General features: G+C 35.9%; 1 protein-coding gene and 1 pseudogene across 1 annotated transcript; both read right to left on the bottom strand.

Moving 5' to 3' along the window:
* Window positions 1-21,014: 21,014 nt before the first annotated feature.
* Window positions 21,015-64,103, bottom strand: LOC145270980 (large ribosomal subunit protein mL51-like). The gene is made up of 4 exons (XM_080126515.1): window positions 63,958-64,103; window positions 51,909-52,157; window positions 42,207-42,317; window positions 21,015-21,299 (listed from the first exon to the last, which is right to left on the bottom strand). The coding sequence occupies exons 2-4, from the start codon at window positions 52,135-52,137 to the stop codon at window positions 21,079-21,081; spliced, it is 561 nt and encodes a 186-aa protein (XP_079982641.1). The 5' UTR covers window positions 52,138-52,157; window positions 63,958-64,103; the 3' UTR covers window positions 21,015-21,078.
* Window positions 64,104-67,141: 3,038 nt separating this feature from the next.
* LOC145272042 (5S ribosomal RNA) lies at window positions 67,142-67,260 on the bottom strand (annotated as a pseudogene).
* Between the last annotated feature and the right edge of the window lie 4,829 nt (window positions 67,261-72,089).

The raw sequence follows: 72,089 nt of genomic DNA, 5'->3' as shown, positions 1-72,089 counted from the left end.
TTTTCAATTTTGACCCATTGTTAACCCCTTAAAAATTATTTTAACTTGTCTCCAGTGATTTGTATAAAAAAAACCTTGTTATTTGACGTTTGCGTAAATGGATTAAATGTACGCCATAATCACTGGTTCTCGTCAGATCACCAAAGTTAAGCAACCTTGAGCCTGGCTAGTGCCAGATGGGTGAGCATTTGGGAATTCTAGGCGCTGTATGTGCTCTCCGCTTATATTGGCATTTGTTTCCAAATACGTTTAAATATGATATTTTCATTTTTCCAGAATTCGGATATATTATTATAGAGTCCTGATTTCAAAAGTAAAAAAAAGTATTTAGGTACCATCAGCTAGAATCAAAACCGAAAGCAAAACTGTAGCATTCAAAGCTGATGACGTTACCACTGTACCAACGTTACATGCATACAAACTGATTAAAAATAAAAAATAAAAAAACTAAAACCCATAAAATAACCGTCCATAAAAAATTCAATTATTTAAGGCCCCTAGCGCCGCTTTGCAACTTTTAGTTTTAGAAGAGATAGAGTTTGAAAATATGGAGAAAAGCAGACAGACAAACAGACAGACATATAGCCTTTTATATATAAATAATAAATACAAAAGCTGCATGAATTGAAAAATAATATTCATGCATATTTTATGACCAGACAATGCCAGGCAGCCTGCTAGTGTCGCGTGTTGAAACTGTGTATACACACACACACACACACACACACACACACACACACACACACACACAGGTTGTCAGCAGGGTAAAGTAAGTGCAGATCTGTCAAAATTGACGTCACCAGAGATTTATAGGTCAAATAGTTGACCTCACAGCTGCCGAGGTTAAACACCTGCAAGAGAACAGGTCAATATAAACAAGTGCGGTCATTTACTAAAGATTCAGCCATTGCCTTAGATTTGTGTACATCCGTTCTTCCCTTATACATGTTACAGAGCATTATATCATCAGCAAATATACCCCATCTCGGATACAATATTATCGGGAAGGTCATTGAAGAATATCAGGAAGAGTGGTCCAAGGATTGACCTCTGAGACTCTCCAACGTTGATGTTATGCTGCTAGGAGGAACATTGATCAATGACAATCTAGATGGTCCCATTGTCTAAAAAAGATTCTAATTGTATTTAGCATTCCTCCAGTTATACTGTATGATTTTCATTAGCAACCCTTCATGCCAGACTTTCATATATCGAGAGTAGCAAATCTGATAGGCCCACAACTGGCATCTAAGCTTCAGCCTCTGTCCCATCGTCGAAACGTTGCATCCCTCTGCCTGTTCTACAAGTATTATAATGGTGAATGCTCTGATGAACTGCAAGCACTTGTGCCCCCACGACGTGAACACCCTCGACAGACCCGACAAGCTGCAAAATCCCACCCCCACACTATAGAGATCCCTAGATGTAAAAGATCTTTCTACTCCAGTAGTTTCTTCCCCAGAACTGCTAGACTTTGGAATTCCATTCCAGGTCACTGCTTCCCCAACTGTACTGACATGCATAAGTTCAAGTGCAACGTGAACCAACATCTCGCTGCCCTAATCCCTACATAGTGCCCCAGTAGATGTTTCCCCTGATAGTAGCCCCCTACACCAAAGTGGCAATGTGCCTTGTTTGGGGTGAAAATGTAATAAAAAAATAAAATAAAAAAATATCGAGGGTGATTAAAACAAAGTTTCTGGCTACTGCCATCCATCAAGTATTTATCAAGCTCCCGCCAGCACTTGTGGAAAAGGCATGCTCTCAGTTCCGGGCCCGTATCGAGGCGGTGACTGAGGCCCATTGAATAGATGTAACTCTACTACATAATCAAGTTACCTGAATTGATTTTTTCGATAAGTTTTTAAAAAAAGTTGTTTTTTTAGGGGGACAATTTTATCGTTTCACCCCGTAATCTTCAAAAAAGGTAAAATTGTATTTTTTTTTCATTCCTAGAATACAATCCAAAGAAACCTTATTACCAGAAGCTGACAAGCGTCATGGCACGTTGCGCTATGGATTGGGTCAGCAGGAATGATTTTATGGACATCATGATGAAAATATTTAAAACCGTAAGTTGAGATCAAGCAAATTTTTTTTTTTTTTTTTGCATTTTTTAGTTTTTTTTGCTTGATTGCTTTTTGCATTTTTTTTTTGTTTGTCTTTTTTTGCATTTTTTAGTTTTTTATACTTATTTTATTTTTTGCATTTTTTAGGTTTTTTATATCTATTTTATTTTTTGTATTTTTTAGTTTTTTTTATATCTATTTTATTTTTTGCATTTTTTAGTTTTTTTATATCTATTTTATTTTTTGCATTTTTTAGTTTTTTATATCTATTTTATTTTTTGCATTTTTTAGATTTTTTATATCTATTTTATTTTTTGTATTTTTTAGTTTTTTATACTTATTTTATTTTTTGCATTTTTTAGTTTTTTTATATCTATTTTATTTTTTGCATTTTTTAGTTTTTTATACTTATTTTATTTTTTGCATTTTTTAGTTTTTTATACTTATTTTATTTTTTGCATTTTTTAGTTTTTTTATACTAGTTTATTTTTTGCATTTTTTAGTTTTTTATATCTATTTTATTTTTTGCATTTTTTAGTTTTTTTATACTATTTTATTTTTTGCATTGTTTAGTTTTTATATCTATTTTATTTTTTGCATTTTTTAGTTTTTTTATATCTATTTTATTTTTTGCATTTTTAGGCTTTTATATCTATTTTATTTTTTGTATTTTTTAATTTTTTTATATCTATTTTATTTTTTGCATTTTTTAGGTTTTTTTATATCTATTTTATTTTTTGTATTTTTTAGATTTTTTATATCTATTTTATTTTTTGCATTTTTTAGTTTTTTATATCTATTTTATTTTTTGCATTTTTTAGTTTTTTATATCTATTTTATTTTTTGCATTTTTTAGTTTTTTATATCTATTTTATTTTTTGCATTTTTTAGTTTTTTTATATCTATTTTATTTTTTGCATTTTTTAGTTTTTTTATATCTATTTTATTTTTTGCATTTTTTAGTTTTTTATATCTATTTTATTTTTTGCATTTTTTAGTTTTTTATATCTATTTTATTTTTTGCATTTTTTAGTTTATTTATATCTATTTTATTTTTTGCATTTTTTAGTTTTTTTATATCTATTTTATTTTTTGCATTTTTTAGTTTTTTTATATCTATTTTATTTTTTGTATTTTTTAGTTTTTTATATCTTTTTTATTTTTTGTATTTTTTAGTTTTTTATATCTATTTTATTTTTTGTATTTTTTAGTTTTTTTATATCTATTTTATTTTTTGCTTTTTTTAGTTTTTTTATATCTATTTTATTTTTTGCATTTTTTTGTTTTTTATATCTATTTTATTTTTTGCATTTTTTAGTTTTTTATATCTATTTTATTTTTTCCATTTTTTAGTTTTTTATATCTATTTTATGTTTTGCATTTTTTAGATTTTTTATATCTTTTATTTTTTGCATTTTTTAGATTTTTTATATCTTTTATTTTTTGCATTTTTTAGTTTTTTTATATCTATTTTATTTTTTGCATTTTTTAGTTTTTTTATATCTATTTTAGTTTTTGTATTTTTTAGTTTTTTATACTTATTTTATTTTTTGTATTTTTTAGTTTTTTTATATCTATTTTATTTTTTCATTTTTTAGATTTTTATATCTATTTTATTTTTTGCATTTTTTAGATTTTTTATATCTATTTTATTTTTTGCATTTTGTAGTTTTTTTATATCTATTTTATTTTTTGCATTTTTTAGTTTTTTATATCTATTTTATTTTTTGCATTTTTTAGTTTTTTATATCTATTTTATTTTTTGCATTTTTTAGTTTTTTATACTTATTTTATTTTTTGCATTTTTTAGATTTTTATGTCTATTTTATTTTTTGCATTTTTTAGTTTTTTTTATATCTATTTTATTTTTTGCATTTTTTAGTTTTTTATATTTATTTTATTTTTTCCATTTTTTAGTTTATTTATATCTATTTAATTTTTTCATTTTTTAGATTTTTATATCTATTTTATTTTTTGCATTTTGTAGTTTTTTATATCTATTTTATTTTTTCCATTTTTTAGTTTATTTATATCTATTTTATTTTTTCATTTTTTAGCTTTTTTATATCTATTTTATTTTTTCATTTTTTTAGGTTTTTAGATCTAATGTTTTTCTTTTGATTTTTTTGGTTTTTTGGCGTCTATAAAAAAATTGTTGAAACTTGAACAGAATTTATGTTTCTGCATTTTTTTTAGATGAGGGTGAATAATTTCTAGTATGTGCATCTTGAGTTTTATTTTCACAGCGTTTTGGCCGATGTAACCTCCAACCTTTATATTATATCAAAAATATTGCAACAGACAAAACTCGTGTATGGAATCTAGTGATGCGACGATTCCAATATTTTTCTCGATTCCGATACAATTACTGATTCCGATTCTTTATAAATCTTTAAATATTGAACTATATAGCTGTACTTTTTCTCCGATTACCGTAGAAACACAAATGTTAAATGTGCAGATATTTTCCTAAACGTAAAAATATACTTGTGGGGGAATATCTATCGATTTTAGCTACACCAATGGTTTAAAAATCAATAAATATTTATTATTTTATCATTATTACCAGCAATGGAAGATTTTGCTTCAAACAAAATCAAATAAATAAGACAATTAAAAGAATCGTTTTGGCATCGAAAATTTTCCCCGATTCCGATACACTCAAATATTCTGATTTTTCCAATTCCCAATTTCGATTAATTGTCCCAACACTAATGGAATCACATTCGGGGCTTGTTGGAGATTTCAAAGGTTTTATTGAGGAGAGAAAGATCATTCAAAAGGGAAGAGACCAAAATTAATTCCTTCTTACTTAGTGTTCTTATTTTCCCTTAAAAAGGCTCAACAAATCAATTTTTATTTATTTGCGGACTGTTATCCTCATCTTCATATTTGTTGTTGTTTTACTATTCACTGGCCAACTATTCCTCTGGTGTTGCGGTTAATCACCTGACAAAGGCTTGAGGAATAGTTGGTTTAAATATTGTGAAATAACAACACCTATGAAGATAACAATCCACAAATAAATAAATAATTTCTAATTTCAATAGCAAAGAAAAAAAAGTAAAAAAAAAAAAAAATGTATAAAATTCTGAGGATGGAGTATATTTCCGAAATATAATTTTAAACAAAATTTAAACGTATTTTATACATATTTTATTTTAATGATTAACGATTAACCATGATGGGATAGAAATGCTGAGTCTCTTAACTGTATCCTCAGTAATTACTGTCTTCCATAGTTGCTGTTGTCTCAATTGTTAAAATAAAATATGTATAAAATACGTTTATAAGTAAATTACAACGCAATATTATGAAAATAAACAAATACGAAAACTTGATCGCCTTTTGGGGTCCGTGGTGCAGTGGATGGAGGCGTTCAATCTCTATGGTTCCGGATAAGTATTGTCTGAACAGGGCTCGATGGATAAATTTATCTTTAGTTGACTTTTGACAACTAAATATTTTCGTTTACTAGCCAAATAGAAAAGTTACTAGCCAAACCTACATGATTTTTAGAATATGACATCTTCGTTCTGTGACGAGTATGTACATCATAAAGTTTTTCTGTGTTTTTTATGTTTTTTCAATAAGTGTAATTCTAAATATCACTACTGATGCAATTCTCTATCTGTATAAAAGCCAAGTACGTCCAAGGAGGGAGTACTGCTGCCACATCTGGGCAGGAGCTGCTAAAAACAGCCTATCCTGCCTTGACAGAGTGACTTTGTGGTTTAGTGGGGGATGCCCTTTTCTCTTCCCTGCGACCTCTCTCTCACAGAAGAGACGTTGCGAGCATGTCTTTGTTTATCGTTATTTCCATGGCAGGTGCTCGTCTGATCTCCAATCCCTCATCCCCCTCGCCAATCTTTCACGAGAAACACCCATCTGGCTGAAACTACTGTCAATAATTTTCCCCACTCTTTATCTGTGCCTAAATCCAAACGTAGATTCCATGAGCAAAGCTTCTTTCTTAGAACTGCACGCCAGTGGAACTCTCTGCCACTTGTCTGTTTCCCACCTGACTACAACTTGGACGTCTTCAAGTCCAACATAAACAAACTCCTGACAAACCGCCCCTTTAAGTAAGACACTCTATCAAAACCCCCAATACTAATGATTACTACAATACTATCTCATTGATTACTGTACACGTAATAACCCTTATCCCTGAGTGGCCTTCGGGCCTTGATAAGTGGTGACCCCCATGTAAAAAAAAATAAATAAAAATATACCAACAAATGTTGATACTTGAAGGTATAAACATTCTAATTTCTTCAAATGTTTTTTAAAAAAAAAAAGAAAAAAAAGTATATTTAACTATTAATTAAGATATTTTTCACTCAGTATATATCTATTTTTTTTTTAAGATGTGCGTGTTTCTTTAAATGGCGATTGTATTTTGGTCTCTTTTAAAGTTTTTTTTAATGGTTTAATGTTTAAACTACCAACAAAAAAAAAATCCTCAGTAATTAATTATGGCACTACGTTCAGTGTTCTTTAAAATATATATATATATATATATATATATATATATATATATATATATATATATATATATATATATACCATCACACACAAAGGATGGAACTCCAACCACCGATATCCATGACAAATAACACCCTACCTCAGAATTCTTCCTTCAAACTCCTCGGCTTAACATTCACGGGCAATATGAATTGGAACAAATACATTGGAGATATATTTTGAATACAAATACATTGTGAAAACTGCTGCAAAGAAGGTGGCAGGACACTACGGACAAACTTATCTTTAGTTGACCTTTGACAACTAAATACTTTCGTTTACTAGCCAAATAGAAAAGTTACTAGCCAAACCAACATGATTTTTAGAATATGACATCTTAGTTCTGTGACATCATAAAGATTTTTCTGTATATTTTTAAACAAGTGTAATTCTTAATATACAACAAATTTTATGTTGACACTTGAAGGTATAAACATTCTAATTTCTTCAGATTTTTTTAAACGGTCTTCATTAAAAGGTCCTAGATAAAAAAAAGTATATTGTTCTATTAAACTTTTATTGTTTAAATAATTTAGCTTATATATATATATATATATATATATATATAAAAGTTGAAAAGATATTTTTCACTCATTAGTGAGCTTTGGAAGATTGTCAGTGAAAGAAATACAATCGCCAAAAGATAAGCGTTTCATTATTTCTAGTCGTCACTTTGAAAACTCACTCACAAATGCAACTGTTTCACTCGCAATGTAGATATGAATGATAGCGGTTTCAATCCTACCCAAAGCTAGAATGGCAGAATTGTTAGAAAATGACCTCCATATGCTGGTGGATCCAAAAAAGAGTTTTCAATCTAATAGGTCCCACTTTCACAATTACAAGACGCCTCTCGAACCACCAATATCCATGAGGAATAGCACCCTACTTGAGAATTCTTCCTTCACACTCCTCGATCTAACATTCACAGGCAATATTAACTGGAACAAATACATTGTTTTTTTTTATTTTATCAAGGCCCAATGGCCACTCGGGGATAAGGGTTATTGTGTGTACAGTAATCAAAGGGATAGTGTAGCAATAGTATTGGAGAATTGGTAAGGTGTCATTACTTGGGTGGTGGGGGGGCGGTTCATCAGGAATTTGATTGTGTTGGACTTGAAGACATCCAGGTTGAAGTCGGGAGGGAAAACAGGCAAGCGGAACAGAGTTCATGGAATCTACGTTTTGATTTAGGCACAAATAAGCAGTGGGGAAAATTATTGACGGTGGATTATTTATTTATTAATTTTTATTTTATTGCACACTATTATCCTCATCCTTTTAGTTGTTGTTTCACGACGTTTCGACCAACTCTTCCTCTGGCCTTCTTCAGATGGTAACCACGACGGGATAGGCAATGCACAATCTGGTAAATTTTGTAATGTGTATAAATCCCTGGAATAACAAGAAATCCCTAAATGGAAAACACGTATTTATTTCTGGAAAGATTGGAAGCAAATATTCAATAGTAAGTCAGAAAATGTTAAAGCGGTATGGAGGAAAACATGCCCTCTGAAAATTATTTTCGATGTAAGTGGTGACGGTAGCGGTTGTGTTATTTATATTTCGCGGCAATAGATATCGACAGATTATAGTTACTTAGTTTTCCTGTATGCTTGAACTATGCAGGTCGAAAAAATAGAAACTATCGAAAGCAATGAAAACCTGTTCCTATAATACAAAGACGAATCAACCTAAGGTGTAAGCCCGTAAAATTTTATCGTTTTTCTATAAATAGCTAAACTGTATGCATATTTTTATTATTGGAATCTTTTCAGAGATGAGTATTTTGTACATTTACCTGCCCTTCGTGAGATATCCGAAAAATGCTAGAGAATTGGCTGGTGTTTTTTTAAAAAGATTGGCTGGGGGGGAACAGAGAATGGAGCTCAGACGAGCACTTGCCATGGAAATAACGATAGAACAAAGACAGGCTCGCTGCATCACTTCTGTGGGAGAGAGGTTGCAGGGTAGAAAAAAGGGCATCCCCCACCAAGCCACGAAGTCTATTCTGTACTCTGTCAAGGCAGGATAGGCTGTTTTTAGCAGCTCCTGCCCAGATGTGGCAGCAGTACTCCATCTTTTTTTTTTTTTTTTTTTTTTTTTATTACATTTTCACCCCAAACAAGGCACATTGCCACTTTAATGTAGGAGGCTACTATCAGGGGAAACATCTACTGGGGTACTATGTAGGGATTAGGGCAGCGAGATGTTGGTTCACGTTGCACTTGAACTTATGCATGTCAGTACAGTTGGGGAAGCAGTGACCTGGAATGGAATTCCAAAGTCTAGCAGTTCTGGGGAAGAAACTACTGGAGTAGAAAGATCTTTTACATCTAGGGATCTCTACAGTGTGGGGGTGGGATTTTGCAGCTTGTCAAGTCTGTCGAGGGTGTTCACGTCGTGGGGGCACAAGTGCTTGCAGTTCTTCAGAGCATTCACCATTATAATACTTGTAGAACAGGCAGAGGGATGCAACGTTTCGACGATGGGACAGAGGCTGAAGTTTTGATGCCAGTTTAGGGCCTATCAGATTTGCGACTCTCTTCTGAACCCTGTCAAGGAGCGAGAGACTAGTAGCCGATGCACCGACCCAAATATGACAGCAATACTCCATACATGGGCGAATAGTGGCCTTATAGAGGTTCAGGATACTTTCGGGTGTTAGAAGTTTTCTAGCACGGTAGAGAGAGCCCATCTTCCTCGCAGCGGCCCTGGCAATGCCCTCGATGTAATTGTTCCAACTCATGTTTCCTGTGAACGTTAGGCCAAGGAGCTTGAAAGACGTACTCTCAGCTAAAGAGTTGTTGGCCATTGCTATAGGTGGTAGAGAAGGTTTCTTGTAATTATTGAATGAAACCAGTTTTGTCTTGGTGGCATTGAACGTTACCATCCATTTTTGTCCCCATTCCACTACAGATTGGAGGTCATCCTCTAGTGTTTCTGCCATTACTTTAGATATATGTTCATTTGTTTTCCTGTCGTGCCTGCTATAGAGTGTGGTGTCATCAGCATATATACCCATCTCAGAGGCAATTTTGTCGGGGAGGTAATTTATGAATATCAGGAACAGCAGAGGACCAAGGATAGAACCCTGGGGCACTCCCGCATTTATATTATATTATTTAGACGTACGACCGTCGAGGACAACCTGGATTTTTCTCTTATCTAAGAAGGATTTAATTATGTTAAGTATTCTACCAGTGATACCGTAAGATCTAATCTTCCTGAGGAGACCCTCATGCCATACCCTGTCAAAAGCCTTAGATATATCTAGAGCTACCGCTCTGCCCTCTCCCGCTTTGTCCAGTGAATGGTATATGCGTTCAGAGATTACAGTGAGGATGTCTGCCGTGGAACGGGCTTGTTTAAATCCATATTGATGGTCGGTCAGAAGTTTAGCATCTGTAAGGTGCTGGACTAGAGCATGTTAATTAAGGTCTCAAATATTTTGGCAAAAAGTGGGAGGAGGCTAATAGGGCGATAATTTAATGGGTCAGTTCTTTCGCCAGAATTCTTGAATACTGGTACCACAGAAGCAGTTTTCCAACAGCTCGGAAAGCAAGATTCATTAAGGCATTTGTTGTAGAGTTTGGAGAGAACTGGAGCTACTTCGGCTGAGCACTTTTTTAATAGCACAGCTGGGATGAGGTCGGGTCCACATGCTTTGGAAGTGTCAAGGTTTTTTATGATAGCATGCACCTGAGCAGGGGTGATTTCCAGATCGTCTAGCGTGGCGTCTGTCCGCATAGGAAATTGAGGTAGTGGGTGGTTTAGAAGGTCCAGTGTAGAGTTGGAGGCAAACCGACTGGCAAGCATGTTAGCCTTCTCGGTTGCTGAGCAAAGAACCTCGTGATTGTTGGTTAGTGGGGGAATTGTTGATTGGCCATTATTTACTACACTGTTGTAGATTTTCCAGAAGTCACGAGTTCCTAGTTTTTGTGCTTCGATGCGTTTTTTAGTGGTTTCCGTAAATTCCCTCTTAGCTGTCGCTATTTCTTTCTTAACGTTACTTCTAGCTTCTATGTACTTTTGTCTGTTTGAACTGGACTTATGTCGGTTAAACCTGCGGAATGCATGCTGCCTTTGAGCAATGGCAGTTGCGCAAGTCGAAGTAAACCATTGGGGAGAGTGGGGCTTGCTATAGAATTTCCGCATGGGAACATGCGCTTCGATTGCAGTTTTGAACCATTCAGTGGTCTCGGTTGCACACTGTTCAGCAGGAAGAGAAAAATATTTCCCCATGGGGCGTCTCTGATAAGATCTCTGATAGCTTCCCAGTCAGCCTTTTTATAATATCTCGTTGTTTTGAGCACTGGCTCTTCAGTTTTGGCTCTAGAGTTTAGGGCGATTTCAACCATTATCACCGCATGATCAGCGTTCCCAAGTGGGCTGTCGGCTTTCGTTACACAATCATCAGGAACTGTGGTCAAAAACAGATCTAATACTGATGCGTGTTGTTCTTCCTGATCAGGGAAGCGGGTTGGAAAAGTAACAATTTGCGATAGGGAGTGAGATACAGAGAAGCTAGGAGTTGCGCTGCCTGCTGCATCTGTGTAAGTAGAGAATCCAAGCCAGTTTTTGTGATGGACATTAAAGTCACCAAATACATGTACTTGGGCGCTAGTGTCGAAGGAGAGTGCTGTGTCTATGCTGTCAGATACTTTGTTTATCATGGTGCAGTCTTGGGTCGAGGGAGAGCGGTAGAGAAAGTAAAAGTAGCTAATGTTGTGTTGCATGATTAGTCTAAAGCACATAAAGGCTTGATCATAAAGGCTTGATCTTTGGATGTACTTGGCTTGATCTTTGGACGTACTTGGCTTTTATATAGATTGAGAATTGCATCAGTAGTGAGATATCTTCTGGAGCAGTAGAAGGATCCCACCATTTTCCCAGCTACCTTGGCCACAGACTTGATGTATGTGTTCCATTTAAGATCAGGAGTAAAGGTCAAACCCAGAAGCTTATCAAAACATGGGGCCTCCCTTAGACGAGAGCCATCCATTTCAATTGATGCCAGATGGGGATCAGAGCGTTTATGATGTAGAGATAGGAGCTTGGTCTTAGATGCATTAAAGGTAACCAGCCACCTTTTCCCTCACTGTACCACGTGCTCAAGATAAGAGGAGTGAGAATCAGAGAGAACATCATCATTTACGGCCTTTGATGTGTTTCCATAGATGGTCGTGTCCTCAGCATAGATGTCAACAAATGATTTAAGTATGTGTTTAGGGAGATCATTGATGTAGATCAGGAAGAGAGTTGGGCCCAGGATGAACCCCTGAGGGACTCCAGCATTAATACTGTGGGCCTCTGATTTCTGCCATCAACAACTACTCTTATGAGCCTATCAGAGAGAAATGATTTAATGATTGAGAAAACATTTCCAGTTATACCGTAGCTGGAAATCTTGTGAAGTAGGCCTTTATGCCATACCTTATCGAAGGCCTTTGATATGTCAAGAGCAATTGCTCTAGAAACGAAGCCTTTGTCGAGAGATTCACTAATCCTATGAGATATAACCGTTAGCACATCTGTTGTAGATCTGGCAGAACAGAAACCATATTGCGTGTCACTAAGAAGGTTATTTCTGCTGAGGTGGTTGACTACTTCTCTATTTATTGTGGATTCCAGCAACTTACTCATGACACACAGGAGACTTATTGGTCTGTACTGAGAGGAGGATGACTTATCACCTGTATTCTTAAATACAGGGCATACTGATGAGGTTTTCCAAGGTGTTGGGAAGCACTTCTCCTTAAGGCAACCCTTAAACAGTTTGGTAAGTATGGGGGCAAGTTCTGGTTGTAATTTTTTTAACACTATAATTGGAATACCATCAGGACCAGTTGCTTTACTGGACTCAAGGTTCTTGATTAGCTTGGCGACCTCATGCACGGATATTTGTATGTTGCATAGCATGTTGTCTGTTATGGCCTTTGTCGCATGGGGTAGAATTTGCCGCAAAGTTTTTGGCAAATAGTTTGGCCTTGTCGGATGCTGTCGAGATGACCTCTGGTCCATTGATAATGGTTAGGATAGAATGCATGTTTTTGTTCAGGGTCCTATTTGCTATTTGCCAGAACTGGTGGGAACCAAGCCGCTGCTCAGCTACTTTGGATTTAACAAATTCAGCATATAGCTCTCTTGCATTTTTTATTACTCTTTTACAGTGGTTGTTGGCGGTTCTGAAAGCAGCTTTAGTTTCAGTGCATCTATTACGTTGGTAGCTATGGAAAAAGTGATTTCTGTGTGCGATTGCAGCACATTCAGGGAAGAACAATGGCTGGCTGTTAGGTTTTTGTTGGAATTTTTTGGATGGTATGAATTGGTCTATGCCTACAAGTAACCATTCGGTCAGATCTGATACTATAGAGGACACATCCTTTTTAAACATGGCATGGAGAACTAGATCAGATATGAATTTACGGAAGCCATCCCAGTCCTCCATAGAGTATCGGTATACAGTACGGTGGAGAGGTACGTCTGTAGATTTATTATATTTCATTTTTATCTTAACTAATACAACGCAGTGGTCAGAGGATCCCAGAGAAGATAGAACTGAACATGAGCATAGCTCAGGGGAAGTGGATAGGAAAAGGTCTAGAAGGCTTGCGTACTGACCAGTAGTATCAGGCACACGGGTGGGCTCGCGAACAATCTGTGAGGTCATAGGCAATGGTAAAATCATGACAGAACCTCCCCTCATCATCAGTCTTATTTGAGTGGGTCAGCCATTCCACATTATGGACATTGAAGTCACCGCAAATATGAATGTAAGCCGAGGGATGAGCAGACAGGATGTGATCAATTTTTTCTGATATACTCTTAAAGACAGTAACTCCACTGTTGTGGGGGCGATAGAGGGTAAATATAAATGCGGTGGTGTAAGCAAGTGCAATCTGGAAGCACATATAAGGTAGATTAGGGTCTTCTCTGGAGATATCCCTGCCACACGGGAAGCCATCTTTAATGTAGGCACATATTCCATGCCCATGGCAATCTTGGAGGTCAGATTTAGATGTTGTTAGAGCATCCTTTAATTATAAACTCATCTAGGGAGGTGGTCGGCCCTATTCCAGTTTCGCTTAGAAAGAATATGTCAGGTTTCATCTCCTGTAATTGGGTTTCAACCTCTGGAAGGTTGGAACGTAGACCCCTGATGTTGGAGAAGGAGACATGGTAGTAGGGGTCTACGTAGGAGGATGGGGTTCTAGGTTTATTCATGTTTTCTTTGAGATATTTCATGTTGAGGATTTTGGGATTTGTGGAACAGGTCAGCATACTTGGTTAAAGTAGAACAGAGAGGGAAAGTAAGAGAGGAAAGATGGGAAATTATTTTTTTGTAGCACATAAGGTAAAGCTGTAACAATTACTCACTAGTATGGCATCGAGAGGCTCCACCAGAGACTACTGCATGGTCCAGAATCCATTCACCAAATAGCAATACAGCAGCCCCAGTACTTTGCACCTGCTGATAGGACAGCCACCTTAGTGGTTATTCCAAGGTTCGGGTCCCTGACCATCAGGCGGTTAATGATTAACAGATTAAAATGTTTACCTCCAGCACCCTTACTAGTGACATGGCCGCAAGGATAGACATAGAGACAGAAAATTTCCGACATCTCAGACTACTGTTCATGAAGTACTACCGACCTGGAAAGCAGCTTTTTCTTCACCCTTTGTCAGAAACATCACTCATTAGAAATGAGGACTGAGAGACAAAAAAAGAGAAGCGAGAGTTACTGGAGCTACTGATAACACATCCACTGCATTATCTACTCTCCATATAAAAGCCAAGTACGTCCAAGGATGGAATACTGTTGCCATATCTGGGCAGGAGCTGCTAAAGACAGCCTATCCTACCTTGACAGAGTACAAAATAGACTTCGTGGCTTAGTGGGGGATGCCCTTTTCTCTACCCTGCAACCTCTCTCCCACAGAAGAGACGTTGCGAGCCTGTCCTTGTTTTATCGTTATTTCCATGACAGATGCTCGTCTGAACTCCAATCTCTGGTCCCCCCTCGCCAATCTTTCACGAAAAACACCCGTCTAGCTGAATCCACTGTGAAAAATTTCCCCCACTCTATATCTGTGCCTAAATCAAAACGCGGATTCCATGAACAAAGCTTCTTTCTTAGAACTGCATGCCTGTGGAACTGTTCCGTCTGCCTGCTTCCCTCCGGACTACAACTTGGATGTCTTCAAGTCCAATGTTAACAAATTCCTAATGAACCGCCCCCTTAAGTAAACATTTCAGCAAATCTCCTCACTAACGTAATGTACTTGCAATAACCCTTATCCCTGAGTGGCTTCCGGGCCTTGATAAGTGGTGATCACTGTGTAAAAAAAAAAAAAAAATGGTAAGAGGGACTTATTTATATCTACTTAGTATAAGTCCTTTGCCCATTCCCCGTTTAGAATAAAATAGAATTTGAAGATAGTATCCCCTCCCATGCTGCAAAGAAGATGGGTTCCCTCTATCGAGCGAGAAGATACTCACATCTGAAATGGAGTATTGTTACAACATCTGGGCTGTTGCCTCTACCACTAGCCTCTCCCTCCTGTATTGGGCCCAAAAAAGAATTTTCAATCTAATAGGTCCCACTGTCAACTAAGCTCCAACTCCTGTCCCATCACCACAATGTTGCATCTCTGTGCTTGTTTTATAAATATTTTAATGGAATGTGTTCTGATGAACTTGTTTCACTTGTACCCCCTCAACGTACATATCACCAACAAACCTGTTTAGCAAAATAATCACATCCATTTATTGTTGAGGTCCGTAAATGTCAAAAAGCTTCCTACTCCAATAATTTCTTATCTTGAGTAGCTAGACTTTGGAATTCCCTTCCTGCTACCCGCTTCTCTGACTGTACTGATATGCAGAAGTTTAAATATAATATAAAATTAACATAACATTTTATTAATCTTTCCTAAGCATCGTCCCCGATAGTAGCTGTTTACGTCTGTGATAATATGCCTTGATAGGGGTAAAAAAATAAATAAATAAAAGGATCAGTTGGTTAAAATCACAACAACTATCCAAGATAGCCGCCATAACATGCTTTAAAGAAATTATTAACAAAATATAGCTTGGTAGCATATCAAATTAAAGAAAATTTGGTGCAAGTCTATAAATGGGCCACTAGTAATCTTTTTTACTATAAAAATCTGAAAAAATTTTTTATAATGTACGTACTTGTCACTGCATGAAAATTTCATATTCCAAAAATCACGTAAATCGATCAAGTAGTTTTTTTTTTTTTTATGTAAGCAAATCAAATATTATGAGAAATTTTATCGAAGAAAAACTTCCCACCATCTTGTTTTTGAATGATACACTGCTAGCGACACCTATTGGCAATGTTGGGAATATAAGATCGGCAAGGGGGCAGACAATTGACTTTCCACACTATAGAAAAAAAACTTGGAAAGTTAAGACATTTATAAGTTTTTGAGGATGTTGAAAACGAAAATAACGTCTAAAATTCCAGCAAACAAGTAGTTTCGAAGAAATGAAGAATTTTTACGTAAATTGAGCAGCCACACGTGTAAAACTTGAATTTAAGCCGCTGAAATACACATTTGCCAAATTTTTGTTGGAAGAGCGTCAACGTGTGAGTGCTCAATTTATGTAAAATTTGGCTTGGTAGCATATCAAATTAAAGAAAATTTTGTACAGATCAGAATTAGGTTTTCAAGTACATTAAACTAATTAGCATAATTAAGTTTCATTTTAATGGCTCTAAGTAGAAGCATCATAAAACACAGTTTAAAAAATACAAGGTAAGTTTTCATCATCAAAAATGAAAAATCCAAGATGGCCACCACGACACGATTCAAAGGAATTATTAACAAAATTTGGCTTTTAGCATATCAAATGAAACAAAATTTTGGACTGATTACAATTATGTTTTCAAGAAGGTTGGAGGATGAGTTGACCAAATCTTGGTGAGAAAATAACTATGAAGATGAGGATAACAATTATGAAGATGAACAGTCCGCAAAAAAAAAAAAAAAAAAAAAAAAAATGAATGCATAAATCATGAAACTTCATCTGAAAGGATTCCCCCAAAAAAAAAATAAAATAAAATAATTTTTTAAATAAATAAATAAATAAAGTAAATAAAATGATAATTAAAAAAAATAAAATAAAATAATTTTTTAAATAAATAAATAAATAAAGTAAATAAAATGATAATTAAAAAAAAAATAATTTTTTAAATAAATAAATAAATAAAGTAAATAAAATGATAATTAAAAAAAAAATAAAATAATTTTTTAAATAAATAAATAAATAAAGTAAATAAAATGATAATTAAAAAAAAATAAAATAAAATAATTTTTTAAATAAATAAATAAATAAATAAAATAAAATGATAATTAAAAAAAAAAATAAAATAATTTTTTAAATAAATAAATAAATAAAGTAAATAAAATGATAATTAAAAAAAATAAAATAAAATAATTTTTTAAATAAATAAATAAAGTAAATAAAATGATAATTAAAAAAAAAATAAAATAATTTTTAAATAAATAAATAAATAAAGTAAATAAAATGATAATTAAAAAAAAAATAAAATAATTTTTTAAATAAATAAATAAAATAAAATGATAATTAAAAAAAATAAAATAAAATAATTTTTTAAATAAATAAATAAATAAAGTAAATAAAATGATAATTAAAAAAAAAAATAATTTTTTAAATAAAAAAATAAATAAAGTAAATAAAATGATAATTAAAAAAAAAATAAAATAATTTTTTAAATAAATAAATAAATAAAGTAAATAAAATGATAATTAAAAAAAAAATCTTTAATTTATTCTGATTTTATTTTTTTATTTTTGTTTAGGTAACGCTAACTGGAGATTTGCTGAAGAATTACATTTTGCTCGGCCGAAGAATGGTCGTGTGTTCATTGAAAAAACTGGAAACAGAAAAGCCTCTCCAAGAATAATTGAAAGTTAATCCCTGAAAATGTTTTCTTCTCCAAAAAGAATTTGATGGTGAAATTTTTTTTTTTTTTTGTTAAAGGATTTTTAAAATCCACATTTTATAAATAAAGAAATTTAAAAAAATAAAACGTTTTCAACAAATTTTATACCATTGTCATCATTATGCCATTTCGATGACAACAATATACGACAATGATACAACAATATATACAATGGTATCACAATATACGCCAATGATACGAAAATGGTACCACAACATGACAAAATACAACAATGGTATCATTGTATACGACAATATATGAAAATGGTATCACAATATACAATAATGATACAACAATATCCGAAAATGGTATCATAATATACGACAACATACTCCAATGCATCACAACACATGACGACGCACTCCAATAGTATCACAATATATGACAATGGTATCACATACTCTAATGATATCACAATATACGATAATATGAAAATGATATTACAATATACGACAATGATACGAAAATGGTATGACAACATACGGCAATGATACTACAATATACAAGAATGATATCACTATATACGATCAAAAATTGTATGGCAATGATACGACAATGGTATCACTATATATGACAATGATACAAAAATGGTATTACAATATACGACAACAGACTTCAATGGTATTACAATATACAACAATATACTCCAATGGCATCATGTTGTATCAATTAAGATAAAAATGAAATGTAATAAGTCCCCAGACGTACCTCTTCATCGTACAGTATATCGATACACTAAGGCTGACTGGGATAGCTTCCGTACATTTATATCTGATCTACCTCTGCATTCCATGTTTAAAAAGGATGTGTCCTCTATAGTATTAGACCTGACTGAATGGTTAATTGTAGGTATTGACCATTTCATACCCTCTAAAAAGTTTCAGCAAAAACCTAACAGCCAGCCATGGTTCTCTCCAGAATGTGCTGCTGCCATTGCGCACAGAAATCACTTTTTCCACTGCTTCAAACGTAATAGATGTATGGAAACTAAAGCCGTTTTCAGGACTGCCAGCAACCATTGTAAGAAAGTAATAAGGAACGCAAGAGAGTTGTATGCTCAATCTGTTAAGTCCAAAGTAGCTGAGCAGCGGCTTGGTTCCCACCAGTTTTGGCAAATAGCAAACAGAATCCTGCACAGAAGCGTGTGCTCCATCCCAACTATTATCAATGGACCTGAGGTAATCTCGTCAGCATCAGACAAAGCCAAACTCTTTGTCAAGAACTTTGCAGCTAATTCTACCCTTTGTGACCAAGACCGCCAACCCCCAATATTTCCTCCTGTATCAGAAAACACGCTATGTGATATTCGTATATCTGTACGTGATGTTGCGAAGCTAATCAAAAACCTTGATTCGAGTAAAGCAACTGGCCCTGACGGTATTCCAATTATAGTACTCAAAAAACTTCAACCTGAACTAGCGCCCATACTTACAAAACTGTTTAAACGTTGTCTTAAGGAGAATAGTTTCCCATCTCCCTGGAAAATCTCATCAGTATGCACTGTATTTAAGAATTCAGGTGATCGCTTATCCCCCTCTCAGTACAGGCCAATAAGTCTCCTGTGCGTCATGAGTAAGTTGCTAGAATCTGTGTTAAATACAGAAGTAACCAACCATCTCAACAAAAATAACCTTCTTAGTGACACTCAATATGGTTTCCGTTCTGCTAGATCTACAGCAGATGTGCTTACAGTTATATCGCATAGGATTAGCAAATCTCTCGACGGTGGCAATCTTTCTAGGGCAATTGCTCTTGACATATCTAAAGCCTTTGATAGGGTATGGCATAAAGGTTTACTTCATAAGATCGCTAGCTATGGTATAGCTGGAAAAGTCTTCTCAATTATTAAATCATTTCTTTCTGATAGGTTCAAAAGAGTAGTAGTTGAGGGGCAAAAATCAGAAGCTCACAGTATTAATGCCGGTGTCCCTCAGGGATCCATCCTGGGCCCAACTCTTTTCCTGATCTACATTAATGATCTTCCAAATCATATCCTTACATCATTTGTAGACATTTATGCTGACGACACTACCATTTATGGTACCACATCTAAGACAGTAAACGACCAAGTTCTCTCCAATTCTCTCTCCTCTGATCTTGAGCACGTAGTACAATGGGGAAAGGAGTGGCTGGTTACTTTTAATGCATCTAAAACCAAGCTTCTCTCTTTACATCATCAACATTCTAATCCACATTTGTCATCAATTGAAATGAATGGCTCTCGTCTTCAGGAGGCCTCAAGTTTTGACAAGCTTCTGGGCTTGACCATTACTCCTGATCTTAAATGGAACACGTATATCAAATCTGTTGCCAAGGCCGCTGGAAAAATGGTGGGATCTTTCTATCGATCCAGTAGATATCTCACTGCTGATGCTATTCTCTATCTATATAAGAGCCAGGTACGTCCAAGGATGGAATACTGTTGCCACATCTGGGCAGGAGCTGCTAGAAAGGACTTGTCCTGCCTTGATAGAGTTCAAAATAGACTTCGTAGCCTCGTAGGAGATGTCCTTTTCTCACAGAAGAGATGTTGCGAGTTTGTCTCTGATGTATCGTTATTTTCATGGAAAGTGTTCAACTGAGCTTCAATCTATGGTCCCCCCTCGCCAAACTTTCACAAGAAACACTCGTCTAGCTGTAAACACTATCAATAATTTCCCCCACTCTTTATCTGTGCCTAAACCTAAACGTAGATTCCATGAACAAAGCTTCTTTCTTATAACTGCACGCCTGTGGAATTGTCTTCCGTTTTCCTGCTTTCTGGCTGACTACAATATGGTTGTGTTCAAGTCTAAAGTAAATAAGTTCTTGATGGGCCGTTCCATATAGGTTATTAAATTTGCCAAATTTTCATTACTAATGATTACTATATTGACCAATTTCTACTGTACACTCTTTAACCCTTATCCTTGAGTGGCCTCTGGGCCTTGATAATGTGGTGATGCCTTTGTAAAAAAAAAAAAAATAAAATAAAAAAAATAAGGAAACAAAACTGTTGAACAATTTCAATTAAACATTTCAATGACAATGGTATCACAATATACAACAATGGTATCACAGTATACGACAATGATACAAAAATGGTATGACAATATACAACAATGATACAAAAATGGTATGACAATATACAACAATGATACAAAAATGGTATGACAATATACAACAATGATACAAAAATGGTATGACAATATACAACAACGATACAAAAATGGTATGACAATATACAACAATGGTATGACAATATACGACAATGATACAAAAATGGTATGACGATATACAACAATGATACAAAAATGGTATGACAATATACAACAATGGTATCACAATATACAAGAATGGTATTACTATATACGATTAAAAATGGTACGGCAATGATACTCCAATGGCATCATAAGGAAACAAAACTGCTGAACAATTTCAATTGAACAAACATTTATTACACAATCGCTTATAAAAATTAATTAAAAAAAAAAAAAATTTCAGTAACTCGTTTTGTGTCTTCGGATATTATAGAAACGGTAAAGCCATCTGATCCTTTTCCTGATCATGTGGTACTTAGTCGGGTAAAGGTAACGGAGTTTCGGGCCCTCAAAGCGCAGGCGGCGTGTCAACCGGTTCATCTCGTTTCCACGGTAACCAACTAACCAAGCAGGACCACGGATTAGATCTTTCGGGTGAATGGTGCCATCACCAAGGATATCTGAAACGATAAAAAAGATGCATTTGTCAAAAAAAATTTTCAACATTCATTAATACTAGCCTAGATGCACGGGTGTTTGTATGTGTGTGTTGTGCAAAAAAGTGGTAGTAGGCGGGCAGGCTCGAACCCGTGACACAAAGACGGAAAAGAAAGTGGAGGTGTGTGTGTAAGGGTGTTGGTTGAGAGAAAAAAAAAAAAAAAAAAGTGGTAGTAGGCGGGCAGGCTCGAACCCGTGACACAAAGACGGAAAAGAAAGTGGAGGTGTGAGTAAGGGTGTTGGTTGAGAGAAAAAAAAAAAAAAAAAAGTGGTAGTAGGCGGGCAGGCTCGAACCCGTGACACAAAGACGGAAAAGAAAGTGGAGGTGTGAGTAAGGGTGTTGGTTGAGAGAAAAAAAAAAAAAAAAAAAGTGGTAGTAGGCGGGCAGGCTCGAACCCGTGACACAAAGACGGAAAAAAAAGTGGAGGTGTGTGTAAGGGTGTTGGTTGAGAGAAAAAAAAAAAAAAAAAAAGTGGTAGTAGGCGGGCAGGCTCGAACCCGTGACACAAAGACGGAAAAAAAAGTGGAGGTGTGTGTAAGGGTGTTGGTTGAGAGAAAAAAAAAAAAAAAAAAGTGGTAGTAGGCGGGCAGGCTCGAACCCGTGACACAAAGACGGAAAAGAAAATGGAGGTGTGTGTAAGGGTGTTGGTTGAGAGAAAAAAAAAAAAAAAAAAAAAAAAAAAAAGGAAAATCGCGACCACAAAAAAAAAAAAAAGGAAAATCGCGACCGAAAAAAAAAAAGGTGGTAGTAGGCAGGCAGGCTCTAACCCGACGTACCACAAACGAGGAAAAGAATGTGAAAAAAATAACATGACACGCTAGCTGTTGCGCCCATCGCCAAACCGGAAGTGACATAGGTTTAAATTAAGGCTAGACAATCAAAAAGAGGGGATGACTTTCAAAAATATTGGCGAAAAAAAGCGACCTCCTCCCTAGAGAAATGTGCCCAGCTAAGGGTGAAGGAATTAATATTTTCAGCCAATTTTTCGATATTTGCCGTCCGAAGGGTCGAGCTTTAAAATGATACTAATCTCGTGAAAATCCATCACCTCTGTCAAAAGTTTTGTGAGACATACATACATACATACATTTAAAAAGACAGATGAGATTTATATTGTACACTAGCGAGGGGTGCCTGGCGTTTCCCGTGTGTTTGTCGGTGTAAAAGAAAACCAAAAAGTTTTGCTAGGTAGGTAAGCTCGAACCCAAAGCCTTGACGCGAAGATGGAAATTAAAAAAAAAAAAAGGCATCTTACTGCTTGGCCACGACGGGAGAGGAATGAAAAGTGTTTTAATTTAACGATTAAAACTTAAACGACAAGTGCATGAACTTAATGAGGTCACACGATCACGCCATAAGAGAAACTTAACTTTGTCTGCAAGCCAGTGTCTGCGTTTCCCCCAAGATGTTGAGGAAAACCAGCTTCCCATAAATAGGGGAGTGTCCAAAAGAATACCAATTGTTTGATATAAGGGGTTTCCCCCGCACTGATCAAACCTCATTGCTTTTCTGGACGTCCCTGGCCAAGTGCCAGGGGGCTTGATTTGCTACGGGTTCAGTTTTATCTTGAAAATAAACACGCGTAGACCAAGAAATACTGTGAAAAAAAATCATGTAAAAGTCGCCGAAATTAAAGATACATGCATCCTCGTTTCGTAAATATTATAATCTAGGTAGCATATAAAAGGTTCGAAGAAACAGTAACTGGTCCGAGCGCCCCCTCCCCTCCAAACATACACACGTATTTTCACTTTTATATCATAGATCATTCGGTTTTGGGATTTAACGTGGGAGTGTCCTGGATGCTGGGGTGAGAAACATCTTCTCCATGCAATCCAATCCAAAGGGTTTGATACAAGGTGCCGCCAATAAGTTTCCAGGCTTTTTTTGTACATGCATTTAAAATTGCCGTAGACTCTGGAAAATTCACTATGTTATTGCGATACATCTCATTCTTATGAGATGACTGACCAATTTTTATGATTTCAAGTTCAAATGAACAGCTACACCAGGAATTGGAATAAACCCTATTAAAGCCTGATTTTCACAACCAGTGAATTTTAAAAATGCAATCTGGATGTGAGGACGCTTTAGAAAAAAAATATGCAATAAAATTCTGTTTTAAACTTGAAAAATTGCCACAGAAACGTATGGAATGCTTCAGACTGCTTTTGGACTATCTTACATGAATCAGGCATCAGTTTTTTAGTGGCATAAAAGATTCAATTTGGTTGTTTTCATTTTACGGTATATCAACTGCTTCTGTGGTACCAGTATTCAAGAATTCTGGCAAAAGGACAGACCCATCAAATTATCGCCCCATTAGCCTCCTCCCACTTTTTGTCCAAAATATTTGAGACCATAATTAACCAAGCTCTGGTCCATCATCTTACAGATGCTAAACTACTGACTGACAAACAATATGGATTTAGACAAGCCCGTTCCACAGCAGACATCCTCACTGTGATCTCTGAACGTATATACCATTCACTGGACAAAGCGGGGGAAGGCAGAGCGGTAGCTCTAGATATATCTAAGGCTTTTGACAGGGTATGGCATGAGGGTCTCCTCAGTAAAATCAGATCATACGGTATCACTGGTAGAATACTTAACATAATTAAATCCTTCTTAGATAAGAGAAAAATCCAGGTTGTCCTCGACGGTCGTACATCTAAACAATATGATATAAATGCGGGGGTGCCCCAGGGTTCTATCCTTGGACCTCTATTGTTCCTGATATTCATAAATGACCTCCCCGACAACATTGCCTCTGAGATGGGTATATATGCTGATGACACTACACTCTATGGCAGGCACGACAGGAAGACGAATGAACGCATTTCTAAAGAAATGGCAGAAACACTAGAGGAAGACCTCCAATCTGTAGTGGAATGGGGACAAAAAAGTGGTTGGTCGCGTTCAATGCAGCCAAGACTAAACTAGTTTCATTCAATGATTACAAGAAACCCTCTCTAACACCCATAGCAATGGCCAACGACTCTTTATCTGAGAGTCCATCTTTCAAACTCCTTGGCCTAACGTTCACAGGAAACATGAGTTGGAACAATTACATTGAAGGCATTGCCAGGGCCGCTGCAAGAAAGGTGGGCTCTCTCTACCGTGCTAGAAAGCTACTAACACCCGAAAGTATCCTGTAACTCTATAAGGCCACCATTCGCCCATGTATGGGGTATTGCTGCCACATCTGGGCTGGTGCATCTGCTACTAGTCTCTCGCTCCTTGACAAGGTTCAAAAGAGAGTCGCAAACCTGATAGGTCCTGAACTGGCATCTAAGCTTCAGCCTCTGTCCCATCGACGAAATGTTGCATCCCTCTGCCTTTTCTACAAGTATTTTAGTGGTGAATGCTCTGCCGAACTGCAATCACTTGTGCCCCCACGACGTGAGCACCCTCGACAAACCCGACAGGCTGCTAAATCCCACCCCCACACTGTAGAGATCCCTAGATGTGAAAGATCTTTTTACTCCAGTAGTTTCTTCCCCAGAACCGCTAGACTCTGGAATTCCATTCCAGGTCCCTGCTTCCCCAACTGACGTGCAGAAGTTCAAGTGTAACGTGAATTGACACCTTGCTGCCTACATAGTACCCCAGTAGTTGTTGCCCCTGATAGTAGCCCCCTACACCAAAGTGGCAATTTGCCTTGTTTGGGGTGAAAATGTAATAAAAAAAAAAATAAGGACCATCGTGTGTCTATAAAGACAATAAGTGCACAGTTTGATGTCAGTGTGGGAACTGTACACAATTATTTGTGAGGAACTCAAGATGCGGATTTGCGCTAATGCGCCAGTCCACAGTAAAAAAAAAAAAATAATAATTATGACAGCCCCTTTAAGAAATTCATTTCTTATCATTGAGCACTTTCAGTTGAATTAAAGTCGGTCAATTTAGATCTTATGCATAGATCATCGTATAACGATTAGATCACTTTCTGACTGACGTAAATGAACATTTAAAATTAAAATGTTTAAATTCGACGTTATTTCACGCGGTTAATGGTAGCCGAATGGATTAGGTCTTCGCTAAATCGAGCCAGAGATGTCTCGTGATGCGGGGTTCAAATGGTATTAATCGTGACACCCTGCACTGAAGATTCTCGAAAGGATGAAACACTAGTGTCTGTAGGTATTTAATAATTATAGTAAAAAATAATTATATATATATATATATATGTGTGTATATATATATATATATATAAAAGTCGCGAAAAAATAATTAATCCACCACGTTACAGCTGTTAAACTTCTGTCCAATCATCAACATGGATTTAGGCGAGCCCGTTCTACTGCAGATATTCTAACTCATACCAAGCATTGGATAAGGCAGGAGAAAGGAGGGCAGCAGCCCTAGATATATCTAAGGCTTTTGACAGGGTATGGCACGATGGTCTTCTCATAAAAATAAAATCCTATGGTACACAGGACAAATGCTTAGCATAATTAGATCCTCCTTAAATGAGAGAAGGATCCAGGTTGTCCTCGATGGCGTTTGTCCAAAACATTTTATATAAATGCGGGTGTGCCACAGGGATCGATCCTTGGACCTTTATTATTTCTGATATTCATAAATGACTTACCTGATAAAATTATCTCTGAGATGGGTACATAGTTTTGGGATTGCTATTATTGTGGTTAGTCTCCATAAGTCTAGACATTCACCTTTCGTTCATAATTTGCTATAAGTTCTTAGTAGTAATTTCTATACATTTACAGTCTGTGAATCTTATAACATATATTTTCTTTACTCACAAGGTTTACATAACTGCGGTCTCATAACATTTCAGTATTCTGGTTTATTCATTCCAAAACTAAACTTTACTCACAAGGTTTACATAACTCCTTATAAAAGTAACAAGTGAGTAAGGATGGTCAAAGTGTACTTTTATCTACTCAAACTCTCAGTCAACGAGATTCACACATGCGATTGGAATGTCAGTTTCTTTGCTTAACAGACCACTGGCCGTGTTGGTCACAGCTACCAGCACTCCTTTCTTCCCCACCGACCTACCCTCGATAAGTCAACCAATTTAAAATTCTCACAAATGATATACGTGAGTCATTCCAAAAGTAAAGCCGCCTATTTTTTTTTTAAACCTTAGTAGCAAAAGTTGTGAGAGTAAAACTTATTACAATATTGGTATGTCTACAAAGATTTGGACGATTATATTTATTACTCTCTATTATATCTCTGAATAAGTTACCAACACTTAGAATAAACTCTCTAAAAGTAAATTCTGATATCTTTTGTGAATATCATTTATATTTATTTTTTTAATAATGTCTGTTTTCTTTTATACATCATATGTATATTTTCATATGTTTTATCAATGCATGCTTATCTTTGTGTATCTTATGTGTATCTAATTTACTCACAAGGTTTACATAAGCCAAGCAGTTTGAAAGATGTACTCTCAGACAGGGAGTCACTGGCCATTGCTATTGATGGCAGAGAAGGTTTCTTGTAATTATTGAAGGAAACCAGTTTAGTCTTGGCAGCATTGAATGTGACCATCCATTTATGTCCCCATTCCACTACAGATTGAAGGTCATCCTCTAGTGTTTTTGCCATTTATTTAGATATGTGTTCATTTGTTTTCCTGTCATGCCTGTTATAGAGTGTAGTATAGAGTATTTTCATATGTTTTATTAATGCATGCTTATCTTTGTGCCTAACTACGGTCTCATAACAGTTCAGTATTCTGGTTTATTCATTCCAAAAGTAAAGCTTCCTATTTAGTACTTAGTAGTAAAAGATGCAAGAGTAAAACTTATTGCAATATTGATATGTCTGTTGCATAGGCGGGGGGGGGTATTTTTAGAGATGACGTCTATTATATTATATATTGTTTTTGAGTGTTCAGATTGGAAAGAGGCAGGGTACATTTTTAAAGAGACATGTAATACAATTGAGGGAGATAGATATATATTTTATATATTTTATTAATGCATGCTCATCTTTATATATCTTATGTGTATCTATTTTAATGCCTGTTTTGCTTCTAAAACCAAACTCCTATCTTTACATCATCAACGCTCTGATCCCCATTTGGCATCAATTGAAATGGATGGCTCTCATCTAGAAGCCCCGTGTTTTGACAAGCTTCTGAGTTTGACCTTTACTCCTGATCTGAAATGGAACACGTACATAAAGTCTGTTGCCAAGGTCGCTGGAAAGATGGTGGGATCCTTCTACCGCTCCAGAAGATATCTCACTACTGATGCAATTCTCTATCTGTATAAAAGCCAAGTACGTCCAAGAATGGAATACTGCTGCCATATCTGGGCAGGAGCTGCTAAAAACATCCTATCCTGCCTTGACAGAGTACAAAATAGACTTTGTGGCTTAGTGGGGGATGCCCTTTTCTCTACCCTGCAACCTCTCTCCCACAGAAGAGACGTTGCGAGCCTATCCTTGTTTTATCGTTATTTCCATGGCAGGTGCTCGTCTGAACTCCAATCTCTGGTCCCCCCCCCTCGCCAATCTTTCACGAAAAACACCCGTCTAGCTGAATCCACTGTGAAAAATTTCCCCCACTCTTTATCTATGCCTAAACAAAACGTGGATTCCATGAACAAAGCTTCTTTGTTAGAACTGCACGCCTGTGGAACTCTGTGTATCTTATGTGTATCTAACATATGCGGGGGGGGGGGGTATTTTTTAGAGATGACGTCAATTATATTATATATTGTTTTTGAGTGTTCAGATTGGAGAGAGGTGGGGTACATTTTTAAAGAGACATGTAATACAATTGAGGGAGATAGATATATATTTTATATATTTTATTAATGCATGCTCATCTTTATAAATCTTATGTGTATCTATTTTAATGCCTGTTTTGCATAGCGGGGGGGTATTTTTAACTACGGTCTCATAACATTTCAGTATTCTGGTTTATTCATTCCAAAAGTAAAGCTTCCTATTTAGTACTTAGTAGTAAAAGATGCAAGAGTAAAACTTATTGCAATATTGATATGTCTGTTGCATAGGCGGGGGGGGGTATTTTTAGAGATGACGTCAATTATATTATATATTGTTTTTGAGTGTTCAGATTGGAGAGAGGCAGGGTACATTTTTAAAGAGACATGTAATACAATTGAGGGAGATAGAAGTGAGACATACATTTTACAGTCTGTGAATATTATAACATATTTTCTTTACACATATTTTAGGAGACGGATGAGTTATCAGTTCTTTTACATATGAGCAGACAGCCATTACTTCTTGATAGGGGACACATTACTTAAGATGATGGAGACATATTACTTAAGGATGTGTTTATACACAAAGTTCATTATACAAATACAATTTCACTTTACCTTTGTTTTGGTAGAATCACACAACACAAGACGGCAGTTACAAAATGATGATGTTCCTTTATTTCTTGACCAGTCAATGATTTCACATCAAGAAATTCAAAGACCTACATGATTTCAACTTCTAACCTTTCGCCTCCAAAGGTGGATTCCTTCTCCAATGTCAGCTCTGTCCATCCAACTCTCCCGACCCTCTCTTGATTCTCTCCAACTCTAACTATATTGAGAACTCATCTCTCAGCCATGGCCAAAAAACGTGCATATCGATCCCGTGGCCTGATTGATTCTCTCCAACTCTGTCTACTCAAACTCTAACTATATTGAGAACTCATCTCTCAGCCATGGCCAAAAAACGTGCATATCGATCCCGTGGCCTGATTGATTCTCTCCAACTCTGTCTACTCAAACTCTAACTATATTGAGAACTCATCTCTCAGCCATGGCCAAAAAACGTGGCCTGACATGTCTCACGTGTCTAAAATATGCACTGTTCCTCACATGTCTATCCCATTCTTTAGACCAAATTCTTCAGCCTAACTAATATGTTTGACATTTGAGATTGTGTTGTGGAATCTTAATAAAATTTTTTTAATTTGATTAATGTAAGAAGTTTATTGTAATCTTCTAGCTTTTTCAATTTAAAATTCAGTTTGTACTGTTCAGCATTTTGTTTCATTGTCATAAATTTTTTGTTATGGTTTTGATTGGATGAATTTTGGAAAAGGTTTCAGCTAGTAAGTCTGCTATGTCCTTTTTATCAGTTATTCTGGAGTTATTTTTGGGGAAAACTAATGAGCACATATCTAAGGTAATGGCCGAAACCCTAGAGGAAGACCTTCAGCCTGTAGTGGAATGGGGTCAAAAATGGAGGTAATGTTCAATGTTGCCAAGACAAAACTCGTTTCTTTTAATAATTACATGAAACCTTACCAACCACCAATAACTATCGCTACAGATATTTTACCTAAGAGCACTTCGTTCAAGTTCCTTGGCTTAACGTTCACAGGAAACAGGAGTTGAGATACATCGAGATCATTGCTAAGCCTACTGTAAAGAAGATGGGCTCTCTCTACCGTGCTAGAAAGTTACTTACACCTGAAAGTATCCTTTACCTCTACAAAGCAACCATTCTCCCATGTATGGAGTACTGCTGTCACATTTGGGCTGGTGCATCTGCTACTAGTCTCTCACTCCTGGATAGGGTCCAAAAGAGAGTCGCCAACCTAATAGGTCCCGAACTCTCATCTAAACTTCAGCCCCTTACCCAAGCAGCAAAATCCCACCCCCATACAATTGAAATCCCTAGATGTAAGAAAGCCTTTTACTCCAATAACTTCTTCCCCAGAACTGCAGGACTTTGGAATTCTCTTCTGGTTTCCTGCTTCCCCAACTCTACTGACATGCAGAAGTTCAAGTGTAATGTGAACAAACATCTTGCTGCTAAACTCCCCACATAGTACCCCTGCAACTTAGGTCCCTGATAATAGCCCCCTACATCAAAGTGGCAACGTGCCTTGTTTGGGGTGAAAATGTAAAAAAATAAATAAATAAGCCAATCCAACATACTTTTCCTAAAGAAGGACTTATAATAACATTTTTTAAATAAAGGGTTGATATCAGTAATATTACTTTTTATGTAATGTATAAAAAAATCCTGTAATAATATTTCACCTATAACATGTGAACGATTGGTTCTGTCTTGCAGCAAAGGATTTCATAGTGTGATTAAAAACAAGGGGATTTTCACTAAATACTGATAGGATTCTTTTTTTTTTTTTCATTAATAATTTCCCCTCGATTCTTAACTTTTGGATGCCTGTAATTTAATTAAATTTATTTACAGGCAAAAAACTAATATGTCTTCAAAATCAAAAATTTTTTTAAATATTTTTTATTTAACTATCATTATTAAACATTGGAAAATCCATCAAAAATGTTTTTTTCCTTTTTCATAGATAAAGTTAGAAACCATTAAAAAAAAAAAAAAAATGATTGCCCGTTCCTTAACTTTTGGACGCTACTGTGTGTGTGTGTGTGTGTGTGTGTGTGTGTGTGTGTGTGTGTATATATATATGTATCCCATATATATATATATATATATATGATCCCTTGAAAAATAAATTATTGGTACTATAGTAAATTCGAGAGCGAGTTGATGCAGTGATTGCAGGTGATTAAATAACTTACTGACTAGATGGTTTTCTAACGAATGATAAAAAATATTTTTTGTATAGTTTTAAACTTCAAAGACTATATATATATATATATATATATATATATATATATATATATAGACTAGCTGGCAGCTCGGTGTTGTCTGCTCATACAATACACTTAAACATGATATTTTAATTTATTCAGATTGCATATGTATTATTATAGAATTTTGCCCTGTGGACTAATTTGTAAAAAAATAAAAAAAAATAATAATAAATAATCATGATGTCATTCATCAAATTCTGTCTGTGTTTGTTTACAATATCACATCAGATGATATTTGAGCTTGACAATGAATGCCCTGGAAAAGTCACTTCTGATTAATGTTTACTTTTAAAATATGCAAACACAGAAATGATTTGCAGCGATTTTAAATGGTACCTCTTCTTTTATCGTAAATTGAACTCATTAATGAGAAAGTTTATTTTGTTTATATTTAGCCTAGCTAATTTATATAAACATCTTCAGTTAAAACCCATTGCTACACTTTATTCTATAAACAATAAATAACTCCCAATATAAACTATTTTAACCTTGAATAGATAGATAAATAGACAGATAGATCGATAATACAGGGTGACCCAAAAAAAAAAAAAAGCTAAATGGAGGCCATCTAGAACATATGCTGTAGAACAGAGAAAAAGGGCCAAAGACCCTAGTGTTTTGATGTGATGTTTTGAATATAATAAACTAGTTATGACCAAAGTTTCATTTCACTTGGACAAAACACAAGAAACGAGGCCTAATTAGATGGGTACATAGTTTTGGGATTGCTATTATAGTTTTGGGATTGCTATCCATAAGTCTAGACATTCACCTTTCGTTCATAATTTGCTATAAGTTCTTAGTAGTAATTTCTATACATTTACAGTCTGTGAATCTTATAATATATATTTTCTTTACTCACAAGGTTTACATAACTCCTTATAAAAGTAACAAGTGAGTAAGGATGATCAAAGTGTACTTTTATCTACTCAAACTCTCAGTCAACGAGATTCACACGTGCGATTGGAATGTCAGTTTCTTTGCTTAACAGACCACTGGCCGTGTTGGTCACAGCTACCAGCACTCCTTTCTTCCCCACCGACCTACCCTCGGTAAGTCAACCAATTTAAAATTCTCACAAATGATATACGTGAGTCATTCCAAAAGTAAAGCCGCCTATTTTTTTTTTAAACCTTAGTAGCAAAAGTTGTGAGAGTAAAACTTATTACAATATTGGTATGTCTACAAAGATTTGGATGATTATATTTATTACTCTCTATTATATCTCTGAATAAGTTACCAACACTTAGAATAAACTCTCTAAAAGTAAATTCTGATATCTTTTGTGAATGTCATTTATATTTATTTTTTTAATAATGTCTGTTTTCTTTTATACATCATATGTATATTTTCATATGTTTTATCAATGCATGCTTATCTTTGTGTATCTTATGTGTATCTAATTTACTCACAAGGTTTACATAACTACGGTCTCATAACATTTCAGTATTCTGGTTTATTCATTCCAAAACTAAAGCCAAGCAGTTTGAAAGATGTACTCTCAGACAGGGAGTCACTGGCCATTGCTATTGATGGCAGAGAAGGTTTCTTGTAATTATTGAAGGAAACCAGTTTAGTCTTGGCAGCATTGAATGTGACCATCCATTTATGTCTCCATTCCACTACAGATTGAAGGTCATCCTCTAGTGTTTTTGCCATTTATTTAGATATGTGTTCATTTGTTTTCCTGTCATGCCTGTTATAGTATAGAGTATTTTCATATGTTTTATTAATGCATGCTTATCTTTGTACATAACTACGGTCTCATAACAGTTCAGTATTCTGGTTTATTCATTCCAAAAGTAAAGCTTCCTATTTAGTACTTAGTAGTAAAAGATGCAAGAGTAAAACTTATTGCAATATTGGTATGTCTGTTGCATAGGCGGGGGGGAGGGTATTTTTAGAGATGACGTCAATTATATTATATATTGTTTTTGAGTGTTCAGATTGGAAAGAGGCAGGGTACATTTTTAAAGAGACATGTAATACAATTGAGGGAGATAGAAGTGAGACATACATTTTACAGTCTGTGAATCTTATAACATATATTTTCTTTACACATATTTTAGGAGACGGATGAGTTATCAGTTCTTTTACATATGAGCAGACAGCCATTACTTCTTGATAGGGGTCACATGATGGAGACATATTACTTAAGGATGTGTTTATACACAAAGTTCATTATACAAATACAATTTCACTTTACCTTTGTTTTGGTAGAATCACACAACACAAGACGGCAGTTACAATATGATGATGTTCCTTTATTTCTTGACCAGTCAATGATTTCACATCAAGAAATTCAAAGACCTACATGATTTCAACTTCTAACCTTTCGCCTCCAAAGGTGGATTCCTTCTCCAATGTCAGCTCTGTCCATCCAACTCTCCCGACCCTCTCTTGATTCTCTCCAACTCTAACTATATTGAGAACTCATCTCTCAGCCATGGCCAAAAAACGTGCATATCGATCCCGTGGCCTGATTGATTCTTTCCAACTCTGTCTACTCAAACTCTAACTATATTGAGAACTCATCTCTCAGCCATGGCCAAAAAACGTGGCCTGACATGTCTTACGTGTCTAAAACATGCACTGTTCCTCACATGTCTATCCCATTCTTTAGACCAAATTCTTCAGCCTAACCAATATGTTTGACATTTTCTATAATTTTGCTATAAGTTCTTAGTAGTAATTTTTGCTACACAAATTCATAATGCATTACATCTGGTTCTACAGCTGTGTTGTGGAATCTTAATAAAATTTTTTTAATTTGATTAATGTAAGAAGTTTATTGTAATCTAGGTTTTTCAATTTAAAATTCAGTTTGTACTGTTCAGCATTTTGTTTCATTGTCATAAATTTTTTGTTATGGTTTTGATTGGATGAATTTTGGAAAAGGTTTCAGCTAGTAAGTCTGCTATGTCCTTTTTATCGGTTATTCTGGAGTTATTTTTGGGGAAAACTAATGAGCACATATCTAAGGTAATGGCCGAAACCCTAGAGGAAGACCTTCAGCCTGTAGTGGAATGGGGTCAAAAATGGAGGTAATGTTCAATGTTGCCAAGACAAAACTCGTTTCTTTTAATAATTACATGAAACCTTACCAACCACCAATAACTATCGCTACAGATATTTTACCTAAGAGCACTTCGTTCAAGTTCCTTGGCTTAACGTTCACAGGAAACAGGAGTTGAGATACATCGAGATCATTGCTAAGCCTACTGTAAAGAAGATGGGCTCTCTCTAACGTGCTAAAAAGTTACTTACACCTGAAAGTATCCTTTACCGCTACAAAGCAACCATTCTCCCATGTATGGAGTACTGCTGTCACATTTGGGCTGGTGCATCTGCTACTAGTCTCTCACTCCTGGATAGGGTCCAAAAGAGAGTCGCCAACCTAATAGGTCCCGAACTCTCATCTAAACTTCAGCCTCTTACCCAAGCAGCAAAATCCCACCCCCATACAATTGAAATCCCTAGATGTAAGAAAGCCTTTTACTCCAATAACTTCTTCCCCAGAACTGCAGAACTTTGGAATTCTCTTCTGGTTTCCTGCTTCCCCAACTCTACTGACATGCAGAAGTTCAAGTGTAATGTGAACAAACATCTTGCTGCTAAACTCCCCACATAGTACCCCTGCAACTTAGGTCCCTGATAATAGCCCCCTACATCAAAGTGGCAACGTGCCTTGTTTGGTGTGAAAATGTAAAAAAATAAATAAATAAATAAGCCAATCCAACATACTTTTCCTAAAGAAGGACTTATAATAACATTTTTTAAATAAAGGGTTGATATCAGTAATATTACTTTTTATGTAATGTATAAAAAAATCCTGTAATAATATTTCACCTATAACATGTGAACGATTGGTTCTGTCTTGTAGCAAAAGATTCCATAGTGTGATTAAAAACAAGGGGATTTTCACTAAATACTGATAGGATTCTTTTTTTTTCATTAATAATTTCCCCTCGTTTCTTAACTTTTGGACGCCTGTAATTTAATTAAATTTATTTACAGGCAAAAAGCTAATGTCTTCAAAATCAAAAATTTTTTAAATATTTTTTATTTAACTACCATTATTAAACATTGGAAAATCCATCAAAAATGGTTTTTTCCTTTTTCATAGATAAAGTTAGAAACCATTAAATAGATAAAGTTAGAAACCATTAAATAGATAAAGTTAGAAACCATTAAATAGATAAAGTTAGAAACCATTAAATAGATAAAGTTAGAAACCATTAAATAGATAAAGTTAGAAACCATTAAATAGATAAAGTTAGAAACCATTAAATAGATAAAGTTAGAAACCATTAAATAGATAAAGTTAGAAACCATTAAATAGATAAAGTTAGAAACCATTAAATAGATAAAGTTAGAAACCATTAAATATATATATATGTATCCCATATATATATATATATGATCCCTTGAAAAATAAATTAGTGGTACTATAGTAAATTCGAGAGCGAGTTGATGCAGTGATTGCAGGTGATTAAATAACTTACTGACTAGATGGTTTTCTAACGAATGATAAAAAATATATATATATATATATATATATACTAGTTGGCAGCTCGGTGTTGTCTGCTCATACAATACACTTAAACATATTTTAATTTATTCAGATTGCATATGTATTATTATAGAATTTTGCCCTGTGGACTAATTTGTAAAAAAAATTTTTTTTAAATAATAAATAATCATGATGTCATTCATCAAATTCTGTCTGTGTTTGTTTACAATATCACATCAGATGATATTTGAGCTTGACAATGAATGCCCTGGAAAAGTCACTTCTGATTAATGTTTACTTTTAAAATATGCAAACACAGAAATGATTTGCAGCGATTTTAAATGGTACCTCTTCTTTTATCGTAAATTGAACTCATTAATGAGAAAGTTTATTTTGTTTATATTTAGCCTAGCTAATTTATATAAACATCTTCAGCTAAAACCCATTGCTACACTTTATTCTATAAACAATAAATAACTCCCAATATAAACTATTTTAACCTTGAATAGATAGATAAATAGACAGATAGATTGATAATACAGGGTGACCCCAAAAAAAAAAAAAAATCTAAATGGAGGCCATCTAGAACATATGTTGTAGAACGGAGAAAAAAAAGGCCAAAAACCCTAGTGTTTTGATGTTTAGAATATAATAAACTAGTTATGACCAAAGTTTCATTTCACTTGGACAAAACACAAGAAACGAGGCCTAATTAGAGTTGGGCCCGTTTATTTTTGGATCACCCTGTAGTTTATTAACTTTTAACAATGTTAATTATCCAACATATCTAAGAACGACAAGCTTCTGGGTTTGACCTTTACTCCTGATCTGAAATGGAACACGTACATCAAGTCTGTTGCCAAGGTCGCTGGAAAGATGGTGGGATTCTTCTACCACTCCAGAAGATACTCACTACTGATGCAATTCTCTATCTATATAAAAGCCAAGTACGCCCAAGGATGGAATACTGCTGCCATATCTGGGCAGGAGCTGCTAAAAACAGCCTATCCTGCCTTGACAGAGTACAAAATAGACTTCGTGGCTTAGTGGGGGATGCCCTTTTCTCTTCCCTGCAACCTCTCTCCCACAGAAGAGACGTTGCGAGCCTATCCTTGTTTTATCGTTATTTCCATGGCAGGTGCTCGTCTGAACTCCAATCTCTAGTCCCCCCCTTGCCAATCTTTCATGAAAAACACCCGTCTAGCTGAATCCACTGTGAAAAATTTCCCCTACTCTTTATCTGCGCCTAAATCAAAACGCGGATTCCATGAACAAAGCTTTTTTCTTAGAACTGCACGCCTGTGGAACTCTGTTCCGTCTGCCTGCTTCCCACCTGACTACAACTTGGATGTGTTCAAGTCCAACACACTGTGTAAAAAAAAAAAAAAGAACACTGCCAGACATATGAATTAGCTTTGTGGAAACAATGCAGAGATAAACGTGTTCGTAACATACATGGGAGCGGGGGGGGGGGGGGAGCTTAAAGTATTTTGTTCCTATAGCATCTTTTTTTTTGTTTCTTTTTTTTTTTTTTTGCATACCAATAGCATTTTGTACGCTAATAGTAAACTAATACAAATCGGTTTATTTTAAAATCAAAATAAATCTTTAGTTGACAACACATGTTTAAGTAAATGGCAAAAACACCAGAGGAAGTCCTCCAATCTGTAGTGGAATGAGGACGAAAAAAGCCGAAAACTAATTTTTGTACGACATGGAGAATTAAGGTCCAGATAAAACTTTGGCTCATCCTTATGTTGTCAGGTGGAGGTACACAGTCTCACACAAATGACTTTTTTCAGCATAATGCAGCTCTGATGGGAAGTCAGAAATAAACAATAGATTATACTAGCAAAAGTACCCGTCGTTGACTGGATTCAAACACAGCCTACAGAAAATGGACTCTGATTTATGAAAGTATGATAGTTTAGTAAAAGGAAGGGTTGTAAATTTGGGTTGAATTTGGGGGTATCAAAACCAAAGCAAAATATGATGAAAGTAAAAATAAAATAGATAAACCCCATAATTTATTATACCATACCTGCTCACACTGAAACACTTATCACAATATTTTGTGGATCTATATTAAAAAAACCTTGTTAAACTTTGTGACATATTTCCATTCTATGGAGGTCAGGTGCGAACGAACACCCCATAATTTTATTATACAATATTTCTTCAAACTGAAACATAATTATCAAAGTATATTTACGCAGATAGATATGAAAAGTCTTTATTAAAGTGTGTGCCTATTTCCATTCTTTAGAGGCCAGGCGCGAACGCAGACCCCACAATTTTATTTTACCATCCCTGTTTAAGTTAAAACATACTTATCAAAGTATTATTATGTACATCTATATCAAAAACACTTGTAAACGTTTTTTTTTTTTCATTTTAAAATTTTTTATTTCCATACTTTGTGGACCAGGCACGTACGCAGACCCCACAATTTTATCATACCATCCCTATTTAAGTTATCAAAGTATTATTATGTACATCTATATAAAACACTTGTAAACGTTTTTTTTTAATTTTAAAATTTTTTATTTCCATACTTTGTGGACCAGGCGCGAACGCAGACTCCACAATTTTAATGAACCACCGTTCTGCCAGATCAAACATACCCATTCCTGTGTCTCGATACATCTTCTATCATTATATGTAATCAGTTTTTTAAAACAGTCAACCATATAGGAGCCTATTTGTGACCACACACACACACACTCAGCTTATGATTAAAGGAAACCTTCTCAACCACTAATAGCAATGGCTAAAGATACATTAAATGAAAGTACTTCTTTCAAACACCACGGCTTAACGTTCACAGGGACCATGAGTTGGAACAGATGCATTCAGAGCATTGCCAGGGAGACTGCGAGAAATCCAGGTTGTCCTCGACGGTCATACATTTAAACAATATGACATAAATGTGGGAGTGCCTCAAGGGTCTATCCTTGGACTTCTATTACTCCTAATATTCATAAATGACCTCCCTGATAAAATTGTCTGTGAGATGGGTATATATGCTGATGACACCATGCTCTATAACAGACATGACAGGAAAACAAATGAACACATATTTAAAGAAATGGCAGAAACACTAGAGGAAGACCTCCGATCTGTAGTGGAATGGTGACAAAAATGGATGATCACATTCAATGCTGCCAAGACTAAGCTTGTTTCCGTCAATAATTACAAGAAACCTCAACTCTTAATTCTAAAAACAGTGAATCAAGTAGGATAACCATTGCATCAGCATGCCACGATATTTAAAAAGTGTTTTCAAACTACAGATTCTTAACGTAAGTCATCTGTAATGTGAAATTAAACAAAAAATGTTTGTGGAAATGTCGGTATCGGTTAATTATATTAATTCATAGAACGAAAAGACACGGTAAAATTCCATTCCAGTTTTTTTAAGCAACTACAAAGTAAAGCAAACGCAAACTGGTGTTCCTTCGTAAAACGTAACTTTATTTTGAGATGAGGTGTTTTCATTTATTGAGATTGTCGGACTGACTTCCTTAGACACCAAGTCGGTTTTTAATGTGGGGAAAATCCAGCCCTTCAAAGAGAGGCACTCTGGATAGGAACAAAGATTAAAATTGTCTCGGTTATGAAGGATTTTTCCTCTACTGACTGAGGACCAAAAAGGTGAAATGTAGCATCAGGACAGATACTACACTGTGATCTCGTTTTGAGTAGTTGTAAAAAACGTTTCGGTCGTTTTGCACTCAGGCCTTCATCAGGTGTTTTGTATCGAACTGGGGAACCGTTTGCTAGGAGTCTTGAACCCAACCCTTTATTATTATTACGGGGGTACCGTGTTCGGACTCCAGCTAGGCTCTGGGACATTCAAAACAGAGAATCAGCAACTATGTTGGTTAAATAATAATAAAAAAAATGTTTTGGTAAGTGAGTATGAGAATCGAACCCGTACCCTTGAGTTGGAAATTAATGTGTGAAAAAAAAAAAAAAAAAAAACGTGCGACGTGTTACCATTGGGCCACCGCGACATACAGCGTAGACGTGTTTGAATTTATTTATTTAACTATAAAAACAGGCGTGCACAATAAAAGTTAACTCTGCTGCTTCCACTTGACCTAATTAAGAAGGTCAAATAGAAGTCACACAGTTGTTTACCTAAATTTGACTTCTTTTTTTTTTTCCCCCAACAGATGTTGGGGAGAGGAAAAACACCTCCCAATTGTCCAGATTGTCTGATCATGCTTCTGGACATTTCCCGGCGTAATGCCGAGGATTTGTTAACTTTGAATTAGTTTCGCTTTTTATACGAAAAAGCCTCATCAACACGCGAGAAGCCAAAATAGCAATAATTTTGTAAAAGTCGACATAAATAAATCTAGATGCGACGCGCTTTCCCAAATCATACATATTATTATTTAGGACCCATATAAACAGTTGTAAGCGATCATAACGACCCCGGAACCGTGTGCGAGAAAAGCCTTTTGAAGACATACACGAAATGGTCACACACATTTTGCCTTTTATATATTGTGTTCAATATAAATTTTAGTTATTGTCGAGTAGATATCTCATTGCTAATGCAATAGTCTATCTATATAAAAGCCAGGTATGTCCAAGTATGTTTTGTTTATTCACAACGTTTCAGCCAACTATTCCTCTGGCCCGTGGCGCAGTTGATAGAGACGTTGAATCTCTACAGTTCCAGATGAACATTGTCTGAAGATAGTGGTTTCAATCCCACCCAAAGTGAGCCAGAGGTTAATTGGCCAAAAATGTGGTGAGACGACAACAACTACGGATGGCAGTGATGGCTGAGAATCCAGTTAGGAGATTCGAAGTTCCTATCCGTCGCAGTTACCACCTGACGAAGGCCAGAGGAATAGTTGGCCGAAACGTTGTGAATAAACAAAAACAATAAAAGATCAAAAAAACAACAACTAATAAAGATGAAAATAATAGTCCGAAATAAAAATAAATAAATATATATATATATATATATATATATATTTTGTTTTATTTTACTTCAGTCGAAGTTCTCAGAAATCAAGGGGCCCACGACCTGGGACTAACACTTGAAGTCTATATGAGATACATAGATATTCGAATGTTCCATTTAAGTTCTTTATCTCTCAAGCACTGAGTTAGTAAAGAAATTGAGAACATAATTTTCCTTCTCCCTAATTAACCATTTTATATGTTGTAGTATATCTTTCATGTTGGTCTCATGGTCTTACTGGATTCCAGGACAAGAATTTGTCTAGTCTGGTGGAGTATCCAGCTTCGTGCTATTACTTGAGGTAATATCACTTGGAGAAGGTGCACCATTCCTCGGAAAATCTGTAGAGTAGCCGTAGTGAGGAGATCTTATTTGGGCTGCAAATACTATGTGATTTTGAATATTTGGTCAGGGTTTACTTCTATGGAAAAAGTATCCTCATGCCAGATTGTTCTGACAAACCCCTGTACAGAGAGACCTTAGACACTCGAGGACAGTGTCTAGTAGGCATTCGATTTCTCTCTATATATATATATATATATATGAACAAATGATTAATAAACTTTGGATTTACTTGATTCTTCCAGCCTTGGCAGACGCGTTTTAAATATTCTCTCCAGTGCTTTTTCTGTGCACATTTGAACTTGAATTCTGCCTTTTGGATCATTTTGGACCATCTTCCAATTAAACGATTCCTTTGGAACTTACCTGTTGGATTGGAAGTTTTTAATTCGACCGTGTTTGGATTTTACCATTCTTGGATTTTTTACCCTTCACCGGACTATCCATTCATGTGAAATCTTTTCATCATTTTTCTTTTACCTCCTATTCGCCTTACCTCACCCTTTTTTTTAACCAAGTAAGATCTGTGACTTACTTTTGGTTTCATTAAATCCTTTTACATGCAAAATCCGATCCAGCATTTTGCTAATTCCTGCCCTCTGATGAGAAGGAGAGTATTTCTTCGAAACTCCGCGGATTAAGGACTATCCACTTATCTTGTGCTTCCTTTTTAAAATTAAATATGTTTTTAACTCTTTTTCAAGATGTTTTTTTTCACACTTTAATTTCAAACTTTGCCTCAAGGGTTCGGGTTCGATCCTTATACTCATCTACCAAGACTTTTTTTTTTTTATTATTATAACCCCCCCCCTCCCTGGAGTTTTGATTCACTCAAAACATCCGGGCATCGCCGGGTACCCCACCCACCCCCGCTAGTATTCCTTAAAATCCAATTTTATGAGAACCAGTCTATCGTGAAATAAACATTCATTCGTAGGGGGTTTCACGGTTAATTACCAATTAACTAACCACTTGACTTGGTTCTCTGGTGGCCTATCAAATAAAACATAAATTTTCACTGCTTGGGAAATATATTTCTGACATCCACTTAAAGTCTTCAACTATCCATCTTGTGAGGGGTGGGGGGAATCATTTTGATTATCTGTTAAAAACACAGATTCCGTTTCTTCCATCATCATCTTCATCACTGTTAGATTCAACAATGCAAAATCTCCTGAACTTGTGTTAAAAGGACCTACCAAGAGACCGACTGCCTCTCGACCCACCAGCAAAGCTCTCCATCGTTGGCCGGTGCCCCGTCAGGTCACAAAGTTACCTGACTTGATTTTTTTTCAATAAAAATTTTAAAATAAAGTTTTAGTGTTGTATTCTTTAGGGCAACAACTTTATCGTTGTGCCTTGTATATGATAAATCATCTGATATCTTTAAACATACGCACCCAAAAAAAGAAATGAAAAATGTTTTTTTCTACATACCAATATAATCATTTTGTCCAAAGAGAGCCTTTTCCCTACTCCAGGCATTTTTCACTTTGTAGGTTGGTTTAGCTATTATCTTGTGGTCGTCTTCAATACGCGGCAACAGACCTGCAGCAGAATGGAAAAATAGAAAAACAAATGCGTAAACAAAGGGGTCTATCAGATTATAGCAATAGTTGTTTCTGCGCCCTTATCTCTCACATTCGCTGCTGCCAAAGAGGAAGGTGAGAGTTACGGGTGCATCTGGTGATGTGTTCGCCAACTGATATCAACTCATTCTGATCTGTTCCAGGCCACAACATGCATTCCATTGTGCCAGACTGGAAACTGTCCTCAATTCAAAACTGCCCTCAACCATTGCAAACCCAGAACGGTTTGTAAACTGTCCTTAACTATCATAAATTGTCACAAAATTCACTGTCACACCTTGATTAACAATCCTGTCTCAGCTTTCTTTTGTGTTCCTAAGTGAACGACTTACTCCCCATTCGTACATATTTTCAATGTTCATTTCAAAGGATTTTTCAAAGTTTTTCAAGGCCTTCTCCAGACAAAATTCAAGTTTTTAAAACAAAGTTTGAGGTTTGTTTTACAATCCACAGTGATTCAATAAAGTGGAAAAAAGAGCAATTCATCATTGGAGACTCCCATTCGTAGAAGGAAAGTTTTTGGGGTAGGGGTGGGGGGGCATTTTTATTTTTTTACTTAATTTTTTTTACTCTCCCCTTCCCCAAAAAATAAAATGGAAACAAGAAAGAGAGAAAAAAAAATTGTGATAATTGAAAACAAGGCCAGCCGGGTCGAAAAAAACAAATTGAGTTATGTTCCTTTATCACAAAACTACCTGGGGTAGTTTTGTGATAATGGAACATAACTCTTGTATCCACAATACCTGGGGTAGTTTTGTGATAATGGAACATAACTCTTGTATCCACAATACTACTATGCAATTTCAGAACTATATATTTTAATTTTATTTTGAATATTTAAAAAATATTTTAAATGGCACTTTTATTACTACTTAAAAAATAATTTAATAATATTTATTTCGATTTTTAATACAGGGTGTCCAAAAAGTCACTAAAGGGTTTTGAACTTGAATAGATTCTTTATTTTTGACTAGCGGGGGTACCCGGCGTTGCCCGAGTGTTTGTTTCCGGGACGGGGGGGAGTTTTAAAAAATGTTATGGTAGGTAAGTAGGAAGGATCAAACCCGGAGTCATGAGTAAAAGTAGGAAAATAAAGTGTGAAAAAAAACAAAAAAAAAAAAAAACATCTGCAACATTAACAGTTCGGCCACCAAGAAAAGTCCATTCCAGTTGTTTAGGAAAAAACAAAACAAAAAAAAACGACTACGGTAGGTCGGCGCGAACGTGAAAATATAATGTGAATTGTCCAGCACGCTAACCACTACGCCACAGAGCACTGCAGCTTAGTTTAGTGATTTTTAAATAACTTCACATGAAAGAACTACGAAGCCAAACCGGTGTTCTCTTCTTAACTGTTCCTTGTGAACGATCCCCAAACGGTGTTAAGTGGTGGCAGGGGGAGGAGGAATTTATTAGAGAGAAAATATTTTACCACTTCCATTGATCTTAACCGATTTTGGCCGTGACTTCTCAGCAGAAAAAGTATAGAAATCTAAGATTATCGAGGAATTTGAGAAATAATAAGCCTACAACACACCTCAGATATTGTTCTGCCGTTTGTGCATATTATATTTGCATGAAATATCTTGATTTTTAATCCTATTAAGGTCAAAATCCGACGAGAAAAAATGAGTTCATTTTATTTATATAGAGATAGAGATTATATTTTTCTGTAATTTTAACAATCTGGCTAAGACATTGGGAAATATCTTATTACAAAAATGTAAAATTCAAACAATCTTTATTTATGAAAAGATAATGTCTTTTAAATGTACGTAGTACAATGGGGAAAGGAGTGGCTGGTTACTTTTAATGCATCTAAAACCAAGCTTCTCTTTTTACATCATCAACATTCTGATCCACATCTGGCATCAATTGAAATGAATGGCTCTCGTCTTCAGGAGGCCTCAAGTTTTGACAAGCTTCTGGGTTTGACCTTTACTCCTGATCTTAAATGGAACACGTACATCAAATCTGTTGCCAAGGCCGCTGGAAAAATGGTGGGATCTTTCTATCGATCCGGTAAATATCTCACTGTTGATGCTATTCTCTATCTATATAAGAGCCAGGTACATCCAAGGATGGAATACTGTTGCCGCATCTGGACAGGAGCTGCTAGAAAGGACGTGTCCTGCCTTGATAGAGTTCAAAATAGACTTCGTAGCCTCGTAGGAGATGTCCTTTTCTCTTCCTTGCAACGTCTATCTCACAGAAGAGATGTTGTGAGTTTGTCTCTGATGTATCGTTATTTTCATGGAAAGTGTTCGAATGAGCTTCAATCTATGGTCCCCCCTCGCCAAACTTTCACAAGAAACACTTGTCTAGCTGTAAACACTATCAATAATTCCCCCACTCTTTATCTGTGCCTAAACCTAAACGTAGATTCCATGAACAAAGCTTCTTTCTTAGAACTGCACGCCTGTCGAATTGTCTTCCGTTTTCCTGCTTTCCAGCTGACTACAATATGGTTGTCTTCAAGTCTAACGTAAATAAGTTCTTGATGAGCCGTTCCATATAAGTTATCAAATTTACCAAATTTTCATTACTAATGATTACTATATAGTCCAATGTCTACTGTACACTCTTTAACCCTTATCCTTGAGTGGCCTCTTGGCCTTGATAAGTGGTGATGCCTATGTAAAAAAAAAAAAAAAAAAATGTTGCCCATTTTCAGCTTCGCATATTTGTGTTCTTTTCCAAAACATTATTCATGACAGATTGCAGAATCTCTGGATTGCGATTTAAATCACTTATTTCATTCCTGATGTTTTCTTTCAATTCTTGCAAGGTTTAGGGGTTGATGGATTTGATGTACGTGTCCCATTTCAGATCAGGAGTAAAGGCCAAGCCCAGAAGCTTGTCAAAACATGGAGCCTCCCCAAGATGAGGGCCATTCATTTCAATTGATGCCAGATGGGGATCAGAACGTTAATGGTGTAAAGATAGATGCTTAGTTTTAGATGCATTAAAATTAACCAGCCACTTCTTTCCCCATTGCACCACGTGTTCAAGATCAGAGGAGAGAGAATCAGAGATAACTTGGTCGTTTACAACCTTTGATGTGTTACCATAGATGGTAGTGTTGTCAGCACAAATTGGTAGTAGCTTTTTGGTATGATAGAGGCACGTGAGAAAATGAATCCATCCACGTTTAAAATAACATAGCTGACGTAATCACTATTTACGGTAACTTGTCATATCTTATATTATCTACTAGGGGGGGGGGCACCCAGTGTTGATCGGTCATAAAATACGATTGAATAGGCTACAAATCTATTTTGAACTCAGCCAAGGCAGGATAAGGTCTTTCTAGCAGCTCCTGCCAGATGTGGCAACAGTACTCCATCCTTGGTGTACTTGGCTCTTATACAGGCAAAGAATTGCATTTGTTGTTGCAGTCAGATAGAATTGAACCATTAACTCTCGTTGTATCTCATGCTAATTTCTTTTATTATTTTTTGTTCATCAACCTGTACGCTTGAACTTACATTCTTGAATAGGACCAAACTATTGAAGAAACAAAGCTGATAGCCATTAGTCGCATGCTCTCGTGTAATGAATGAATGCGTGAATGTAGGATTGACATGAAATTCTCAAAGATAAACTAAAATGCCCTTTTCTCTACCCTGCAACCTCTCTCCCACAGAAGAGACGTTGCGAGCCTATCCTTGTTTTATCGTTACTTCCATGGCAGGTGTTCGTCTGAACTCCAATCTCTGGTCCCCCCTCGCCAATCTTTCACGAAAAACACCCGTCTAGCTGAATCCACTGTGAAAAATTTCCCCCACTCTTTATCTGTGCCTAAATAAAAACGTGGATTCCATGAACAAAACTTCTTTCTTAGAACTGCACGCCTGTGGAACTCTGTTCCGTCTGCCTGCTTCCCACCGGACTACAACTTGGATGTCTTCAAGTCCAATGTTAACAAATTCCTAATGAACTGCCCCCTTAAGTAAACACTTCATCAAATCTCCACACTAACGTAATGTACTTGCAATAACCCTTATCCCCGAGTGGCTTCTGGGCCTTGATAAGTGGTGATCACTGTGTAAAAAAAAAAATGACCGAAAAATGGGCTGAAATGACTTAAATAAATAAAAAGTAAATGACTTAGAATGACTTTAATAAACTTACTGATGAATTGAATGGCCTTAAGAATGACTTGAATGCTTAAAAAATAACTGGAATCCTTCAAAAACAACTTGAATGATCTGGAGAATGACTTAAATTGCTTTGAGACTGACTGGTTCTAAAGTGGGTTGTCATTTTACATTGAATTAATAGAGAAAAGTGATCCCCCACTTTATATCGCAATAAGTACAGCATGTAGTAAGAACAGATACTACACTTTGACCTTGGCCAAAAGACCAAGAAAAGCTTAAAAAGGCTAAGAACAGCATCTATTAATAACAGACCTTTGATCTTAACCAAAAAGGCCAAGCACAAAAGTGTTACGGACAGACCGACAGACTGACCGACCAACAGACGAAGTGACTTATAGAGTCGCTTGCACGCGACTAAAAATATAGTGCAATGTCCATTTTCAAGACTTTTCAAGGCCTTCTCAAGACAAAATTCAAGTTTTCAAAATAAAATGTTGGGTTTGTTTTACGACCCACAGTGATTCAAAAACGTTATAAAAAAATCAAATATTTATTTGTTATAACAAATAAATGTTGCCATAGCCAATGTCCAGAATTCAACCTAATTTAAAATACAGAAAAAAATCCTTATAATCTACGTGCATTATTTTTTTATTTCGAATATTAATTCTCTTTACAACTTTTATATTTACAATCAAGATGGTTGCCATCTTGTTCATGTTTTTTGGCCTCATTTTCAGTTAGTTTATATACAAAGAAAATTTTTCTTTGAGGGGAGTCATTTTATTTATGACGGCTGCCACTATTCTTCCCCTTGTGCCCCCCCCCCTCCCAAATTAAATTATAAACGAAAGCAAAAATAAAGAAAAGTGAGAAAAAATTTGTGATAATTGAAAATTAGACCGATTATGTCCCTTTATAACAAAACTAGGCAAGGCTATGATGAAGGGAGATAACTCTTGCATCCACAATTTCAGAACAATGTATTTCGATTTTATGTTCGATATCTTAAAAAATATTTTAACGGTATTTTTATTAATACTTAAAAAATTATTTCATTTTTATTTTTAATATTTCGACACAAATTTTTACTGGATATAAAGAATACAATTTTCAAGGCCTTTTAAGACATTTTCCATATTTTCAAGGATTTTTCCAGTTAATAGAAATAGTCGTTTCCAAGGCAAAAGTAAAAATTCAAAAACTTTTCAAATCTGTATGAACCCTGTAGAAGACATGCGATCTATTAAATAAATAAAAACACAAATATTAATCAAGTACAAACGTAAATAGGAACGTGAACACTATCAAATCGATGCAAAGTAACTGCTTGCCTATATAAGTGGAATTATTTGAAATCCAGGTACTTATATTATAATATTTTTGCATATTCTCATAGAAAATCACCCTAAATCTTAGTTAGACTAAAAATAAACAACTTAATTCTTTCAAAAACCTTTTTTTAAAAATATTTATATACGCTTTTTGTGCAAGACAAAAAATGTCAATTGTTAACTTTTGGGGAAATTTTAACATTTAAAATTTAATTAAAAATAGTATAAAAAGTTTTACATTATTCTGCTTTCTATATGATAAAATTCAGGGTTTTATCTTTCTGGAAAAAAAAAAGTTACTCAGAAATCATGGATTTTAATAAATGTAATTTCGTTTTAAAAAACAACTTGATTTTTCGGCCATTTTTGGTGGTGCCTAATATGAACCCTTAAATCTATTAAACAAATAAAAACACATTAATCCAGATCTGTACCGATTTGATATAATTGTCAGTCAAAATTTCACATATTGTGAGACATCTGTGGATATACCAATGGATCAGGTACAAGGCAAATACCTAATGAGTGTTTTCAAAGATTATGCCATAAGTCTTCCAAACTGATTAAAAGAGGATTACATGAGAGATTCCTATATCGATGATATAAGACTTTGACGATATAGTTGTGCCCGCATCAAAGTGATCACAAGTTTGGCTTAACATCAAAGCAACTCCTGACCTGAAATGGAACACGTACATAAAGTCTGTTGCCAAGGTCGCTGGAAAAATGGTAGGATCCTTCTACCGCTCCAGAAGATATCTCACTGCTGATGCAATTCTCTACCTATATAAAAGCCAAGTACGTCCAAGGATGGAGTACTGCTGCCATATCTGGGCAGGAGCTGCTAAAAACAGCCTATCCTGCCTTGACAGAGTACAAAATAAACTTTGTGGCCTAGTGGAAGATGCCCTTTTCTCTTCCCTGCAACCTCTCTCCCACAGAAAAGACATTGCGAGCCTGTCTTTGTTTTATCGTTACTTCCATGGCAAGTGGTCGTCTGAGCTCCAATCTCTGGTCCCCCCTCGCCAATCTTTCATGAAAAACACCCATCTAGCTGAAACCACTGTCAATAATTTTTCCCATTTTTTATCTGTGCCTAAATCAAAACGTAGATTCTATGAACAAAGCTTCTTTCTTAGAAGTGCACGCCTGTGGAACTCTCTTCCGTTTGCCTGTTTCCCACCTGACTACAACTTGGATGTCTTCAAGTCCAACACAAACAAATTCCTGATAAACCGCCCCCTTAAGTAAGGCACTTTTTAAAGTTAATAATAGAAATAATCTCTGAACGTATATACTATTCACTGGACAAAGCGAGGGAGAGTAGAGCGGTAGGCTTTTGACAGAGTGTGGCATGAAGGTCTTCTCAGGAAAATCAGATCATACGGTATCACTGGAAGAATACTTAACATAATTAAATCCTTCTTAGATAAGAGAAAAATCCAGGTTGTCCTCGACGGTCGTACATCTAAACAATATGATATAAATGCGGGAGTGCCTCAGGGGTCTATTCTTGGACTTCTATTATTCCTATTATTCATAAATGACCTCCCCGACAAAATTGTCTGTGAGATGGTATATATGCTGATGACACCACGCTCTATAACAGGCATGGCAGGAAAACAAATGGCAGAAACACTAGAGGATGACCTCCAATCTGTAGTGGAATGGGGATAAAAATGCTACCAAGACTAAACTTGTTTTCTTCAATAATTACAAGATACCTTCTCTACCACCAATAGCAATGGCCAAAGACTCTTTATCTGAGAGTACATCTTTCAAACTCCTCGGCCCAACGTTCACACAAAACATGAGTTGGAACAATTACATTAAAAGTATTGGCAGGACCGCTGCAAAGAAGGTAGGTTCTCTCTACCATGCTAGAAAGCTACTAACGCCCGAAAGTATTCTGTACCTCTATAAGGCCACCATTCGCCCATGTATGGGGTATTGTTGTCCAACTCCCTACATAGTACCCCTGTAGCTTATGTCCAACTCCCTACATAGTACCCCTGTAGCTTATGTCCAACTCCCTACATAGTACCCCTGTAGCTTATGTCCAACTCCCTACATAGTACCCCTGTAGCTTATGTCCCTGATAGTAGCAACCTACATCAAAGTGGCAACGTGCCTTGTTTGGAGTGAAAATGTAATGAAAAAAAAATAAAAATAAAAAATAAGTCCTTTCCAAGGTAAAAAGTAAAAATTCAAAAACTTTTTGAGTCTGTACAAACTCTCTAGACGACTTGTGATCTATTAAGCAAATAAAAACACAAATTTATTTCAATTTTATTTTTAACATTCCGACAAAAATCTTTACTGGACATAAAGAATACAATTTGCAAGACATTTTCCATATTTCCAAGGATTTTTCAACGTAATAATAGAAATAAGTCCTTTCCAATGCAAAAGTTAAAATTCAAAGACTTTTCAAGTCTGTAGAAACCTTGTGATTTATTAAGCAAATAAAAACACAAATATTAATCTGGGTCTGTATCGATTTGATATATAATTGACCGTCTAAATTTCGCATGTTGAGACATCTGCGGATATACCAATGGATCAGGTACAAGGCAAATACCTAATGAGTGTTTTCAAAGATTATGCTGCAAGTCTTCTAAACTGATTAAAAGAGGATTATGTGAGAGATTCCTATATCGATGATATAAGAATTTGATGAGATAGTTGTGCTCGCATCGAAGTAATTACAAGTTTGACCTAACATCAAGGCAACTATTAGAAGAAATGTGCTCTATGACTTAAACAGAACAGGGTGGGCGACATCTATCTAAAGCGAAAATGTATGTATGTATGTATGCTTTTCCTCGATGTCCACAAAAGGCTTCTTTCAGAGAAGCGCTTGCTCGGTTCACAACTTCTTAAAACTTTTTATATCATCTATAAATTGTAATATCTCACACTTAACCACGGAGCTCGCCTGTCTATTTAATTTTATTGACTTTCAAACGTTAATTAGTCCACATTTCCCGCATCGACATGCATTACATTTGGTTTTCGGTATAAATAAAAAACGAAACTCGACTCTAAAACAGGCCCAGAGCCAGTGAACGTTTTGCCAATGTCGACTTTGTCATCTCAGACGGGGGAGCGGGTTTTTAAAAACAAACAAACCGATTTATTGACTTCATTAAAAACTGTCCCGCACAAAATGCTGACTGCTGAATACTTATCGCCGTTACGTCAATCAAAAACGCGCACCTGTTTTTTTTCACACTTTACTATTTTCCAACTGCGCGTCGTCAAGGCTTTGTGTTTTTTTTTCACGGGCACCTGTTTTTTTTCACACACACCTGCAAACACCCAGGCAACGCCGGGTACCTCTCGCTAGTATATATATAAAAACGAAAATGTGTGTATGTATGTGTGTTCGCTTTTTGTGTATGTCTACAAAAGGCTTTTTTCGCCGTCATTCTCGGTTGGCTCGCTCCTTCTTAAAACTTTTTATATGCTGTCTAAATAATAATATCTACGACTAAGGAACTCTGGTCGCAGCTATCTTTAATTTACCCAACTTTTACAAGCTATTTTCAAGATATTTTTTGATCTTCCAGCGCAAAACTAGGTCAAACATCACACGACTTAACGTTCTCGTACCTGTTTTCGCTTTATAAACGTCAACTTAACACACTCATCAATCCATCTATTCCCGTGGTCGAGACGGTTAGGTCGCAGGGTTTTTTTTTTCCATTTCCTTTCCACCTCCACGCCAAAGGTTCGGGGTTCAAGCCTATCTTTCTACTGAAACTTTTTTCTTTTACACCTCCAAACACCCGACCAACGTTTTTTGTTTTTTTTAAGCAGGGTTGTTTTTATCTACCCCCTCCCCAACACACACAAACACCCGGGCACCCGCTAGTAGTTTTTAAAAGAGAATATTAAATCCCTGAAATGTGTCGGATGATAAGCAGACTTGAAATATTCCCTGGCTCTGTTTGGAACGTTATGCAGTTACATGAAGAGAATTGCGGAAGCAATTGTCAGTGAAAAAACCTGAATTCGGAGGGTCACTGTGATGCAAAACCCTGTTGGATAGAAATCCCTTAATCAGAGACAGACATCGTATTGTTTGATGCAAATATTCTTTCCACTTACCTCCTGTGAATAATTTGTTGTCATATCCATAGCGTCTCGGCCGCGAAATTTTATAAGGGGAAGGAGTATCATATTGTCCGACTGGTTTTTTCGAAGTTGAATAATTCTTGTCCCATGTGGTGACCACAGGTGCTAAAGACTGACCACCAATGCAGAGGGATGGCCGGCTAAAAATGTGGGTGATGAGGGGTTGTCGGAAAAGAGATGAACAAATCTTGGAGAAAATCATGACGGGAGGAAGAAGAATTTCTGTAAAATAAGCAAAGAGAATGTATATAAATAGTGTATAAAAAAATATATATATATATATAAAGTACTAAAAAAAAATGTATGAAAATAATGTCTATAAATAATGGATATAAATATTGGCCGATTACTACTAGTCGTATAGTCATTTATATTTTGGACGATTCAGCAAACTTCCTTAATTTATTTGAAATGGTTTTTCTGGGCGCTGCCTAACCTCTTTAAAAAGGCCAGATTTTTCGTCTGTAGTTGATTGGTTGGTTGGTTGTTTTTGTTTTACGGCGTATCAACCCTTTTCGGGTTATTTCATGCCGAATCCAAAGATTTTGAAGAAAAATTTTTTTAATAGAATATATTTGTTGTTTTCACGTCGGTTTCTATTTAACCCATAGTTGGTACTACCACTCCGGGTCAGAGTGGTCCTGGGAGCAATGGTAATTAAAGGGTGCCTCCACACTCCCCAAAGCCCACAAGCTGGGGCCTCACCACTGGATATAGTTTAAGGTCATATCCAGGACCCCCATTGAGGGACTTTTACCCTCTGCAGGGGGACAGTCGGCGTATTCTAATGCCCCACCGACAGGGCCCGTCTGTAGTTGAATGGGGACAAAAATGGATGGTAACGTTTAATGCTGCCAAGACTAAGACTGTTATACGGCACAATCACATTGGCACACCGGTTCTCACCAGATTACCGAAGTTAAGCAACCTCAAGCCTGGCCAGTAGGGTAGGTCGATTTTGGAATGGTAACAGGCCTAGGGTTGGGAAAGTTGCAATTTACCAGAAAAACATGACCACATGATATCTTTTTCCCTTAATTTGTGTTTATATTTGAGGAAATGACTTTAAATGGGGAAATAATTTATGATTCTACTACGATAACGGTGTTATCAAACGAGGTACGCCGGTAAAATTTAGACTAGGCATTAAAACAAATGCAATATTTAGATAAAAAACTATATTTTTTATGAGAAATATTCATGCTCGTCGTCTAAAAATAAAATAATAGTTAATAAAAAATGATATACTATAAAATATATAGATTAAAATACAAATTCCAATTAAAAAAAACGGTGAAATTCTCGCGATACGGAATTATCTCCCTTTGATATTGTTTATATTAGTGTCTAAATATTGTCATTCAAACATTTCAATGCATTTCATTTTTAAATTAATATTTTTATATGCATATTTGATAAAAAACTTGTAAGTTGTTTTCAAGTAAAAAATATCGAGAGTTTCCGTTTGGTTTTCAAGGCATTTTACTGAAAACCTAAGTAAATAAAGACACATTTTTAATTTTTGCTTACATTCACAGTGATTTCCACGTGGATTCATTCAGTTTTCTGTTGCATAACATTCTAATTACATGCATTTTTTAAAATTTTAAATAGACTTAATTTTAAAGAAAATTTTTAAATATTTCTGTTTTAATTTTTTTTCGTATATTTTCAATCTTATTGTTTTACAAAATTGTTTAACCTCGTGGGAAGGCAAGCCTAAAGTAGGCAACTCCAAAGTCCACCACGAAATTACCCCACCCTATATGTAACACAATGTTATTTCATTATAAATTAATATTACTGACTTAATTACTTAAAAAAAAGAGATTGTAATTTTTTATTTAAAAGTTGTTTTTCATTGTTTAAAATTCAAAGTTCTGACGTTGGTCAATGAAAAAGAAATCCTTCTAGACTAAGGCAATTTAAAAAAATTTTTCTCCAATGGTGTTTCAGCTTTTCCCATATGAAAAACTGACCTTGTCTAAGTTTAACCCCGTGGGGAAGGGGGGGGGGGGTAAGTAAAATTAGATGCTGTAAATATTCATTCAAAATTTATTGTTTCTCTATTGTAAAAATTTTAGATTTATTCTGTATATTTTAAAAAAATGTGGTTTTCATTACTAAAAAATACTTAATTATTTTAAATAAATTATTTATTTATTTTATTATTTTGTCACCATTTACCAAAGCCATAAATCGATCAAAAATAAATAAGATGGTTGGTTTCATGTTATTTCATTGTTTTCTATTTTAATTAAGTAATATTGAATAAATGTGTATAGCATTTGATAACCTACTACAATATATTTTCTATTAAGATATTTCAATAAAAAATGGTTGGAAAAAAGATGCACAACAATTTGTACTCGCAGTAAAGATGCAAGAAAATTTTCAGGTCCACCTGCCCCATTAGATAAAACGGAACCACCCATTTTCCGGCAAGTCATCCAATACAGCTATTTTCTTTTAAATACATATCCAGACTTAACAGAGGTAGATATTTCTAAAATAATAGCAAAGGATATAATTGGCATTTGGAAGCCAGTTAACCCTTGTTTACCTCTAATAAATGAAAAGTCTATTGTGAATAAAGTGAAGATCTTATGTTTCCAGAAAGCAAAACAGATAAATAGAAAACCTTTATTTGTATTCCAAGAAAAACTTTTCCAGGAAAAGCTAGATACGCTGTTTGACATTGCTTCTTGTACATGCAAACTACCCATTTTAAGCTGTGATGACAAAAATGTTAAGTGCAACAAGGAACATTGCCAGACTAAGCACATACTTTGTACCTGTCTTTTGGAAAAGAGGGTAAGATTAGCCTATCCTGCCTTGACAGACTACAAAATAGACTTTGTGGCTTAGTGGGGGATGCCCTTTTCTCTACCCTGCAACCTCTCTTCCACAGAAGAGACGTTGCGAGCCTGTCCTTGTTTTATCGTTATTTCCATGTCAGATGCTCGTCTGAACTCCAATCTCTGGTCCCCCCTCGCCAATCTTTCACGAGAAACACCCGTCTAGCTGAATCCACTGTGAAAAATTTCCCCCACTCTATATCTGTGCCTAAATCAAAACGCGTATTCCATGAACAAAGCTTCTTTCTTAGAACTGCACGCCTGTGGAACTCTGTTCCGTCTGCCTGCTTCCCTCCGGACTACAATTTGGATGTCTTCAAGTCCAATGTTAACAAATTCCGAATGAACCACCCCCTTAAGTAAACACTTCAGCAAATCTCCTCACTAACTTTATGTACTTGCAATAACCCTTATCCCTGAGTGGCTTCCGGGCCCTGATAAGTGGTGATCACTGTGTAAAAAAAAAAAAAAAAAAAAAAAAAAATTTTTTTAAGTATGTTTGATTAACAAAGTCATGTAAAATTTAAATTAAATGGAGTTCCATGCTTGCATTTAATGCTTAAAAACTTGTAAAAAGCAATTATTACCATTTTCATATGAAATAATATTTTGATATTCATTTGTTTGTACAAAATATAACATTTTATATTTCAGGTTCCAGTGGAAGAGAGGGAATATTTAAAAGATCAGAGAGCCAAAAATGGACCCAAGGGTACTTTCCAACTTGGTCCAATCGACAAAGCTGACATAAAAAAATGTAAAAGGAAAACAGAAAAATTCGAACAACAAAAGAGAGTCTGTTCATCATCTAATGATGTGTGAACATCTGATGATGAGGATGCTGTTCTTTCCCACTCCAGTCCTAATAGTGATTCAACAAAAGTTGAATACTTCGAGCCAGAGAGACATTTTTCTTTTTTTTTTTTACACAGTGATCACCACTTATCAAGGCTCGGAAGCCACTCAGGGATAAGAGTTATTGCAAGTACATTACGTTAGTGTGGAGATTTGATGAAGTGTTTACTTAAGGGGGCGGTTCATTAGGAATTTGTTAACGTTGGACTTGAAGACATCCAAGTTGTAGTCTGAAGGGAAGCAGGCAGACGGAACAGAGTTCCACAGGCGTGCAGTTCTAAGAAAGAAGCTTTGTTCATGGAATCCGCGTTTTGATTTAGGCACAGATATAGAGTGGGGGAAATTTTTCACAGTGGATTCAGCTAGACTGGTGTTTTTCGTGAAAGATTGGCGAGGGGGACCAGAGATTGGAGTTCAGACAAGCACCTGCCATGGAAATAACGATAAAACAAGGATAGGCTCGCAACGTCTCTTCTGTGGGAGAGAGGTTGCAGGGTAGAGAAAAGGGCATCCCCCACTAAGCCAATTTTGTACTCTGTCAAGGCAGGATAGGCTGTTTTTAGCAGCTCCTGTCCAGATATGGCAACAGTATTCCATCCTTGGACGTACTTGGCTTACAGTCTCATCAAAATCCCTCGATATACTATGGAATTAATCAGGGGTGATATTTCTTTCAACCTTGGAGCCAGCCTTGCTAATGCGTTGACTTTCTCTCTTTTTTTTCATTTTTCTTAAACTGTTTCTTTTAGGGGATAAGACATCCAACCAGATGTCTGACATTTACCCCTATTTTAGTGAGTCCAACCAAGAGATCTTTTCAGGATTCTAGCCGTCCCTTTCAGTGCAATTGTTTGTATTTCACTTGCACTTGGTTCACCGGGTGCCATGGGCTTTCTCAAATCTAATGTCGATATAAAAGATATTATCATTGATAAATGCAAATTAGATAGACAAAAGGAAAGAATGAAAGAAAATGCCCATCAAAGACACGGTGAAATCGTTAATAACCTTGTTTGTATCAGGATTGATGGGAGAAATGATAAAAATACATTGTTGTATAAAGAGATTTTGGGGCCAAATGGAGAGAAAATATTAAAAAAAAGCAAAGGGACCAGAACGCTATTTGACCTTCACAGTAGAGATGGAACACAAAAGTGAATATCTCACTCATAGAGTTATTCCTAATATTGGTGCAAACCGTAATGTTCTTGCAGAGAAAGTTGTTGCTGTTCCGAAAGAATACAACAATGAATCTACAATTAAAGCTATTTTAGTAGACAACACGAATACAAATACAGGTTGTGAGGCTGGACTTGTAGCACTTGTTGAGAAAAAACTGCAGCCAAAGTTACAAACCATAGGTTGTTCTTTACATCAAAATGAACTTCCGTTTAGAGCTCTTTTTAAACATATAGATAGAATTGATTGAGATTGTCGGACTGACTTTCTCATCTTGGTTGTTATTGTCACAACGTTTCAGCCATTTTGCCCTCCGGCCTTCGTCAGGTGTTTTGTATCGAACTGGGAAACCGTTTGTTAGGAGTCTCAAACCCAACCCTTTATTATTATTACGGGGGTACCGTGTTCGGACTCCAGCTAGGCTTTGGAACATAGTTGCTGATTCTCTGTTTTAAAATGTTACTTTTTCACTGCCTTCGTTCAGGATTGAACTCAGCACCTTTGGGTAACTGTAAACTTTGGTACAATGTCTAGGACCACTCGGCCATATGTCACTAGGACAATTCTCAGTTGGTTTTTGTTAATGTTAAACCTATGTTGTTATTCAAGGTTTTCTCTCTCTATCAGAGGTGTCCAAATTGCATTCAGCTCTATGCTTGGTTTGCTCAGTAGGTTGTTATGTCCGAGCATGTGAGCTGTTTCTTTAAGTTTTCTCACTTTCCAGTGGGTCTCTCTGTTTATTATTTTTACTTCATCCCATAGGGGCCGATGGTCCCCTCTCCATCCAGACATGGTTGGCTATACCCGATTTTTCCGTCTCCCCTTTAGTTACCGCTTTTTGGTGTTCTTCCACCCTTACTTTAAGGGGGCGGCATGTGTCACCCTTGTAAACCTTTCTGCAACTGCACGGGATGGAGTATATGCAGTTTTTGGTCATGTTCTCCTCCATGCGGGGCTTCACTCGTACCAGGTGTTGTCTGAGTGTTGACTCGCTCTTGAGACTTTTATTCGAATATGCACTTGGCATTTCTAGAGGAAAACTTGACCCTAAATTTGCTGCCTGGAAAATTGGGCCTATACATCAGGTAAGATGGTTAACTTTGACCATCAGACTAATATGTTTATGGACACGAGGGGCCTATCCTCAAGAAATGTCTGGCAAACTCCACAGCCTTATTAAATTTATAGTTGAAGTATATGCAGTTAGCTGGTTTGAAATAAAAAGAGATAATAAGTTCCATAACCAGCAACTGTATATTTTCAATATGATCAATAGGATCAAGAAACAGCCACCTGAAATTCAGCACATTACATTAAAAAATTTACAGCATAATGCTTTTGCTTTGCTACCTGAAAATATATTGTATGCTATGGTAAAATCAGATGGCCTCAAAGTGAGAGAAGAAGCAAAAAAAAAATTTTGTCAATTCGGTAAGTAACAATTCATGCATATAATATTGATTAAATTGGTCTTGTCGATTTATCAAGTCATTTTAAATTTATGTTTGCATTTCATTATAAACATTAAAATAGATAATCTTACACTTTTAAGTTAGCTCAATAAAGTAATTTTTCTATTTTTTTCAGGAAAGAGGAGCCGGCCAAAGAAGATTTTTAAAAAATAACACGAATCAACTTTAATGCCAATCATTGGTCTGAATTAATTGACCTTTCACAGAGTGAAGTTTGTGAACCGGCATTTACAGAAACATTTTCTGAAGATGAACTTTTGAATTCACTAATGAATGGAATTAAGTTGAAATTGCCAGATTTGCCCTCACATTCACAAAGTGTTGAAAGGGCAGTTAAATTAACAACCGAAGCTTCTGAATCAGTGTATGGGTTTGAAGCAAGGCACAGGCATATAATTGCAAAAGTGTTGTGCCCGCAAATGAGGCCTGCATTCGCTTCTAAGGGATCTTACATACAGCAATTTGATGCAATATGTTAAACATTATTTTCTTTTTTTATAACAAAAACAATTATCTGTTCTTTCAATCTTTTAAAATGTTATCACTTCCAATTTCATTAAGGAAGTTAAAAAAACGAATGTTGGAGCTGTCAGTGCTAATGGGGGGGGGGGGGGTAGATTTTTTAATTCTAGTTATCTTTTATCTGTTTTACCTCATTCATTTTATTTTAATGCAACAAAATACCATTTTTGGGTTTAAATATTGAAAATAATAATTGGGTTTGTATTACTGTACACATAGATTCGAAAAAGTTGTCAAAAAACAAATATATAACAAATAAATGTTATCAAAGGCAAGATAAGTTAATTTTCTACCAAACTGGATATATTTTTCGTGTTTTTATTCAATGACCCATGTTTATTCAGCTCGAAAAACATACTGTGTTTACCGATGTATTAGAAAATTCGAAATGGCGCCCGACTCTCTCTTTAACACGGTAAGTTTGAGAAAAGGTGCTATAAATATAAAATTAGACAAAATACTGTTAGAAACTCACTTAATATCTATTACCGTGACATAAGTTGACATATATTCGGTGGGGTTTTAATATTATTTTGTCTAGTTTGTTATTTACAACACCTTTCCCAGAACTTACCGTGAGCTCTCTCTACCATGCTAGAAAGCTACTAACACTTGAAAATATCCTGTACCTCCACAAGGCCACCATTAGCCCATGTATGGAGTATTGTTGTCACATTTGGGCTGGTGCATCTGCTACTAGTCTCTCACTCCTGGACAGGGTTCAAAAGAGAGTCGCCAACCTGATAGATCCTGAACTGTCATCTAAGCTTCAACCTTAGTCCCATCAATGAAATGTTGCATCCCTCTGCCTGTTTTACAAGTATTTTAATGGTGGATGCTTCGACGAACTATATGTCGATGTAAATACCCACGACAAACAGCAAAATCCCACCTCTACACAGATCCCCAGATGCTACAAAAACTTCTACTCTAAAAGTTTCTTTCCCAGAACTGCTAGACTTTGGAACTCCTCTCTGGGTTCCTGCTTCCCCAACTGTACTGACATGCAGAAGTTCAAGTGTAATGTGAACAGCGCTGGAAAGATGGTGGGATCCTTCTACCACTCCAGAAGATATCTCACTACTGATGCAATTCTCTATCTATATAAAAGCCAAGTACGTCCAAGGATGGAATACTGTTGCCATATCTGGGCAGGAGCTGCTAAAAACAGCCTATCCTGCCTTGACAGAGTACAAAATAAACTTCGTGGCTTAGTGGGGGATGCCCTTTTCTCCACCCTGCAACCTCTCTCCCACAGAAGAGACGTTGTGAGCCTATCCTTGTTTTATCGTTATTTCCATGGCAGGTGCTAGTCTGAACTCCAATCTCTGGTCTCCCCCTTGCCAATCTTTCACGAAAAACACCCGTCTAGCTGAATCCACTGTGAAAAATTTCCCCCACTCTATATCTGTGCCTTTTTTTTTTTTTTTTTTTTACAAAGGCATCACCACTTATCAAGGCCCAGAGGCCACTCAAGGATAAGGGTTAAAGAGTGTACAGTAGAAATTGGTCAATATAGTAATCATTAGTAATGAAAATTTGGCAAATTTAATAACCTATATGGAACGGCCCATCAAGAACTTATTTACTTTAGACTTGAACACAACCATATTGTAGTCAGCCGGAAAGTAGGAAAACGGAAGACAATTCCACAGGCGTGCAGTTCTAAGAAAGAAGCTTTGTTCATGGAATCTACGTTTAGGTTTAGGCACAGATAAAGAGTGGGGGAAATTATTGATAGTGTTTACAGCTAGACGAGTGTTTCTTGTGAAAGTTTGGCGAGGGGGGACCATAGATTGAAGCTCAGTTGAACACTTTCCATGAAAATAACGATACATCAGAGACAAACTCGCAACATCTCTTCTGTGAGATAGAGGTTGCAAGGAGGAGAAAAGGACATCTCCTACGAGGCTACGAAGTCTATTTTGAACTCTATCAAGGCAGGGCAAGTCCTTTCTAGCAGCTCCTGCCCAGATGTGGCAACAGTATTCCATCCTTGGACGTACCTGGCTCTTATATAGATAGAGAATAGCATCAGCAGTGAGATATTTACTGGATCGATAGAAAGATCCCACCATTTTTCCAGCGGCCTTGGCAACAGATTTGATATACGTGTTCCATTTAAGATCAGGAGTAATGGTCAAGCCCAGAAGCTTGTCAAAACTTGAGGCCTCCTGAAGACGAGAGCCATTCATTTCAATTGATGACAAATGTGGATTAGAATGTTGATGATGTAAAGAGAGAAGCTTGGTTTTAGATGGATTAAAAGTAACCAGCCACTCCTTTGCCCATTGTACTACGTGCTCAAGATCAGAGGAGAGAGAATTGGAGAGAACTTGGTCGTTTACTGTCTTAGGGTTAGGGTTAGGGTTAGACTCTCCCAGGTTCTTTCATCAATCTCACATTTTTTTAACGTGGATCTTAAACAATCCTTAAATCTCAATTTAGGCTTTTGAGTCAGATATTCTCCCTCGGCGAGCTCGCCATAAGGGAGTTGTTTGGGAAGTCAACTGTCTAACATCCTCACCACATGTCTACTCTATCTCAGTCTATGCTTAATAATGTAAGCCTCAATGCTAAGGCATTGGGTCCGATCAAGCACCTTCACATCACTGACATACATCTGCCAACCCACACCTAAGATTTGCCGTAGGCACATCTGGTGAAACCACTCGAGACGTCTCAAATATACATACACACATACATACATACATACATATGTAGTCTAAACAAGTTTTTTAGTATTATATATATGTATACACATATATATATGTGTGTGTGTGTGTGTGTGGTTGTGTATATATATATATATATATATATATATATATATATATACCATCCCTGCTTTACGCTTCTGAGGCCTGGACAACTTATGGTAGACACATAAAAGTCATGGAGAGAGTGCACCAGAAATTCCTGAGACACATTCTGGGCATCAGGTGGAGCACTTTTATATCTGATATGGATGTTCTCATGCGGGCTGATGTACCTTGTATCGAGAAGTTGATTATACGCAACCAGATGAGGTGGGCTGGACATCTGACGAGGATGGACGACGATAGATTGCCAAAGCGCCTGTTCTATGGTGAAATTACACAAGGAAAGTGTCCACAACATACACCGAGGAAATGCTTTAAGGATAACATCAAAGATAATCTTAAAACTCTTGGCATTGACGTGTTCAGTCGGGAAAGTGCTTCCAATGATCGTAAAAAGTGGCGCTCCTTAGTCTATCATGGCTGTGATAGTTTTGAGAAAAAAAATATGAGCATGCAAAAATGAAGCGTAATATCCGGACGAAAAACCTGTCAGATATATCAGGTCTGTCGGAGGATTTCATGCAGAACCACACCTATGAATTATGTGGTAAAATGACTTTATCCGGAGCTGACCTGGCTAGCCATAAGCGTTCACATGGAGATCAATCTTTCTTTGATGAGGTAAACTTTGTAGGGCACAGATTTGTTTGCTCTGTGGTCTGTAAATCGAGTGGAGGCCTAAAGCGTCATATGAGCGTTCACAGTAGAGCAGCACCGGTTGGCATCCCTCAATCTCAGTTTAAGTGTGACCTTTGCAACAGACTGTGTAAAAGCAGGGCTGGTCTGAAGAGCCACCTTCGTTCGAACAGAAAATAGGAATTGATGCATTCTTGATCACATCTCCACATGTATATATGTGTGTGTGTGTGTATAAGTGTATATATGTGTACATAATTATAATTAAAAAAAAAATTTTTTTAAATATATATATATTTTTTCAAAAATACATGAAAATAATTGAGTAATCAACAATAAAGCAAGGGAAAGATGGTCTTCTGTCAAGAAGTAACAATCACTATATATATATATATATATATATATATATATATATATATAATCCGCGGATTAAGGACTATCCACTTATTTTGTGCTTCCTTTTTAAAATTAAATATGTTTTTAACTCTTCTTCAGTGTTTTTTTAACATATTTTATTAACTACTTGTTCTTTTATATATATATATATATATGATGATTGCAACGTCTTGTCAGACGAGTGCCACTCCCTCAGACACTTAAAGTCCATGAGCTCAAAAATAGCAAAACGAAAAAGGATTTTGTATTACTGTACACATAGATTCGAAAAAGTTGTCCAAAACAAATATATAACAAATAAATGTTATCAAAGGCAAGATAAGTTACTTTTCTACCTAACTGAATATATTTTTCGTATTTTTATTCAATGTAACATGTTTATTCAGCTCGAAAAACATACAGTGTTTACCATTGGAAAATTCAAGATGGCGCCTCCGCCTCACTCCCTCTTTAACACGGTAAGTTTGGAAAAACGTGTTATAAATAAAAAACTAGACAATATACTATTAAAAACCAGCCGAATATATGTCAACCTATGGCACGGTAACATATATTGAGCGAGTTTTATCAGTATTTTATCCAATTTTTTATTTATAACACCTTTTCCCAAACTTACCGTGTTAAAGAGAGAGTCAGACGCCATTTTGAATTTTCCAATCATCGGTAAACACTGTATGGTTTTCGAGCTGAATAAACATGTTACATTGAATAAAAACACAAAAAATATATCCAGTTTGGTAGAAAAGTAACTTATCTTGCCTTTGATAACATTTATTTGTTATATATTTGTTTTTTGACAACTTTTTCGAATCTATGTGTAGAGTAATAAATACAAACCCCGAAAAAGTAGTCTAATTATATATATGTGTGTGTGTGTGTGTGTGTGTGTGTGTGTGTGTTACCAAAGGCATGATAAATTACTCTTCTACCTACCTGAATAAATTTTTGATTTTATGTTAAACGTTTTCGTTTGAAACATAAGTAGTGTCGAGTCTTAACTTAGAACAAGAAAAAATGGCCGACATGAGGCGGTCATCTGGAGAGTCTCGACAATCGTTCAAAAATCGAAAATTAAACAAAATACTGGTAGAAACCTTCCCAATAAAAATCACGGTAACTCGAAATATTTAAGATACAACAATATCGTCGGTACTCAATTTTTCATCACATTGTGTTCAGACCACTAAACAGCGGTTTTACCCGTGAAATTAAATGATACAGAATTAATTTGTTTAAAGAAATAATTTAAAAAAAAACAAAAACAAATAATGATAATAAATGTCACCTTCAAAAACGCATCGGTCATGAAAACGAATGTTCAGCAGACATTTTGAGAATAACACGTGCAAATCAAGTAAAGCTGTTCTACCTAATTGTTTCGTACTTTCTTTGGGTTTTAATTAAAATACAAAAATACAATGAAATTAACGGTATTTTTTTTTTTCTTAAATTTTCTGACACTTTAAGAGTAAAGAAAATATAACTTTTATAGTGTTCGCGCATATAAATCTACTCGAGTGTGGCCTACGTATATAAAAGGCCACTCAACTAAAGTCACGTGGCCTGCTGACGTCAGAGAACGAAGTACAGTAAAGTAATAAAGGACTGGTCGAAAAGTGATTGCATTTGGCGAGCACGCATATTAACCTACTAGAGCGCCATTGTTTGGTGTCTATGTCATGACACCTCTTTCTTAGAAATGCACGCCTGTGGAACTCTTCCGTTTGCTTGTTTCCCACCTGACTACAACTTAGATGTCTTCAAGTCCAACATAAACAAATTCCTGATGAATCGCCCGCCTTAAATAAGACGCTTTATCAAATCTCCAATACTAACGATTACTATGACACTATCCTATTGATTAGTGTACATGCAATAACCCTTATCCCCGAGTGGCTTCCAGGTCTTGATAAGTGGTGAGCCCCATATAAAAAAAAAAGGAAACAGATGTAGCTGTATTATCAAAAAACGGAAAGAATTAAAAAGAAAAAAAAACTCATTTAAAAAAAAAACTCATTTAAAAAAATATTTTAAACCTAAAATTAATAATTAAAAAAATAAAGTTCCATTTCAGAATTTCCTCAGCAAACTATTAATTGAATCAAATTGTTATAAAACTAGTTAACCACTATAAAATTATCAAATGTAAATAGATGTGGAACTCAATACCGCAGTGCTGCTTCCCAGCTGACTATAGCCGGCCCTGTCGGTGGGGCATTAGAATACACCAACTGCCCCCCTGCAGAGGGTAAAAGTCCCTCAATGGGGGTCCTGGATATGACCTTAAACTATATCCAGTGGTGAGGCCCCAGCTTGTGGGCTTTGGGGAGTGTGGAGCCACCCTTTAATTACCATTGCTCCCAGGTCCACTCTGACCCGGAGTGGTAGTACCTGTTAGGGTTCCAACTATGGGTTAAATAGAAACCGACTTGAAAACAACAAATATATTCTATTAAAATTTTTTTCTTCAAAATCTTTGGATTCTGCATTAAATAACCCGAAAAGGGTTGATATGCCGTAAAACAAAAACAACCTACCAACCAGCTGACTATAACATGATGGTTTTCAAGTTCAATGTAAATAAGTTCTTGTTAAGCCATCTACTGAGATAAACAAATTCTACCCAATTTACACAATTTATTGACCATCTGACACTCATTAATCGTTATCCTCAAGGGTCCTTTGGGTTTGACGACTCATAAGTTAAAAAAAAACACACACACACACATTTTAAAACTTTAAATTTTAGAGTTTACTAAGAATTAAAAAATCCTTACTTAAATGCTACAAAATTCTTTAAATTTCAAAGGGTGACAAAATTATTAATTTTTTTTTTTAACTTTAAGATTTAAATGTCTAACTTTAAGATTTAAATGTCTAACTTTAAGATTTAAATGTCTAACTTTAAGATTTAAATGTCTAACTTTAAGATTTAAATGTCTAACTCGTTTCTAGATAAATCCAAATGCGTTCTAGTGCATTTCATTTTTTCAATTTAATTTTTAATTAAGATTTTTGGGTTTGTATTACTGTACACATAGATTCTAAAAAGTTGTCAAAAAACAAATATATAACAAATAAATGTTATCAAAGGCAAGATAAATTACTTTTCTACCAAACTGGATATATTTGGGTTTGTATTACTGTACACATAGATTCGAAAAAGTTGTCAAAAAACAAATATATAACAAATAAATGTTATCAAAGGCAAGATAAATTACTTTTCTACCAAACTGGATATATTTGGGTTTGTATTACTGTACACATAGATTCTAAAAAGTTGTCAAAAAACAAATATATAACAAATAAATGTTATCAAAGGCAAGATAAATTACTTTTCTACCAAACTGGATATATTTGGGTTTGTATTACTGTACACATAGATTCGAAAAAGTTGTCAAAAAACAAATATATAACAAATAAATGTTATCAAAGGCAAGATAAATTACTTTTCTACCAAACTGGATATATTTGGGTTTGTATTACTGTACACATAGATTCGAAAAAGTTGTCAAAAAACAAATATATAACAAATAAATGTTATCAAAGGCAAGATAAATTACTTTTCTACCAAACTGGATATATTTGGGTTTGTATTACTGTACACATAGATTCGAAAAAGTTGTCAAAAAACAAATATATAACAAATAAATGTTATCAAAGGCAAGATAAATTACTTTTCTACCAAACTGGATATATTTGGGTTTGTATTACTGTACACATAGATTCGAAAAAGTTGTTAATAAAATAGACAAAATACTATTAAAAAACACCGAATATATGTCAACCTATGTCACGGTAATATATATTGAGCGAATTTCTAACAGTATTTTGTCTATTTTATTATTTATAACATCTTTTCCCGAACTTACCATGTTTAAGAGATAGTCGGCCGTCATTTTGAATTTTCCAATACATCGGTAAACACTGCATGTTTTTCGAGCTAAATAAACATGTTAAATTGAATAAAAACACGAGAATTATATCCAGTTTGGTAGAAAATTAACTTATTTTGCCTTTGATAACATTTATTTGTTATATATTTGTTTTTTGACAACTTTTTCGAATCTATGTGTACAGTAATACAAACCCTAGATTTTTTTTAGAAGTTTTTATTATTTTATGCTATTGAATTATTGATTTCAATAAATAATTGATTACTAAAAAAAAGTGTTTAAATATCAAAATTACATTGATAATGCACGTGCCTAAATGTAAGAAAAAAAAAATACAGTAATTTTCAGACTACTTTTATAGATCCAACAACGATTCCTTTGAGAATTGAAACAGAAAATAAGTTTAATTTATAATGAAGACAATGAAAGGGTTTAACCAGCTTCCTCTGAAGGAGGAAGTTTCATGGGAGTATGAAATTCACAAGCGGTCCCCAGTCGCATGTATATCCTCGTTAGGGGAGATGACGATGTTAGGGTTTTTCAACTGTTTGCAGGAAGGTGTTGACGTCCTCGTACATACAGCACCTGGACTTCCCAAATTGGTCACCCATTTTAGTAATGACCAGGCTCAATGTTGCTTAACCTCGGTGATCTGACGGGAACCGGTGTGTCAACGTGATTATGTCGTATATTGTGTTGTCGTGGATGAGTGTGAGTTGTATGTTTTTTAGCAAGAATGTTCGTTTGGGTACAGCACGTGGAAATGAATAGGAGTTAAAAGAGAGTCATTGTTGGATCAGGTGTGCTGTTGGGTAGACCAGCGGGAAAGAGGATTAATGTATGGAGTATTGATGTCATATTTGGGCTGGTGCATCTGCCACTAGTTTCTTGCTCCTAGACAAGGTTCAAAAGAGAGTCGCCAATCTGATAGGTCCTGAACTGTCAGCTAAACTTCAGCCTCTGTCCCATCGACGAAATGTTGCATCCCTCTGCTTGTTCTACAAGTACTTTAATGGAGAATGCTCTGACGAACTGCAATCACTTGTGCCACCTCGACGTAAATACCCTCGACAAACCCGACAAGCAGCTAAATCTCACCCCTTCACAGTAGAGATCCGTAGATACAAGAGAGCCTTCTACTCCAGTAGCTTCTTCCCCAGAACAGCTAGACTTTATAATTCCCTTCCGAGTCCCTGCTTCCCCGACTGCACTGACATGCAGAAGTTCAAGTGCAATGTGAACTGACATCTTGCTGCCCAACTTCCTACACAGTACCCCTGATGCTTATGTCCCCGATAGTAGCCCCCTACAACAAAGTGGCAATGTGCCTTGTTTGGGGTGAAAATGTAATAAAAAAATAAATGAATGGTAGTTAGAAGAGAGCTATTGTTAGCTTGTAGTACTCACGTTCGGCCAGGGGCCAAATCCCCGCAGTGATGTGTGCTCCGGGCAGAGCAGCGAGGAAGAGAATTAATGGTTTCAGAATTTCACCTTTTATATACTCTGTCACATGATTGAGAGCTGGCTTGTGATTGGACAAGCCAGGGAGAAGACAAAGAAAGTCTCATTTTAACATTTGATAAACAACTTTATTTGTTATCTTTGTTAGTAGCATGTTATCTTTGCATACAAGAGAGAAACGGGTTAGGATGAGAGTTCAGTGTTCATACGCTCATGTGTTTTTATAGCAGTCGTGAAAAGTTCCTTGTGTGGAGACGAAGATTAGATATCCGACAATTCGACATAGGTCAGGCCTGTTAAAGGAGAAACAAAGAAACAGGTGTTCAGTGTATATATGTATGTAGGAGTGTGCGTTTGATAGCGGTAAGAAAGAGTGAGTGTGTGTGTGTGTGTGTCAGTGTGTGTATGTGTGTGTCGGGGTATTGTCTTTAGCATGACAAAGAATGTTTGTGGTAAGAAAGAGTAGATGCGTGTGTGTGTGTGTGTGTGTGTGTGTCGGTGTATAGTCTTTAGCATGACAAAAAATGTTCGTGGTAATAAAGAGTACATGCGTGTGTGTGTGTGTCGGTGTGTCGGTGTATAGTCTTTAGCATGACAAAAAATGTTCGTGGTAAGAAAAAGTAGATGTGTGTGTGTGGGGGGGGGGGGTGTCGGTGTGTAGTCAAATGAATGTCCGTGGTAAGAAAAAGTAGATGTGTGTATAGTCTTTAGCATGACAAAGAATGTTCGTGGTAAGAAAGAGTAGATGTGTGTGTGTTTGTGTGGGTGGGTGTGCGTGTGTGTGTGTGCGTGTGTGTGCGCGCACATCGGTGTATAGTCATGCATGACAAAGAATGTTCGTTTGGGTATCGCACATGGAAACAAATGTGAGTTTGAAGACAGCTAAATTAGCTTGTAGTACTCACATTCTGGCTGGGGCTTTCGCTCTAGGCTAATGTCCAGTAGGGTCAGGATCAAAAAGGATTAATGGTTTCAGATTTCGCCTTTTATATACCCTGTCACGTGATTGAGAGCTGGCTTGTGATTGGACAAGCCAAGGAGAAAATGGATTTCAAATCTCGAGTCATGAGAAGTAGTTCCTGCCTGTGTTTGTAGCAAGTGTTGGCTTTTACATAAGTATCATCATAATAACTGTGGCCATTGTACTTTATTCTGTGACATCACCAAGTAACGTTACTCCAGTGCAGTGCATTTCGACCAGAGTTTTACAGAACCTTTGGGTTCCACAAGTACAGTCCAGGGATTCCGCAAAAAATTTTAAATTGTTAAATTTAATTTCGAAAATCTATTTTATTAATACATGCATTTTTTTTTTTTTAATTATTGCTTTAGAATACTCAATTTTACATAAATGTTATCTTTGCGTACAAGAGAGAAACGGGTTAGTATGAGAGTTCAGTGTTCGTACGCACATGTGTTTTTATAGCAGTCGTGAAGAGTTCCTTGTGTGGAGACGAAGATTAGATATTCGACAATTCGACATAGGTCAGGCCTGTTGAAGGAGAAAGAAAGAAACAGGTGTTCAGTGTATATATGTATGTAGGAGTGTGCGTTTGATAGCGGTAAGAAAGAGTGAGTGTGTGTGTGTGTCAGTGTGTGTATGTGTGTGTCGGGGTATTGTCTTTAGCATGACAAAGAATGTTCGTGGTAAGAAAGAGTAGATGCGTGTGTGTGTGTGTGTGTGTGTGTGTGTGTGTGTGTCGGTGTATAGTCTTTAGCATGACAAAAAATGTTCATGGTAATAAAGAGTACATGCGTGTGTGTGTGTGTGTGTCGGTGTGTGTCGGTGTATAGTCTTTAGCATGACAAAAAATGTTCGTGGTAAGAAAAAGTAGATGTGTGTGTGTGTGTGTGTGTGTGTGGGTGTTGGTGTGTAGTCAAATGAATGTCCGTGGTAAGAAAAAGTAGATGTGTGTATAGTCTTTAGCATGACAAAGAATGTTCGTGGTAAGAAAGAGTAGATGTGTGGGTGGGTGGGTGGGTGTGTGTGTGTGTGTGTGTGCGTGTGTGTGCGCGCACATCGGTGTATAGTCATGCATGACAAAGAATGTTCGTTTGGGTATCACACATGGAAACAAATGTGAGTTTGAAGACAGCCAAATTAGCTTGTAGTACTCACATTCTGGCTGGGGCTTTCGCTCTAGGCTAATGTCCGCTGCCCAGTAGGGTCAGGATCAAAAAGGATTAATGGTTTCAGATTTCGCCTTTTATATACCCTGTCACGTGATTGAGAGCTGGCTTGTGATTGGACAAGCCAGGGAGAAAATGGATTTCAAATCTCGAGTCGTGAGAAGTAGTTCCTGCCTGTGTTTGTAGCAAGTGTTGGCTTTTACATAAGTATCATCATAATAACTGTGGCCATTGTACTTTATTCTGTGACATCACCAAGTAACGTTACTCCAGTGCAGTGCATTTCGACCAGAGTTTTACAGAACCTTTGGGTTCCACAAGTACAGTCCAGGGATTCCGCAAAAAATTTTAAATTGTTAAATTTAATTTCGAAAATCTATTTTATTAATACATGCATTTTTTTTTTTTTAATTATTGCTTTAGAATACTCAATTTTACATAATTAAACTCGCTATATTTTTTTTTTCATAGGCTTCCCACTTATCAAGGCCCGGAGGCAACTCGAGGATAAGGCTTGAGGAATGTATAGTAGTCAATGGGACAATATTGTAGTAATCGTTAGTAGTGGAAATTTGGTAAATTGGATTACTTAAGTGGATGGCTCATCAAGAATTTGTTTATGTTGGACTTGAAGACAATCATATTGTAGTTGGAAAGCAGAGTTCCACAGATGTGCAGTTCTAAGAAAGAAACTTTGTTCATGGAATCTATGTTTAGGTTTAGGCACAGATAAAGAGTGGGGGAAATTATTGATCTTATTTGTTGTTGTCATGTCGACCTTTTCTTGCTAATTTTGTTTTATTTTTGCGAGGGGGACATAGATTGGAGCTCAGACAAGTACTTGCCATGAAAATAACGATAAAGTAGAGACAGGCTCGCAACGTCTCTTCTGTGGGAAAGAGGTTGCAGGGAAAAGAAAAGGGCGTCCCCCCACTAGCTTATGTACTGTACGATCCTAACATTTTTCCAGCAGCTTTGGCAACAGATTTGATGTACATGTTCTATCTCAGATCAGGAGTAAAGGTCAGATCTAGAAGTTTTTCAAAACATGGAGCCTCCTCTAGATAAGAGTCATTCATTTCGATTGATGCCAGACGGGGATCACTGCGTTGATGATGTAAAGATAGAAGATGGGTTTTAGATGCATTAAAATTAACCAGCCACCTCTTTCCCCATTACAACACATGTTCAAGATCAGAGGAGAGAGAATCAGAGAGAACTTAGTCGTTTACGGACTTTGAAGTGTTGCTATAGATGGCAACTATGATATATTTTAATATTGAATTTCAAGGCAAACCAACAGTCTCTACTCAAAAGTCATGTTACAGTAATGAATATATCCAAAAATGATGAAAAACGATGAGAGAAAAAAAAAATATTGAAAAAAGCATTTTTGGATGGAAATTAACAAAAATAAAATGTTTGGCTTAAAAAAAAAACACTGGAGAATTTCAAGGGGATGTAACTATTGCCAATATTTCAATATATTGTTATATAATTGAGTTTTTTTTTTTTTACACAGTGATCACCACTTATCAAGGCCCGGAAGCCACTCAGGGATAAGGGTTATTGCAAGTACATTACGTTAGTGTGGAGATTTGATGAAGTGTTTACTTAAGGGGGCGGTTCATTAGGAATTTGTTAACATTGGACTTGAAGACATCCAAGTTGTAGTCCGGTGGGAAGCAGGCAAACGCAACAGAGTTCCACAGGCGTGCAGTTCTAAGAAAGAAGCTTTGTTCATGGAATCCGCGTTTTGATTTAGGCACAGATATAGAGTGGGGGAAATTTTTCACAGTGGATTCAGCTAGACGGGTGTTTTTCGTGAAAGATTGGCGAGGGGGGACCAGAGATTGGAGTTCAGACGAGCACCTGCCATGGAAATAACGATAAAACAAGGATAGGCTCGCAACGTCTCTTCTGTGAGAGA

The sequence above is a fragment of the Euprymna scolopes genome, chromosome 46 (genome assembly GCF_053919585.1).
Source record: "Euprymna scolopes isolate OS-2025 chromosome 46, ASM5391958v1, whole genome shotgun sequence".
Classification (NCBI taxonomy): Eukaryota; Metazoa; Mollusca; class Cephalopoda; order Sepiida; family Sepiolidae; genus Euprymna; species Euprymna scolopes.
This window is presented reverse-complemented; position numbering and strand designations above follow the sequence as displayed.

Excerpts from the sequence above, each read along its gene's own strand:
- LOC145270980 (XM_080126515.1), bottom strand. The coding sequence starts at position 52,137 with ATGATTTTCTCCAAGATTTGTTCATCTCTTTTCCGACAACCCCTCATC. Across the intron at positions 42,318-51,908 it reads CAACAAATTATTCACAGGAG|GTCTGTTGCCGCGTATTGAA; the intron begins GTAAGTGGAAAG and ends ATTCTGCTGCAG. Across the intron at positions 21,300-42,206 it reads TGGACAAAATGATTATATTG|ATATCCTTGGTGATGGCACC; the intron begins GTATGTAGAAAA and ends TTATCGTTTCAG.